Below are 69760 nucleotides of genomic sequence, written 5' to 3' on the forward strand. Positions count from 1 at the left end.
ACATTTATTTTGTCCTGGGGATCCAACCCAGGGCCTGTACAGTCTAGGCAGATGCTCCACTTCCTAAAATGTTTTGAGAAGCTGAGAAGAAAATTAAGGAAGGGCTCCAAGTTGAAAGTCGGGACTCGGTTTTCAGTGACCAATTTGGTGTAAGCCCTCACGGTGCAAGTCGGTTTGTATCTGTAAGGTAGAAAACTAGGTTTTTATAACAATATTTGGGGTTCTGGCAAAGAATACAGAGGATTCTTGTTTTCCCTGATATTGACCCAGCACTGATGTTTATTCCCTTTGCCTTGCCAGGCACGGGCCATGGAAAGAAGTGACATCATCAACTTCAAGGCTTTGGAGAGAGAGCTGCAGGATGCACTCAGCGCTGATGAGAAGTACAAACGAGAGAACGCTGCCAAGTTACGGGCAGTGCAGCAGAGGGTGCCTTCCTATGAGGAGTTCCGGTCAGCTCACTGCCATTTTTCTGTCTTGGCCCCACTTTCTACTATTTGTGTGATCTAAAAGTTCCTTAATCTTTCTGTTCATCAGTTCTTCATCTGTATAAGAGAGTCACTGTTGTGTTAATTAAGTGACATTGCAGCCGGGGCGTGGTGGCACACGCTTTGTAATCCAGCATTCCGGAGGCTGAGACCGGAGGATCGCGGTTTGCGGACGGCCTCAGCTACTTAGTGAGGCCTCTGCAACTCAGTGAGACGTGGTTTCAAAATAAAAAATAAAAAAAGGGCAGGGGGTGTAGCTCGGAGGTCGAATGCCCCTGGGTTCCACCACCAGACCCTCCCCCCAAAAAAGGGCCGTTGCATGTAAGACTCTGAGCCTCTGAGCATAGCATCTGACACGTGGGACGTGCTTGAATGCTTTTGGTTAGCATCGCCGTTGTTGTATCGGTCAGTCTGACAACAGGTTCAGCCTACATCAGGCAACGTCTAGCTGCCTCACAGCCACAGACACACATTAAGTCCATCCTCCAATTTGTGTTCGTGGCTCACAGGGGTATCGTCCTTGCATCGCATCTGAAGCCACTGGAGCGGAAAGACAAGATGGGAGGAAAGAGAACTGTGCCCTGGAACTGTCATGCTACTCAGGGAAGGACTACCCAGGATGTGGCCACTGAAATCTCCCAGGTAGGTAAGGCCCAGCCTCGTGTGTGTGTGTGTGTGTGTGTGTGTGTGTGTGTGTGTGTGTGTGTTACTGGGAATTGAACTCCAGGGGCATTCTACCTCTGAGCTACATCCCCAGTCCTATTTTATTTTCTATTTTGAAACAGGTCTCACTAAGTTGCTGGGAGCCTCACTGAGTTGCTAAGACTGGCCTTGAACCTGTGATCCTGTCTCAGCTTTTGTGTGTGTGTGTGTGTGTGTGTGTGTGTGTGTGTGTGTGTGTGTGGTACCTCAGACCTACACCCCCAGCCCTAGTTTTTATTCTTTATTTTGAAACAGGATCTCACTGAGTTGCAAAAGGCCTCACTAAGTAGCTGAGGCTGGCTGCGAACTACAATCCTCCTGTTTCAGCCTCTTGAATGCTGGGATTACAAGCGTGCGCCATCGCGCCCTACCTGTCTCAGTCTTTTTAGTGCTGGGATTACAGTTGTGTGTCACCATGCCCAGCTAAGACCCAGCCTCTTTATCCCAGTAGGATTCTCTTTCCTAAAACTCCAATCCTGTCTGGGTTTTCTTTCTGTTTGTTTTCTAGTTCTAGGAATTAAACATAGAGGTGTTTTACCTCCTACCTATACTCCAAGTCCTATTTTTATGTGTGTGTGTGTGTGTGTGGTACTGGGGGTGGAACCCAGGGGCTTTTCTACCTCCAGGCTATACTCTCAGACCTATTTTCTATTTTATTTGGGAACAGGGTCTCACTAAGTTGCTGAGAGCCTCGCTAAGTAGTTGAGGCTGGCTTTGAACCTGTGCGATCCTCCTTTCTCAGCCTCCCAAGTGCTGGGATTACAAGTGTGCACCACCATGCTCAGCATTTAATTTTTATTTTGAAACAGGGTGTTGCTGAATTGCCCAAGGTCTTGCTAAGTTTCTGAGACTGGTCTGGAACTTGTGATCCTCCACCTCAGCCTCCCAAGTTGTTGGAAACAAGCATACATCACCATGCCCAGCCAACCCTGTCTTCTTCTTCTTCTTCTTTTTTTTTTTTTTTTTTTTGTGGTACTGGGGTTTCTGGAAGCCCTTCTACCTCCAGGCTACACTCCCAGACCTATTTTTATACTTTTTTTTTTTTTTTTTTTTGGAAACAGGGTCTCCTAAGCCAGTGCGCGTGGCTGGCTTCGAACCTGCGTGATCCTCCTGTCTCTGCCTCCCAAGCGCGGGGATTACAAGCGTGCGCCACCATGCCCGGCCAACCCTGTCTTCTTACAACACAAATTTCTTCCTTATTTTTAATGGGAAGGCAACAGAGATGGTATTTTGTCTCTAATTCCCAGAAAGTATTTTGTCTCCAATTCCCAGAAAGAAAAGCTGCCAGAAGATGGGGGGCTGAGTTGAACAGCATAGAATGAATAAAAAAGCAAGGCTTGCCTGGCATGGTGATGCACACCTGTAGTCCCAGTATTAGGGAGGCTGAGACAGGAGGATCACAGGTTTGAGGACAGCCTCAGCAACTCAGACCCTGTTTCCAAATAAAAAAAATAAAATAGGGCTGAGGGAGTTGGGCATGGTGGTGCACACTTGTAATCCCAACATTTGGGAGGCTGAGACGGGAGGATCATGGTTTGCAGAACTTAGTGAAACCCTGTTTCAAAATAAAGAATAAAATATATGGCTGGGGATATAGATCAGAGGTAGAATGCCAATGGGTTTCATCCCAAATACCACACACACACACGCACGCGCACACACACGCACACGCGCACACATAGTAGAGCTGAGGGTGTAGCCCAGAGGCAGAATGCCCCTCAGTTTAATCCCCAGCACCATAATAAATCAATCAATGGGCTGAGGGTATAACTCAGAGATAGGTTTAATTCCCAGTACGAAAAATAAATAAATATAGCAGGGCTAGGCAGGCCCCTTTCCATCACTCTTTTGATTTTCATTCTCAGATTAGATTTGGTCTGCTTTGCCACTGGGTTAGATGGTAGATAGTGTAATGATCTTGTGGCAGTGTTAGGAGAGAGACGCAGCCTGTCAGATCCTGAACAGTAACTTTGAGTTCTTGTCTCTCTCCCTGAGATTTCTAGTCAACTCCTCCACCCTTCTCAGAGAAAACCCTGACTTATTCCTGAGAGCAAGAGCCAGTTCCCATTCATTGGTAGGAAAAACCTAGTACAAGCAAGAGTCTCACATCGTGGCCTGGATTCCGTGGGCCCTCTCTCCCTGTCCCGTGCCCACTTCCCTCATCTCAAAACGAGGCCCACAGGGACCGCAGCCTCCCCGGTGCTGCAAGAGCTGTCCTAGAGTTAGGAGGAAACCCGCAGGCTTTCCTTCCTTTGTGATCCAGGAGAAACCACCCTTCCAGCCTGAGACCTCAGCAGAGTTCTACCGTGACTGGCGGCGACACTTGCGGAGCGGGCCGGAGCGCTACCAGGCCCTCCTGCAGCTTGGGGGGCCCAAACTGGGCCACCTCTTCAAGTCAGACGTGGGGTTCGGACTTCTAGGGGAGCTGCTGGTGACACTGGCTGATCACGTGAAGCCAGCTGACCGGGCGACGGTGCTGGGGGTCCTGCGCAGCCTGGCCGGCACTGGGCGCTTCACCCTGAACCTGAGCCTGCTGAGCCACGTGGAGCGAGAGAGCTGCCGAGGCTTGTTTCAGAAGCTGCAGTCCATGGCCGCCTCCAGACCCCCTCAGGAGGGGCTCAATGCAGAAGATCAGGCTGTGGGGGAGCACTATGGGTTGCCCTGGGAGGAGGAGGGGCTCCTGCAGGAGCTGCTAGGGCTGTACCAGGTCCACTGATAGGACCAGTTGCTCTCAAAGGCCCCAGTGGTCAATGGAACATTCGTTGGTGGTTGTCGTGGGGTTTCTGCGGGTCTGTAATGAGAAACCTACTTCTCTTCTCAACTTGGAATTTTCAGATCAAAAGCTGAACTCGAGCCTCCTACTTCTCAGGCCCTTTTGAACTATGTGGATTCACAGGACAGCCAGGGGGCCTCGGGGTTGAAAGCAGGGTTTTTCCCCCCACCCACAGAGTCTGCCAAGCAGCTAGCCCACTGGCCCTGAGAGATGGCTGTGTTACCAACCACATGCCGGTGAGACAGCCTCTGCTCAGATAAAGAAAAAAGCAAACTCGTTCATCTTCCACGGCAAGTAAACATGGCTCTCCATAGCTCTTAGCCAGAATATTGATAACCTAAAGCCAGTGAATGGACATTTAATCAACAACGATCAAATGCGACTTCACTTAAGGTGTGGAGTTTTCCCCTGGGGACTGAGTTCTTGTACCGGTTGGGCCTTGGAAAGCCTGAGGCATCGGCTTAGATCTGGCCAGCATCCCAGATGGGCAGGTGTACAGGAGGGAGGGTTTCCTTCATCTTCCAGACGATGGAGGGAAGAATTTTACACTGGGTAGGCAGGGCAGGGCCTGGCGCGGTGAGGCAGACCGCCTCCCAGCTCATTCCGGTCTCCCTTGACCTATTCTTGGCCGGGGTGGGGGTTGGGGAGGGATGCCAGTGTTCTAGAAAGCTGAATGAAGGCCAAGTTCTAGAATGACTTTCCCTTGAGATCAGGCCTGGAATGTTACAAAGCATCTTGTACATCAGGGAGGAATAAATTGCCTTGCTTTTGGCTCCTTCCTCTGAAGAGTGTGGCTTCCTTCCTGGCGCTTAGTCCTTTCCTCATGTAGAGGCCTCCTCTGGACACTGATTCCTAGAACCCCGTAAGTCTTCAGAAGCCCCATAACCCCTTAGCCAGAAGCCCCATAACTCCTTGGCTTGCCCTGTCCCTCTTGTTCCTCCCTCCCGACGGCATGGTCCTGGCCCACACCACCTTGTTCCTCTGGGCCTGGGGCAGTCTCCAGGCCTTTGAAATCGTGGAAAAGGAGAACATTTTTCAGAAGACCCCCTGCCCCTCTTTCCTGATGTTTGACAATGCAGCTTTCCTGGCCGACATGAGCTTTGAGCTTCCCTGCCACTGCAAGCCCGAGGAGGTGCTGGCCGTCGTCTGGTACTACCAAAAGCACTTGGGTAGCAGCCACACCAAAGTGCTGTCGGACTTCGATGGGCGCGTGCTGACGGAAGCGGCCCAGGTGCGCGTGGGCAGCGACATGCTGGCCCGCTTCAGCATCCGCATGTTCAGCCTGTTGGTTTTCCGGGCCCAGCCGGAGGACTCAGGCCTGTACTTCTGCGGCACCCGCAAGGGGGACTACTTTTACGCCTACGATGTGGACATCCAGAGCAGCGAGAGAATGGTGGCCACCTTCCAGGACAAGGGCCAGGAGCCCTTTGCAGATGAGTACTATGGGAACCTCCACGTCTTCACCACCTTCTGGGAGTGGACACCCTGTGACCGCTGCGGGGTACGTGGGGAGCAGTGGCGCATCGGCCTCTGCTACCTGCAGAGCCCTGACCTCTCCCCGCGATACCAGAAGACACTGCCCGACGTGGTATCCTGTGGCTCCCAGGCCGTGCCGAGGAAGCTGCGCTCCATGGCCAGGGACCACACCCCTGAGTTGCTGGTTCGGAGCTGCCTGGTGCCCTGTGAGAAGAGGAACCTGATCCGGGAGGGTGTGCTGGCCATCTACAGCTACGTGGCCAAAGCGGGCAGCAGGCCCTGGGTGCCTCAGGTGCCCATTCAGTTCCATCAGCAGAGACTGGGCCACGGACTCATCATCTCCTGTCCCGGGGCCCGGCCAGAGCATGCTGTGGCCTGGGACAAGGACCATCAGCACCTCTACCGCACACAGTACCTAAAAGGCGTCAACAGATCCATGAGGGTGTTCATCGACCACGGCAACCAGCTCCACATCCGCTTCACCCAGCTGAGTGACCGCGGCATCTACTACTGCTGGCGGCAGGGGGAGCGCATCGCTGGCTTCCGGCTCAGCGTGACTTCTCGAGGGCACCACCCGGCCTCACTCTCAGACCCCGAGACTCGCTCTGCCGTGGAGCTCACCCTGATAAGCTACCTGCTCATCACGGCCGTCTTCATCACCATTCACCTTGGTCGCTGCTGCTGTTACTTATTTCGCTGTTGCCCCAACTTTTCCCCCTAGGCGCTCTCTTCCCCAGCTCTGAAGACCAGATGTGCTCTGCTGTGCTTGTAAAATGGTACCGGCTGCCTCTAGGTGCGCACCTTGGGCTGGGACATGTGGCAAGGAGATGCGGACAAATCTATCTGTTATAACCTGCTCCCCAGTTTTGTGGGCGGGTCTAGGGCTCGATCTGGTGAGTGGGGAAACCCGAGGCAGGTGGGAACTTGGGGACACAGAGAGGTTGGAAGAAGCCAAGGACATATGTCTTCTGACTTTCACACTCAGGACGAAGAAGGAAGAAATGAACAGACATTCACCCAATGGGGCGTGTGTGTGTGTGTGTGTGTGTGTGTGTGTGTTACTGGGAATTGACCCCAGGAGGATTTTACCTCTGAACTACACCCCCAGCCCTATTTTATTTTTACTTTGAAACAGAGTCTGTCTGGGTTGATAAGAGTCTCACTATTTACTGAGGCTGTCCTGGAACCTGTGATCCTCCTGTCTCAGCCTCCCAGGTACTGGGATTACAAGCATGAACCACCATACCTGGCTCAGTACTGGGGATTGAATCAGGGGCATTCTGCTTCTAAGCTAAACCCCCATCCCTATTTTTATTTATTTTTTGTGGTACTAGGGATTGAACCCAGGGGCATTCTACCTCAAAGCTCCACCCCCAGCCCTATTTTTTATTTTTATTTTGAAACAGGGTCTCACTATGTTGATGAGGCATTCATTTAATCTTCCTGTCTCAGCCTCCCAAGCACTGAGATTACAAGTGTGCACCATCATGCCTGACTATTTTTAATTTCTATTTATTTGTGGTTCTGGGGATGGAACCCAGGGGCATTTTACCTCTGAGCTATACTCCCAGCCCTATTTTTTATCCTTTATTTTGAAACAAGGTCTCACTAAGTTGTAGAGGGCCTCACTAAGTAGCTGACACTGGCCTCAAACCTGCAACCCTCTTGTCTGTCTCCTAAATGCTAGGATTACAGGCATGCCCACCACAGCCAGTGGCCCGTAAGCATTGGGTAGCATTTGAGATGCTCTACCGTTTCTCTCCCCTCTGAGGGCTGCTGGCTGGGCACTGGTTGAACTGGGGTAGGGAGTGGGGGGAGAAGAAAAGAGAAGAAAGCTAACCTGTGTCCCCCTGGGCTTCCTCCTCAGCAAGGTTCTGGGAGCGGCAGGTGTAGGAATGAAGATAGAAATTGGGATGGGGATGGTAAAGTTCGAGGTCAGGGCTTCCTGAGCGCTGTGCTCAGGCTGCCTGGCAGGGCTGCTGCGGCAGGGTGGGTCAGAGGTGGGGTCTGGCCTGCCACTGCTGCCATGGGTGCTTGGGCTCCCAAGATGGTGGGTGATGCAGAGCAGATAGGGTCTTGTCCAGGACTACATCTTGGCCCCAGCCTTCCTGTCCTCCCACCATGAAGAGATGGAGTCCACTCTGGAGAGGTGTGTGGCCGGAGTCTTTATTGCTCCTTAGTGAGCTGGTGGCAGCACTGCCCTGGAGGTTAGCAGCAGCAGGTGGCAAGGTGCAGGGGAGGGGCCCAAGCCTAGGTCAGAGGGGAGGGCCATGCGGTGGCCAGCGTCTTTACTCTAGTCATGCCTCAGTTTCCCAAACTGTAACATAGGGTGCTGCCTAAAATACAGGTGGGGTGCATTTTATACTGTGAGTGAGAGGGACGCAGGAGCCCGTGGCTTAGGGAAAGCAGCTGGTCATTACAGGGTAGGGGTCAGATGGACGGTGGAGGCTTCACAGGGGGCAGGAGGCAGCGGTCGGAGCTCAGAGGCCCAGATGGGCAGGAATTATACAGCAGGAAAGAAGTCTTCAAAACCAGGACACTGTTGTGCCCTCCCCCATGGACAGCAGCGCCCCACTCCGTTTTCAACATCTTCAAGAGGACGAGTCACATTCTCGATTCCCGCGACCCACAGGCCAAGTGTGACCGGCCACCCACACGCCCACTCTGATGCGGGCATCACTACCGCTGCCGCCTCCACCTCCAGCAGCCCCTCCGCCGGGTGGGGGGGTCCTCCGAGGCTTGACCTCTCTTTCCCTACACCTAGGGGCCAGGCAGCCCCCCTTCTCCCTCCCAGTACCCCTTCCCTCGCCACTTAACTGTAGATTCTCTAAGTGCTGAGAAGCCAGCTCCCACGCGCCACACACTGGTTCCCTGGGGGGCAGCCCGCTGGGGCTAAGCCGCTTGAATCTTCCCTCTGGAGGCCCCTCTGGCACCTTTCTGTCTAGTGACCATTCCAGGAAGCAGGACTTCCCCACCCACTTCCGGCTAGTCAGGATCTTCTAAAAGAACATGCCTCTGGCCAGGGCTGCCTTGCCTGTGGGGACCCCCTTCCTTCCTGCAGCCTGAGGGAACTCGATGCCTTGTTCCCAGGTACTCCCAGAGACCTCCAGCTCTGACAACAGTTGCCATAACAACAGGGATGGAAGATGTGATTTGTTAAGCCCCCCTGCCCTGCCCAACTTCTCTCTTCCCTCCCAATTCTATCCCAAGCTTCTGGCCACCCCTCCACACTGCCCCCAAGGGGTGAGTGCCCTGTTAGTGGGAGTTGCTGAGTGGATGCCATCTGGGAGGCCTAATGGCGACGGATCCTAGGAGAGCAAGCAGGCGCAGAGATGCCGGAGGGAGGGCAGCGGCTGGGAGGGCAGCTATCCAAGGAGGGTGACTCTCCCGCTCCCACTCCAGGCCCCTCGGGCTGTGGGGCCCCCAGGAGGGCCCTCCTCACATCACCTCCTTGTGTTCCTGCTTGGATTCCTTAATGACCTGCAGGGGACAGCGAGGTGCACAGTACAGCTGTTAGGAGCCACAGACCCCAGGCCCACCATGCTATGTAACTTGAGGCGCGCCTTTCTTCTCTGTGTGTATGTGTGTCGGGGGTTACTGGGAACTGACTCCAAGGGGCTGCTATCTCTGAGCTATACCCCCAGCTAATTTTTAATTTTGGGGGGAGGGTCTATGTATGGTACTGGGGATGGAACCCAGGGGTCTTCTACCTCTGGGCTACACCCCCAGACCTATTTTATATTTATTTGAAAACAGGGTCTCACTAAGTTGCTGAAAGCCTCAGTAAGCTGTTGAGGCTTCAAACCTATGATCCTCCTGCCTCATCTTTTAAAATTTTGAAATAGATTCTTGTTAAATTGCTGAGGGCCTCACTAAGCTGCTAAGGCTAGCCTGGAACTTGTGATTCTTCTATCTCTGCCTTTCAAGTACTGGGATTACAGGCATCCAGCTTAAAGAAAGTAGACTTTCTTTTTTTTTTTTTTTTTTTTTTTTTTTTTGCAGTGTTGGTGATCAAACTCAAACTCAGAGACTCACATGTGCTAGGCAAGTGCCATTGCTCTACCACTGAACAACACCCCTTTTTTTGTGGGATACAGGATCAAACCCAGTAGCATTCTATTTCCAAGCTATACCCCAACCATTTTATTTGTTTGTTTGGATACTGGGGATTAAACTCAGAGGCTTTCTACCTCCAAGCTATACCCCCAGCCTGATTTTTTAATTTATCTGGAAATATGGTCTCACTAGGTTTCTGAGCACCTTGTAAAGTTGCCAAGGCTGGCTTTGAACCTGTGATCCTCCTGTCTCAGCCTCCCAAGTAGTGGTATTACAAGCGTGTGCCACCATGCCTGATTACTCCAGCCCTTTTTTATTTTATTTTGTTTTAACACAGGATCTTAAGCCAGGCGTGGTGGTGCATGCTTGTGATTCCAACATTTGAGAGGCTGAAACAGGACGATTGCAATTAGGGGACAGCCTCAGATACTTAGTGAAGCCCTTTGCAACTTAGTGAGACCTTGTTTCAAAATAAAGAATAAAAACTAGGGCTGGGGGTATAGCTTGAAGGTAGAATGCCCCTGGGTTCCATCCCCAGTACTGCAAAAACAAATTAATTAAAAAAAAAAAAAACAAGGTCTTGCTACATCGCTGAGAGTCTCAGCTACATTGCTGAGACTGTCCTTGAACCTGTGATCCTATTGTCTCAGCTCCTCCTCCACACTAGGTTGCTGAGAGCCTCACTAAGTAGCTGAGGCTGGCTTTGAACCTGTGCGATCCCCATGTCTCAGCCTCCCAAGCGCTGAGATTACAAGCATGCGTCACCATGCCCGGCTCGCTTTTCTTGTCTTGATAGTAACTACAGTGACATTATGCAGTTGTCCGAGCTGGTAGTGAAATGGCTCTTGCTGAGAGTCTAGCACCGTGCCTGGCACACAGTCAGCTGACAGCATAAGAAGAGTGGCTATTACTCTCTCTCCATCTCCACAGGGAGTGCGGAGGGCGTGCTAGATCCCCTTCTGTTCCTCAACCAGGTTCCTTGGAGTAAAATTGGACAGGCCTCTCCTTCCCCTGCCAGAGTTGGGAGTAAGCGCTACTACTAACTTCAGTTCTCTTCCTCTCGCTCAGGCCTGGGACTCAGACCTGAGTTTGAGAGTGAGGAAGGGCGAGAGCCTGTGTTGGGAACCCGCCAGGTGGAGGCTGGGAGAGGGGCGTTCCATCCAGGCTCCAGCCCTTCGTCCGGGAACGCCCCGGGTGCTCCAGGGGCTACCCAGGATTCTTCCCCAGCCTGGCCTCCAGTATTCCTGACACAGCCCGAGTCCCTCCTCACCTCTCCATCCCGCATCTCCACGGTCTTCACCACGATGTTCCTCTTGAGGTGGCCTTCTGACACGGACTTGGTGTCCAGGCTGGTTTCTGCAGGTACAAGGAGAGGAGGCACAGCTAGACATCCTCTCTTGGGCCCAGCCTCCCCACAACACCCTGGGTCAGGGACCAGAGCCCCCAGGTCCCCGCGGGGTTGGGCACGCCCCGCTGCCGTCCAGTGCCGGCCTGTGCTGCCTCCCGGCCTGGCACCTGGCTTTCTGACAACCCAGTGCTACTTCAGGTAAGAGGCACGTGGGCCTTTGAAACGTGTTGGACCAGAGCTCGAGTCCCGGCTCAGCCACTAACCAGCCACAGGACCATGGCAAAGCGATGGACCTCGCTCAGCCTTACTTTCCTGCTTCTCTAGATGGGAGTGAGGAGGCGATGAGCCCCAAACGCACGGGAACACTGGCACTTATTAGTGCTCAGTGCTCAGTACTCAGTGTGGCCCCTTTCCTGTCCCTCTTCCCTTTCCTGTCACTCATTTGGACCCTCGTGACGTTGGCCTGTCTAGTGCTCGGCAGTATTTCCTCTACCTGCTCAACGAGGTTAGCTTTCTGAGACAGAATTATGTCCTGGGACATGCATATCTACTGTTCCTAAATAGTCTAGCACAGAAAAGGACTTCTTTTTCTTTATCTGAGAATCATTTGAGGGCCATGAACCAGTAAAAAGTGATTTAGTTCTACTTTAGAGATAAAAATATAACATGTCACACTCGCTAATATTTAAAACTAAGAGCAGGGAATATAAGGCTTTATTCACTATAAGAGCAGTAGTCCTGAGGGAAATTGTGCTCTGCGCTGAATCTCACTGAGCCGAGCAACAGAGCCCTGGGGACAGAGGGACCAAGCAGAGCGCCTCATCACCAGGCTCAGCACGACCCAAGGGGGCCTCCCGGCGACAGAGAAGAGGCAAGGCAGAGGCCCCAGAGCATCTCGTCGGAGCCCAGAGACATGAGACATGCCACCTTCAGCACCAGCCAGCTCTGCTATTTTAACCTACAGGCATCCTGTGCCAGGGCCTAGGCTGCGCGCTGAGGTTCCTGGGAAAATGACAGGCCTGATCCTTTAGGGGAAGCCTGAGAGGAGGGAGCCCCAAGGGCACCAGGGAAATGGGCTTCGCCAGGCTCACTCCCTGCCACGCTGGGAAAAGCGCTTGTCTGAGAGGCGGGCAGCTAACCGAGAGCCGGTGGGGCTCCATTTATAATCTGCCGAGCCTGTATTGGTATAACTTGTATTGTGAGCCTTTTGAGATGTCTTGTGACCTTGTGACTTTCCCCTTCTTTGGTGCTTTTGCCCCCTGTAGTGACAAGCAGTTAGAAGAAAAACAAAAGCATAAAACATTCAAAAGGGCAGAGCTTGCCCTGGGCCTGCAGGGACCTCACCCAGTTCTGCAGTGGAATGGGGTGCAGGGAGGGAGAAGGGAGGGGCCCAGGGCAGAGCGGACAGGAGCAGCTGCAAGTCCCACCTGTGAATGCGCTGGGACGCAGTGCTGTAATGGATCGTGAGGGCCCCCAAGGAGAGGGTCCCCAGTCCCAGGCCAGAGCAGCCCACAGGCCTGGGGGAGGAGGTGGGGATCAAACACCCTTCCCACAAGGCCCTCTCTACTGACCTCGGATCTGCAGGTTGGAGAAGGTCTGCACAGGAATGGTGATGCTGAAAGACAGAAGATGGGGTGACCTGGCTGCCCTAGGCCATGCCAGGCCAGGCCCTGGTCCAGGGTGGGCATGACAGCTCCTGGCACTTTGCCATGCCAGGAGAGGCTGACTCCATCCCTGGGCTTTCCAGCAGAAGAGATCAGTCAGGTGAAGAGAAGCCCAGTCTTAGTTGGGAGACTGGGGAGTGAGCCCTTTAGTTTGAAGGGTGACCCAGGTCCGCCATCCTGGGACCTAATCAACATTGGTTGGGTCCACTCACCCATCCAGCAGACATCTATTGAATACTTACTGTACGGGAGGCAGGCAGGGTGCTGAGCCCTGGGGTGGGAGGGACTAGCCCACGGCTGAGCGCACTCAGGCCCCGGAGCTAGCAAGGCTGGATCCACAGAGACACTTCCCCAGGGCTCTGGCGGGAGCTCACCGGTTCTCCTCGCCCTCCAGCAGCTTCCTGTAGGTGGCGATCTCGATGTCCAGGGCCAGCTTGACGTTGAGCAGGTCCTGGTACTCCTGCAGGTGGCGGGCCATCTCGTCCTTGAGGCTCTGTCCCTCTTCCTGCAGCCGGGCCAGCGCCTCCTGGTAACTCGCCGCCTCCCGCGCGTGGCGCTCCTCCTGCTCGCGCATCTGCCTCTCCAGGGACTCGTTCTGTGGGACGGAGCCGGCCTGTTCCTCGGGGGCCCGCCACGAGGAGGGGCGCCCAGACCTGCACGGGACTCGGAGAGGCCTCGAGGCCCCGCCTCCAGCCCGGGGCAACTTTGCACGCCCGCCCTCAGCCCGGTCCCTCCCAGCATCTCCGGAGGTGGCGGGTCCCCTGCGCCCTTCCAGCCTCCGTCCCGCGCCGGCAGCGTCCAGCCCTCCCGCGCTCACTGTGCCACGCAAGGACTCCAGGTCGCAAGTCAGGGACTGCAGCTGGCGCCGGTAGTCATTAGCCTCGTGCTTGGCCTGGCGGAGCAGCTCGGCGTTGCGGGCGGCAGCGTCCGTGAGGTCTGCAAACTGCATTGGGAGAGGGCCTGGGGCTGAGGGGTGAGCCGTGGACCGGCACGACCTCGGGGAAATCAGGGAGCTAGGCACCGCCCAGGTCACCCCCGACATCGGCCCTGGCTGGGACTACTCCCAGCGACTGTGCCCCGTGCTCTGGAGGTACAGTAGTCACGGCTAGGTAGAACCCAGAACCTCTGTGCAGGCCGCTCCATCTGCAGGATGAACCCCAGCCCTGGACTGTAGACAGCAGATCTGCCCAACCGAGCCCTGGGTTCTAAAGCCCCTCCCCCAGCTGCAGGAAGGCCCACACCCTCCATCAGGCTTCTGGCGCTCACTCTCCCTTCTCGAGGCTCCTGGGCCAGTGCTGTTCTGGCCTCCAGGTCTACACAGGGACCTGCAGGAGTCGGCGCCCCCTCCCTCCTCCCCGTCCACGCCTGATCTACCCAGCTCAGTATCCCCCGGTTCCCATGCTGTGTCCTGTGAGCCCGGTGTGGTGGCGCACGGTTGGAATCCCAGTACTTGAGAGGCTGAGACAGGAGGAGTGCAGGTTTGAGACCAGCCTCAGTAACTTAGCGAGCCCTTGTTTCAAAATAAAAAATAAAATTGGGCTGGGAGTGTAGCTCAGAGGGAAAATGCCCCTGGGTTCCATCCCAAGTACCAGAAAAAGTAAAATGAAATAAAAAATAATAATAAAAGTAAAGGTGTTCTGTGGTGGCCTCTGTGGCTCCCTCTCTGAGCCCACGTGACATTTCCCTGGTCAGAAACTTCTCTGTATCCCAGGAAGTAGCTGTGATACCAAAGAGGCTCGATAACTCAGAACCCGGCTGGCAGGAGGTATCAAGAATGCAGGCTCCCCAGGGAGGCGGGAGCTGTTTGGGGCAAGTTGTTGCCTGTCTGGGCTTCAGTTCTCTATCAAAGACTGGTGTGCTGCAATAAGATAATTCATTCAGAGCACGGGGCCTGACACACAACAATACTGACTGCTAATAATGCTAGAGATGTTAGCAATAATGAGTGCTTTTGGAAGTAAAAGTCAGTCACACAGAGAAGACATTCCCCCAGCTTCTCCCGCCCTCCTTCCCATTCTCTTGTTGAAGCAAGGAGGACTGCCTGGAGGAGGCCGGGCGGCCTCCAGGCTGGGCTACCTTGGACCGGTACCACTCCTCTGTCTCCTGCATGTTGCTGGACGCCACGGCCTCGTACTGCGTGCGGATCTCTCTCAGGGCCGCAGTGAGGTCTGGCTTGGCCACATCCAGCTCCACGTGGATCTGCTGTCGGGCCAGCTGCTCCTGGAGTTCGTGCACCTCCTGGCGGGGACAGGAGAAGGGGTGCTGGGCTGAGGATCAGGGCCCAAGATGCAGCTGGGCCTCCCCACAGCCTCACAGCCATGGGCCTTGACCAGGGCGCCCACACAGCCCTTGCTGGAGGGAGTGTCCTGGCCCAGGCTGGAGCAGCGGGAAGGGCCACTGGCTTGGGCATCCTCCTCCTGGGCTGGATCAGCGGCAGCATGTGTGGGCCCGGGCTCCACGGGGGCGTGGACTGTGGATCCAGGACCGAGGTCGGAGCCCAGTGGCTTTTTTTAAGGTAGTCTCTCATTTTAGAGGAGACAGAGGGCAGGGTAGGGGGTGGAGTGAGAAAGACTGTGTGACCGTAGGACATTCTTTAGCCTCCTGGGCCTCAGCGCCCTCCTTTGGCTGGAAGGACTCCCAGCTCCACTGAGGCAGCTCCGGCTTTGCACTTCTCAGTACACAGGCGTGCGTGCGTGCGTGCGTGCGTGTGTGCACCCATGCCTCTTGCTGGGGGTTGGGAATGTTCTCTTGTCTTCTCTCTCTCTTCCTCTCTCGTCTTTGTGTGTGTGTGTGTGTGTGTGTGTGTGTGTGTGTGTGTGTTACTGGGGCTATACCTCCAGCCATATTTTTTAGTCTTTTTATTTTTATTTATTTATTTTTTATCTTTGTGGTACTGGGATTCCTGGAAGCCCTTCTACCTCCGGGCTACACTCCCAGACCTATTTTATATTTTTATATAGAAACAGGGTCTCTTAAGCCAGCGCAGCTGACTTCCAACCTGAGCGATCCTCCTGTCTCTGCCTCCCAAGCGCAGGGATTACAAGCTTGTGCCACCACGCCCAGCTAGTCTTTTTATTTTTGCAACATGGTCTCACTGAATTATGAAGGGCCTCGCTAAGTAGCTGAGGCTGTCTGCGAACCACGACTCTCCTGTCTCTACCTCTTGAATGCTGGGATTACCAGCCTGCGCCACCACGCCGGCCTTCTCGCTTGTCTTCTGTCTGCCAGCCTTCCTCTACTTCTCCCTCGGGGTATCTCTGCCTCTGTCCCCCTCCGTGGCCGCCCCTCGGTTGCAATCTGTGTTTTGGGTCCCCCCCTGCTCTGTCCTTACCTCCTCGTGGATCTTCCTCAAAAACCGGATCTCCTCCTCCAGTGACTCAATCTTCCTCTCCAGGTCCAGACGGGCCAGGGTGGCTTCATCCGCCTCCTGGAGCGGGGAGGGGGCATTGGGCCTCTCCCACCGCAGCCTCCTCCCATCCCAGCCTTGCCTCAGCCCTTCTGCTGGGCCCCCAGGAGGCAGCACCTTGCCCTGGAGGGCTAGGCCTGGGGGCTGTGTTTGGGTGGGCTGCCATCCACCCTGCCCCCTCCCCGCCCTCTCTGACCTGTCTATAGGCAGCCAGGTTGTTCTCAGCCTCCAGCCTCTGGTTGGTTTCATCCTGGAGCCTGGGGTGGGGAAAATATTCCTGGGGCCAGGCTCTTCTGAGGACTCCTGGGTCCCTGTCTCAGTCTCCCTTGAGGTGGCCATTACAGAGACCCCCCTTCAGGCCTGGTTGAGTGGCAGGAAGACAAGGGTAGAGGGATCCTGACAGGCTGTGGCTGGGAGAGTGAAGAGATAAGAGCTTTCGCCTTAGCTCATTACTAAGGTGTCTTATCGGGGCCGGTGCACCTGCTCCGCGGGTCCGCTCAGAAGGCGCGTGTGTCCTCCTGTACTGAGGGTACGTCTGCACGCCCGCCGGCTCAGCAGAGCACCTTGCCCCGGGGGTTTTGCTGGACCCCAGGTAATGCCCTTTTTTGTGGTACTTGGGGTAGAACCCAGGGGCCTTCTATCTCCGGGCTACATTCCCAGCCCTATTTAAATTTTTTTTTTTTTTTTTTTTTTTTGGAAACAGAGTTTTGCAAAGTTTCTGAGAATCTCACTAAGTTGCGAAGGCTATACTCAAACCTGAGATCTTCCTGTCTCAGCCTCCAAGTACTGGGATTACAGGTGTGCACCACCACGCCCAGCGGTAATTCCCTTTTGAGATGAGTTTTACTACGAGCTTCGCTTCACGGCTGTGCGAATCAAAGAAGCTTGCCTGGAGTCAGAGGCTGGTGACAGGCGGTCACCTACATTCTGTACCCACCTGCCCGCTCTTCCTTCCACTCCTTCACCCAGGAGCACAAGCCTCCTTGTGACCACCAACCTTCTCTTTGTGGGGGAGGCACGGGGGACCAAGCTGTACCTCCAAACTGCTTTTATTTCTTATTTGGAAACATGTTCTCGCTAAATTTCTGAGGGTGGCTTTGAACCTTCGATCCTCCTGTCTCAGCCTCCCACGTACTGGGATTAGTGCACGTGCTTCTGCACCCAGCCTGACCTTCTCTTGTGCCACTCCTCCTTTGTATGGACACACAAGCACAATCCCAATCACAATGCCCAGTGAATACAAGGCAAAGACCCTGTGGTCCTTTTTTTACTTTTTTTTTTTTTTTCCAGTACTAGGGGTTGAACTCAGGGAAGGGCATTCTACACCCCAAACCTTTTATTTTTTCTTCTAAAACAGGGTCTCACTAGGTTGCCGAGAGTCTCACTTCTTGCTGCCATCCCAAGTATCGGGATCACCAAGTATCGGCGCGCCACCACCTGCTCTACTGTGGTCCTTGCCCGCCAGGTCCAGCCTCCCCCCGTGGGGAGGGCCGAGCATTGTGGCTACAAAGCAGAAGGTCTTTGGGAATCAAGCCCCAGAGCACTTCTTGGTCCTTCTCATCATGTTGGGGAGCAAGGCTAGCACCCACATCCCCAGAAGTGGGGGAACCCACGTGGGAGGCCACGCCCAGACCCCAGGCTGCAGCCTGCGGGGCACTCTCCCTTGGGAGCCACCCTTCCCTGCCCCGCTCCTCACTTCTGCCTCAGGGTGCCCAGGTCCTGTGCCAGATTGTCCCTCTCGACCTCGAGCCGGGCGCTGCTGGCAGTGAGCTGATCGAGCCGCAGCCGCAGCTCCCGCAGCTCAGCCTGGTAGACGTCGGCCAGCTTGGTGGGCTCCTTGGCCCGGAGCTGGTTCAGCTCAGCAGCCAGCGCCTTGTTTTGCTGTTCCAGGAACCGGACCTTCTCGATGTAGCTGGCAAAGCGGTCATTGAGTTCCATCATCTCAGCCCGCTCACTGGCCCGGGTCTCCTTGAAGCCGGCATTGAGCGCCCCGGCCAGGGTGAAGTCCACCCGGGCCGGGAGTGGCGGGGGCATCCGAGCCAGGGAGAGTCGGGGAATGGACCCCAAGCGGCGGCCAGGCCCCAGACCCCCATACACCATCTCGGAGGAGGTGTAAGAGCGGCGGGCAGAGGCAATGCGTCTCCGCTCCATCCTGCGCCGGCCCTGCTGGCTCCAGGGATGTGACGGCTTTATGGAGGAGTGGGCTGGACGGGCACTGCCCTGGTGACGCCCCCTGGCATTGCCTGAGGGGGTGGGACTGGCCTACAGCCCAGCCATGAGAGAGTGCCTTTCACCCCACCAAGGTCACTGTGCCCAGAGGCAGGGCTTCCCTGAGAGAGAGAGAGGGAGAGAGAGACAGAGGAGAGAGGCCACACGCATACCACCACCACCACAGCCAATAGTACCTGGGGCCCAATGCTGGGTCTAGAGTCCTGACCACTGAGCAAGAAGACCCTCTCTCTAGGAAGGCTGATCCAGAAGGGGGGGCAGGCGAGCTCTGACTGGCTAAAGTCCATTCCATTCCCCTCCCTCACTCCACACTCCTCTGGTGTGCCTGGCTGATACAGGGGATCTGGCAAAGAAGGAGCCTGTGCCGTCCTTCAAGGAACAGCCCATGTTCAGCTCCCTGCGGAGCCCCGTTCCCACAGATGTCTGGGGTCCTCCCCTCTGAACCCGGAGGTTCTGCTTCCTCCCCTGGTTCCCTGGAGTTCAGGTCTGGGGCCTGGGATTGGACCTTTGTCTGGAGGATCAACTGGCATCTGTATCTAGTTTTGGAGGGAGAGCAGGAGTGTGTGGAGGTCCCAATAGGCCAAGAAGAGCAGACCTTCTCCCTGGACCTGGGCTCTTAGCCCTGTGCCCCCCTGCCAGGCTCCCCTAGCCCTGACAGCACCACAAAGCAGTTACGAATGAGCTGGCTGTGCCCACTCAAGCCGTTGTTACCGCAACACCCAGTTTCCCTGGCCACCCCTGGAGATTTATCTCCTCTGCGTTCCCACACATCCGGCTGAGAGGATGGGAAGGGCCTCTGGGCTGGGGGTGGGGGGTGAGGACCCCTTGAACCGCTGGGTTCATCTTGGAGAGTGGTCTGGGCCCCGTTGCCCCTTGAGGCTTCAGGTCCACCCATTCCCTCCAGTCTGGTCCCACCCAGGCGCCTCAGCCTTGCACCCAGACAGCCCTGACCCCTCCTCCCACCTCCCCTGCCCATGCTTGGACTTCTGATCTCTGCTCCCAGGCGCTCGCTGAATAGAGCCTTGTTCTCCACCGCCAGTGCAGGCGCCATACAGCAAGGGCAGCCCCCAGGGGGCTGTGCCACTTTTATCCCCAGATTCCAGGATGTCAGGCCGGGGCGCAGTGCAAGCCCCTGTTCAATGGGCTTCTCGGAAAGAGCCGAGGAGGGCTGGGGTGCCGCGGGAAGCAGGCTGTGTGCCCACCGTGACCATTGTGTCTGTGCCAAGGTGAGTCACTCAGCGGGCACAGGACGAGGCCTGAGGGGCGGCCAGCTCAGCTCTGCTGGGTCTCTGGCTTGCAGACAGGGCTGGCTGCCCGCCCCTCCCCAGCTCCCAAGCCAGCTCCCTGTAGCGCCTGTCAGGGCAGTACACCAGGAACATGGCCTTTTTTTTGGGGGGGGGGGATGTACTAGGAATTGCACTCAGAGGTATTCAACCTCCAAACTATACCCCAACCCCCTTTCTGTGGTACTGAGGATTGAACCCAGGGATGTTCTACCTCCAAGCTACATTCCCAGCCCTATTTTATTTTTCTGTGGTTCTGGGAATTGAGCCCAAGAGCTACACCCCCCAAACCTTTATTTTTTATTTTGAAACAGGGTCTTGCTAAATTGCTGAGGCTGGTCTCGAACCTGTGATCTTTCTATAATTCAATCTCCCAAGTACTGGAATTACAGGCATGTGCCTAGTCTTTTTTTGGGGAGGGGAGTACTGGGAATGGAACCCAGAGGCATTACTCTGAGCTACACCCCAGCCCTATTTTTTTTTTTTTTTTTTTTTTTTTTGGTGGTACTAGGGGTGGAACCCAGAGGCTTTCTACTTCCAGGCTACACTCCCAGACCTATTTTATATTTCATTTAGAAACAGGGCCTCACTAAGTTGCTGAGAGCCTCACTAAGTAGCTGAGGCTGGCTTCAAACCTGTGCCATCCTCCTGTCTCAGCCTCCCAAGCGCAGGGATAGCAAACGTGTGCCACCATGCCCGGCATCCAGCCCTAATTTTTAATCCTTTATTTTGAACCAAGTTCTCACTGAGTTGCAAAGGGCCTCCCGAAATAACTGAGGCTGTCCGTGAACTGCGATCCTCCTGTCTCAGCCTCCCAAATGCTGGGATTACAAGCGTGCACCATCATGCCTGGCTTCTTTTTTTATTTTGAAACAGAGTCTCACTGAGTTGCTTGAATCTGTGATCTTCCTGTCAGCCTCCCGAGTACTGGGATTACAGGTGTATGCCTGTCTGGGGACATGATATTCATCTGGACAAGTGGTGGCTGCCTGTGGAGGTTTCCTTTTGAGTCTTAGTACAGAGAGGGGGTGAGAGTGCCTTAGGCTTCAGCTACATCTGCCCTGGGTCTGAGCAGTGACAGAGTGAGGGGAATCTTTTTTTTATATATATATTTGGGATTGAACTCAGGGGTGTTCTACTTCCAAACTATGCCTCGAACCCTTTTTACTTCGAAACGGCCTCGTTAGGTTGTTGAGAGTCTCACTAAATTGTCAAGGCTGTCCTCCATCCAGCGATCCTCCTGTATCACCCTCCCAAGTATCGAGATATTAAGTGTGCACCACCACGCCTGGCTAGAGCAAGAGTGAGAACGAGCCTTTGTTCCAAGCCTCATCTCTGTGGCTAGGAGCGGCACACCCTTCCAGCTTGCCCAGCAAGAAGCAACTCTTCCAGGTTGCCCAGTCTTTTGTTTAAGTAAATCAAAGTGAACTGTAGGCAAAAAGACTCTGGACAGAAAAAAAAAAAAAAAAAAACAGAGCAAGAGCAGGAAGGGCAGCTGGCCGCATCGGGGGCAGTACATGCCCATAATCCTAGTACTGGGAGGTTGAGACAGGAGGCTTGCAGGTTCGCAGCAAGCCTCAGCATCTTAGCAAGGCTGTCTGAAACTTAGTGAGACCTTGTTTAAAAAAAGCCGGGCGTGGTGGCGCACGCTTGTAATCCCCGCGCTTGGGAGGCAGAGACAGGAGGATCGCGCAGGTTCGAAGCCAGCCGCGTGCGCTGGCTTAGGAGACCCTGTTTCCAAATAAAAATGTAAAAATAGGTCTGGGAGTGTAGCCTAGAGGTAGAAGGGCTTCCAGGAACCCCAGTACCACCAAAACAAACAAACAAACAAAACAAAACAAAACAAAACACAGCCAAGTGTGGTGGTGCAGACTTGTAATCCCAGCATTTAGGAGGCTGAGATAGGAGGATTGTGGTACTTGGCCAGCCTCAGTTACTTAGTGAGGCTCTCCATAACTTAGTAAGAAACTGTTTCAAAATAAAGAATAAAAAATAGGGCAGGGGGTGTATCTTGGAGGTCAAATGCCCCTGGGTTCCATCCCTAGGTCTGAAAAAAAAAAGAATAAAAATAGGACTAGGGGGTAGCTCAGTGGTAGAAGGCCCCTGGGGTCCACCCCCAGTACCATACACACACACACATACACACAAAACCCCCACACCTTTAATTCCAGTTTTTGGAGGCTGAGAAAGAAAAATCACAGGTTTGAAACCAGTCTCTTAGTGAGGCTTTCAGCAACTTAGAAAGATCCTATTTCCAAATAAAAAATAAAACAGGGTTGTGTCAGGTGTGGTGGTACACGCTTCTAATCCCAGCATTTGGGAGGCTGAGTCAGGAGGATTGCGGTTTGCAAACAGCCTCAGCTACTTAGTAAAGTCCTTTGCAACTCAGTGAGACCCTGCATCAAAATAAAGAATAAAAAACATGGCTGGGGGTGTGGCTCAGAGGTAGAATCCCCTGGGTTCCATCCCCAGTACTATAAAATAAAATGAAATGAAATAAAAAGACTGAAAAGTAGAAAAATAGGGCTGGAGGTGTAGCTCAGAGGTACCACGCCCCTGGGTTCCATCTCCAGTACTGCAAAAGAAAGAAAGAAAAGAAAAGAAAGAAAGAAAGAAAGGAAGGAAGGAAGGAAGGAAGGAAGAAGGGAAAAAGCCAGGCGTGGTGGCGCACACTTGTAATCCCCGCACTTGGGAGGCTGAGACAGGAGGATCACAGTCCACAGACAGCCTCAGCTACTTAGTGAGGCCCTCTGCAACTCAGTGAGACCCTGTTTCAAAATAAAGAATAAATCTGGGCATGGTGGAGCATGCTTATAATCCCCATGCTTGGGAGGCTGAAACAGGAGGATCGCATAAGTTCAAAGCCAGCCTCAGCTACTTGGTGAGGCTCTTAGCAACTTAGTGAGACCCTGTTTCCAAATAAAATATAAAAAAAGGTCTGGGAGTATAGCCCAGAGGTAGAAAGCCTCTGGGTTCCACCCCCAGTACCACCAAACAAACAAATAAACAAACAAAAGAAGGAAAGAAAGAAAGAAAGAAAGGAAGGAAGAAAGAAAGAAAGAAAGAAGAAAAGGGATGAGGTATAGCTCAGTGGTAGAGTACACTTGGGTTCAATCCCTGGTACTGATATAAATAAATAAATAAATAAATAAATAAATAAATAAATAAATGCAAGCTGGAGGGGCTTGCCAACAAAGCCCAGCAATTTCTCCTGTGTGCTAGACACAGGTTTGCTTCAACACCAGCACATGGAGTCCCCCAACCTCTGCCCCTCATCTTCTCCCCGGGCCCCTCATCCTTAACTTCCACAGGACCTCTGACCCCTCCCACACTTGGTCCCAAACCATCTCAGGAAGTTGCACAGCACCCAAAGACAGACACATTTGGCCATGTCGTTTTCCAAACTTTCATTATTATTATTTTTATTACACATCCATTATAGAAAAATCAGAAAATACAGATAAGCAATACAAAAGGATTTAATTAGCCATAATTTTGCCACGTGGAGATAAACAGTACCAGACTTTTCCTACAATATAAATTCCTATTTTTTTCAAAATAGGCTCATGCTGCACAAATTATTTTGTAATTTGCTTTTTCTTACTCAACAATATGTTGTGAACATCTTTCCATATCAATAAATATTTATCTGCATCATTCTTTGAACAGCTGCGTGGTTTTCCACTCTAGGCATTAACTTAAGCAAGCTCTGTTGTTAGTTATATTTCTTTCTCCACTAAACCACAGTCATGCACATCAGCCCCAGGCAGACACAGCCAACAGAGCAAGGCAGGCCCTTGGCCTGCTCAGCCGCTACCCCAACTCCCATCCTCCCAGCCTGGCTCAGGCCCCATCCTCTGGGGTACCTCCTCTCCTGCTTCCCCAACCAGAAGGTCCCAACATCTAAAGCTTCAAGTCAAACCCTACGCTGAGTTCTACAGTCCACAGCAGGCTGCTGCTGGCCAAGGGGACAGATGCCTGCATGGACTCACAGAACCTGCATCTGAGCCTTGGCGTATTTTGAGCTGCAGTGGGGACCAAATGATCTCCCTGTGGCCCTCCCCTTACATCACATTCTGCCAGGTGACCTCCTGCTTTCGAGGCAAAGCCCAAACACCTCCTGAGACAAACTACCCATCTCTGGCCTTGAGCCACACACAAGGTGCTGGTGTTTGGTGTTTTTTTTTTTTTGTTTTTTTTTTTTTTTGTTGGTACTGGGGTTCCTGGAAACCCTTCTACCTCCGGGTTATACTCCCAGACCTATTTTTATCCTTTTTTATTTGGAAACAGGGTCTCTTAAGCCAGCGCAGCTGGCTTCGAACCTGCGTGATCTTCCTGTCTCTGCCTCCCAAGCGCGGGGATTACAAGAGTGTGCCACTATGCCCGGCGGTGCTGGTGTGTTTTAAACATGCCAGCCTCTAATTCAAGTGACCAGTTTGCCACTTCACTGCCTCCACCTGGCTCTGCATGTGTCCCTGCCCCTTGCCCAGTGTCTGGCATGGCATGGTGCTGAGCAAGCTGGGTGGGACGGGTGAAGAGGCATAAGTCTCTCCGGCTTGACATCTTGGCCACCACTGAGTCCAGCCCACGGCCCTTCCCTGAGGAAGGCAACTGAGGCCCATGGCCACTAGATGGCAGTGTTCAGCTGCCCAGGTCTGGCCATCCCCTTAATCTCTAGACTTGCCTCTGTTAGTGCAGTGCCTTCTAGAGGAAAGAGAGCAAAACCTGGGTGCCACAGTAGCTGTGAAGACTTGGATGACTCCAGAAACTCTGAGTCTTCCATTTCCATAACTGTAAAGTGGAGATTCACCATACCTACTTCTGAGATAACTGTGATAAAATTGGTGAAAGATGGACACATCAGGTGCCTTTGACAAATCATAGCGTCTGCTTAATAACGCCAACCACACCACGTACCTATCTATGTGTGAGTGTGCCTGTGATGGGATTGGTCCAAGGGGTGGGAGCTGTGGGGGGCCCTGTGCTATTGGCTCCATGGAAGCATATGGCACTGCCCCCAGGGGAAGTTACCTGGCAGTGCAGCTTGAAGAGGGCAGACTCAGCACCCTTTGCCCTGAGGCCACTACATGGTGACTTCCGGTCCTCCAGGGACACATGCAAGTTCCTTTCCAGTCAGGTGTGGTGCCACAAACCTGTAATCCCAGTACTTGGGAGGCTGAGACAGGAGCATCGCAGGTTCAAGGATATCCTCAGCAGGTAGTGAGACTCTCATCAACCTCGTGAGACTGACCTTGTCTTAAAATAATAATAAAATAGGACTGGGGGTGTGGCTCAGAGGTAGAATGCCCCTGAGTTCAATCCCCAGTAACACACACACACACACACACACACACACACACACACACATCCTTCCCTCTGCTTGGAAACTAGGAGCAGAGTCTGTTTCTCACTTGCATTCTTGCCCCGACTTCCCCAGTGGGCTCTGACTTCTCCTGCCTTTCCATATCCCTAGACCTGAGGCCCACAACTCCATCCAGTTCCAGAAGCCGCTCATGGGTGTGGGTCTTATCTGCGCCTCAGCCTGAGGCCGCCCAAGGAGAGGGCCCACATCGCCTCATCAGATGGGGGCTTCTTGATGCCAGGACCTATGCCTTCCCTCAGACCCGGGTCTGCCTCCGCCCAACAGACTAAAGCACCCATGGCACAGAGTACAGGCAGGCAGGCCTCTCTCCTTGAGTGGAGACTCCCTACTGCGAGGCCCCATGGCTCATTGTCAGCCAAGCTACTGGAGGCTGGGATTGTCCCCTTCAGTTGGAGGGGGGCTGCCTCAGAGCAGAGCAGAGCCTTCCTCCCCCTCCCCCCCTTAGTCTATGCCCCGCCAAGTCGCTGGTTAGAAATGACCCAGTAGCTGCAGGCCAGTTCCTGGCTAGACCAGGGTCTCCTCCCCTCCTTCTCTCCGCCCCTCCTGGCCTGTCTTGGAGGCTTCATCAGCTCACTCACCTCACAGCCCCCAGGGTTAATAAGCTTGGGCCCTGCTTCTCCCCGCCTCAACCTCTGAGTTAAAAACCCCTGAGCCAGGCTTTTTAATTGCTTTCCCGGTGTGGCGTGCTTGTGCGCCTGTCCCTGCTCCCCCACCCCTTTGTCTCCTGGCCTGATTGGGTCCCTCTGGGAGGGCAGGAGGCAAGGATCAGATGTGGCCCTGGGGGGGAGGAGAGGGCTGGTGGGCGGCCTGTTATTTCTAAACCAGCAGCAGTCCTCCAAATAGACTGAGGCAGAGAATGGGACGGGAGGCTTCATGAGCTGAAGGGAGTCTGTGGGGGGGCTGCTGGAAGACACAGCCATAGTCCCCAGGCTCCTGGGGTGACTCTGGCCCCTTCCTCCCCCCAAGAGCTTCATTTCAAGTCCTCCTGAGTCCCTCTTCACAAAAGAACCATTCAGAATGGGAGGACAACCTAGAACTTAGATTCTGGCTGGGAACCAGGATCCCCCAAACATAGCCAAGAGGCAGACGGCCATTGGTGGGGGAGTCTGCTAACAGACAAGCAGGCTTTGGGGCAGGACTCCTGAGTTAGCTGCTGCCAAGGAGGCTCCCCATGCGCTGACCAAGTGCCCAGTGAGGCCAAGCTGAAGGCTGGGTGTAGGGTGTGGAGGGACTCAGAGAGAAGACCCGGTTTCCCATCTTAACTCCCCACAGGAAGGGATCAGCTCTCATTCTGTGTTTTCAGTTCTTGGCATTAAGCTCGATTTCTGCTGGGCAGAAATTTGTACCCCAGGAGAGGTTCAAGCATAAGCTTCTGGGTGAGCAAGGAGGCGTGTGTAAGGGGCCTGGGGAGAGAGGGCTTCTAGGCTCATGGAAGTGGAGCGAGGGCCAGGACAAGGCAGGGAGAGGGGGTGTTAGGCCAGGCTGGGCCACAGTGGGCGGGAGCCATTGATTGCCATGTCTCGTGGACAACTCTCTTTATGTAAGAACAATCCGATCTCAGCCTCATCGCCCACGGGTCAGCGGAGGGCCGGCTGCCAGCTTGCTTACCTTAGTCCCTGCCTGCTCCATGAAGCTACTCCGGCCAGGCTGCCTCTGGCATGGGCACACCCACTCGGCGAGCTCTCAGCCCCGCCTCTGATTGAGGGCAGGAGCCACACTTGCCGAAATCCGCCAGCAGTCTTTGTCTATTTAGTGGGTCACCCGAGAGCATATTTTGTACCACGGAGCCACAAATGTTTGCTGAGTGAATAGTCGGCTGCCAAACATCCCTGTCAAGAGCGACCTCTCCCACTCTCGGGCCACCCCAGCCCAGGCGAATTCTGCCTCGTGTAAGGACCCTGCTGCGAGGAGGCTGCCCTCCTGGCCCGAGTCACCAGCTGCCTTGGCCTGCGCCTACCGCCTCTGCCCTCGCGGGGTGATGGTGACGATCAAATGAGATAATATATGTGCGTGCCCCAGGAAATGGGAAAGTTATTCAATTTGAATCAGGCCAACACTCAGCAAGGCCTCCTGAGGTCAAGGCACCATGCCAGGCTGCCAGGGGCTACAGATGTGAAACTGACTGCTTCCAAAGGAATCGCGGTGCACAGGGGAAAAAAAACTCATTAAGGCTAATTGGAGAGGCGGGAACCCCAGGCACACAAGAAGAAATGTCTGTTAGCTTCCAAAGGGAAACAGCCTGGTGTTGTGCAGAGAATCAGCCCCTGGGTTGGATCCTGAAGGCTCGCTCTCACTGTGGGTGAGTCTGGGGAACCTTTTCCAGTCTCCCCCTATCTGGAAGCTCTGTGAAGAGGATTAGCAGCTGCAGGAAGGCGGCTCAGCCTCCCGCTCCTCCAGAAGGGGGCGCGACCGAGCGGGAGGGGCCCCCAGGTAGAGGCGGAGGCTTCTCCCCAGAACAGCTAGGATTCCTTTGAACTCGGAAGCATTATTTATACACTACTCGCAATGTGCTAAATACCCTTAACATGTTTGTTTTCAGAAGGAAGTTAAACACAGGCTCCTGTAATTTTGTTTACATGATTAATTCATTCAGCCAACCATGTCTTCGTGAAGAGAACTGAGATAACTGTTGCAGTGGCACAGTCCAGTGAGTGGGGAGAAGTCCCCAGCTGGGGCGGGCAGACACACGCAGGTGTGTGGGGCTCCAGCTGGCAGAACCTCTGCCCGGAGCCTTACCTCACACCTGGGACCACTAGAAAAGCTCTCCCTGACGGCAGGACTCCTGGCCATTCACCCCAAGGAGGTACTACGAAGCAGGTGGAGATACTTGACTTCGTGGAGGAGGCCTGAGTGGGGAGGTGAAGCCAGGCTCCACCCTCAGCCAGACCGAGCCAGCAGCAGCAGGCAGGAGGCAGGGTGGTGCCGTCTCCTATGCCCAGAGGTTTGGTTATGAAAGTGAGAAAGGGAAGGTGCTGCTGTCCTGTGTGGGTATACTGAGAAAACAAACACCAAGGATTGAGGCGGTTTATTCATCATTACAGTAAAAAAATACATTTATCTACACGTGCAGAAATCAAGGATCAGATGGATATAAACCCCAGAATCTCTAGCAGTTATATTGAGGTGTACCATTAAGGCTGTAGTCTCCTTTCTCCTACACACGGAATGTGTGTGCTGTGTACGATGGGTAAGGATAATAAAGCTGCCTTCCTCTAGAAGCCAAGGCACCGTCATCAGCTGCATTGCCACCAGGACAGGGTGGGGTGTGGGGTTCAAGACCCCTTTAAAACCAGAGAGCCAACCTGGGCTTTCCCTGTCCTATTCGTATCCCTCCTCTGCTGTGACAGTGGCCACCACTGCACAGAGCCCTGTGTTAGACACGAGAGCCCAGAAGAGCCCTTGGTCTGCAGAGAAGGCTTCAGAAATGACAGGGACCACGCAGCACCCTTTAAAATAGCCAAATTATCACATATAAATGAATATATACACATCGAGAAGGTAAGTGTAACAGATTAATAAAGAGGGTGCGGGCTGGGTGCCATGGTGCAGCCTGTAATCCCAGCTACTCCAGCAGCTAAGGCAGAAGGATGAAGTTGCAGGCCAGCCTGGGCAACTCGGCGAGACCCTGTCTCAGACGGAACCAAACAAAGAGGGCGAGTAGCAGAATGACTGGCCGGGCGGGGCGTTAATAAAGGAAAGAGGTGTTGGTGTTAATTGCTCCAAGGTGAGGCAGGCGGGTCTGGGTTCCTGGTACTGGTAGCTCTGGGGACCCAGAGGTGGCAGCCAGCCTAGAGGGTCTAGGGGGTCAGGACAGCTTAGAGGTCAGGAGGCCTTGGCAGACAGGACACTCCGGTGGTCAGGAAACACTGGCAATGCAGGTCCCAGCTGATGGCACTCCCCTAACCCCGATCAGCTCCTTCTGCATCCTCTGGTCTTCCGGGCAGTGGGGGCTGGAGGGCGGCTCTGCAGGCCGGGTAGATGGGGAAGGGAGTCAGGGAGATGAGGCTCTGTCCCACTATCCCCACCTCTCATCCCACCCTCCACTCCCACATCAGAGCCCCTGAGGCCCTAACAAGTCCTCCAGGTCCTCCTCTCACTGAGCTCTCAACCAACCCTGTCCTGTCTTCACCTGCTCCCGTGGCCCAGCCATTCCCATCACCTGGGATTGCAAGGGGTCCATCTGGCCTCTTCAAGGTGCTGCTGGGAAGGCGGGCAATGCGGCTGCGGCCCCGGCCCCGGGAGGCGGAACTACTGAGGGAGGGAGGAAAGGAAGGTTAAGGTCATGCTGTCATGCTGGGCTAGTGGCACACGCTTGTAATCCCCATGCTTGGAAGTGGAGACAGGAGGATCGCGCTGGCTCAGGGCCAGCCTTGCTGGCTTAAGAGTTAAGAGACCCTGTTTCCAAAACAAAACAAAACAAAGGTCTGGGAGTATAGCCCGGAGGTAGAAGGGCTTCCAGGAACCCCAATACTGCCAAAAAAAAAAAAAAAAGTCATGCCGCCAGGCTGTGGGAGGTAACGCTAGATGCTGGAGCTTCCAAGGCCAGCGGTGAGGCTATAAGAGGCAGCAGGGAGGACAGAACAGGGAGGACAGACTTGTGGGGTTTGGGACATGGGAGGGTGAGGAAGGGGCAGTCTCATCACTGGATTAACCAATGAATGCTGAATGTCTTTCTCACATTAGACGGTAACATAGACACATAGATGGTCCTGTAATAGTCAGCAAGGGCCAAGGAAACCCCAGCCGGGTAATCAGATGCTGGCCCTGGTCACTGGACCTCGGCTGCTTGGTCCAGTGATCCATAGACACACGAGGTGGGGCCTGGGCCAGCCCACGTGCCCTCTGCCCATGCGCAAGCCCTCTGACCTCGCGGCCTCTCACCTCACGGTGCGCCTCTTCTTGCAGGCTGAGCTCCCAGAGATGGAAGATGTCAGCTTGGAGCCCTTTGTGGTCCACAGGGACACAGGTCCACTGCAGAGGAGGCAAGGAAGAATCAGGAGGGAGCCCAAATGGCCCTGGCCATCTCACTTCCTCCAGCTCCAGCTTGGGAGAGGGGGAGGTAAGATGCAAAGACCTGAGGTGTGTTTCTTCCTGCTAAGAGACGCACTCTCTCTCGGCCTCCCTCAGCCTGCACTGACAGCTGAGTGACAGCCCTGTTCTGGGACAACATCCAGCCGTCAGCGGCTGGTGTGTCCAGGGAGCTGGAGTTCAAACAACTTCACCCGCCCACCTGCCCAGCCCTGAGCTTGTTACTGAGAGTCAGTTCAGGGGCCACAAAAGGCGCGGGGGTGCAGGTGGGCAGCCACCGGCCTCTGACCCACAAGTCCAGGTCAATCTGCCACTTGTTCTTGGCCTTGGACTGTCCTGAGCTGGTTGCTGTTCCCCTCCCTCATGCAGGCAGAGGGCAAGGGTAACAATTCCATCTTCTCCCTGGAAAATACTGAGTTTTCTGATGACCTCCGCCCTGTTCCAGATGCTGGGCTGGGGGAAGTCTGGGGACATAATGGCAGAAACAGGTATTTCCCAGTGGGATACGCAGCTCAGCTGGGGCCACGGGCTCCAAGCAAAGTGGAGGAACAGATCGGGCTGGGCTCATTAATTCCTGGTTCCCTGCTGACTCTTCCCAAGTCGGGGTCCTATTACCTACTCATGAGCATGCCACAGACCAGCACAGGGCTGGCAGACCTGAGGCACGAGTAGACAGGAGGCCCCCAAGGAAGCCGCCTCAGCAGCTGTGCGATCTGCTCTCCTGGGACTGGGTGGCCAGGCGGGCGTGACCAGAGGAAGACAGATGGCAAGTGTCCTGGCTCCCAAGAGCCAGACTGCCCTCCACTCTTCATGGCAGCACCCGTGTCCCCTACTGACCTCTGACCCCCGCTGGGCGGCTCGAGAGACCCACCTGGGCATGAAGGGCTGATACGGCCTGCTCAGTTCCTGGGGGACTTTCTCCCAGCCAACAAATTCAGGGAAGGTGAGTTTTGAGGGGGGCTCATCAGAAAGATCAAAGGTGGCATTGAGGTCACGAGCAGGTAGGGCCAGAGGGGTGGAGCAATTCTGCATAACGGAGGAGCCCAGGGGCACCCGGCTTTTGATGACTGTAGCTGGGCAGAAGCGAGGGGAGGGAGAAGAGGATCTTCTCCCTTTGGGGGTGCTGGGCCCAAGTGAAGGCTGGGCCTTAGGCAGAGACCCCCTCCTCAGGCAGGGCAGTAAGGACTGGCGCTGGTGCTTGGTCTCCCGCTTTGAGGCCGGCGGGTTGTCTGGCTCCACAGGGCATGGCCTCCTCCTCCTCCTCTTCTCTGTGGGCCGTCGAGATGCCGGGGCTGGGGTGCGATCAGGCCCAGGTAGGACCCCCAGGGTATGCATGAAGCCACTCAGCTGCCTTGCCATGGTCCGGGTCACAGGGCCACAGTACTCTGGAGACTCTGGGCAGAGAGGAGAGTGTTGAGGATAGTTTAGGAACAAAACAGGCAGAAAAGGAAAGCGTGCAAGAGGGGAGCCAGACCCTGGAGACATGAAAGGGGCTTCTGTTCCTCCAGGCCTCCCAGGGTCCAGCCTCCTACTGCAGCAAAACCCAGCACCTGAGGCCCAGGCCACCTCCTGGTCCCAGCCGGGCCTTGGAGATGGTGCTGACAGGCAAGAAAGAATGTGGCGGACACTCACTTGACTCTGAACACAGCTCCTGAACCAGAGGGGCCTCCGTGACCAGGCCAGGAGTCCTGGAGGTCTCGACCCCAAGCTCAGTTCTGTCCTCTCGCACCAGCTGCTGCAGGGCTTCAAACTCCGCAATCATGTCTGGGGTCAGGAGGTTGGCTGCCTGGAGCAGGGAGTACTGCCGCTGGGCCAGGCACAGCACCTTTAGGGCCAACCTGGAACAGAGGGAAGGGATGTCTGCCCTCTTTGGACCTGGCCTGCCCAGGGCCCTCTAGGCTGTGCACTGCCCCATCACGCCAGCTGCGGCTGAGGAGCACATCTGAGCACATTCCCCTACTCTCCTCCGGCCTCGCCATCCTCCCAGCCACGGATGCCCTTGCTAAAGGCCAAGATGGCCACAGGCAAGGGTGGGAGGGGTCACCTATTTTACCTGCCCCAGGACAAAGAAAGTGACCTGGGAAGTAGGGGAAGGGTGCTAAGTGACCTTGGACTCAGACATCTGAGTTTCCTTTCAGCTCTACCACTTTAGGGGAATGGGAGGTAGCAGTTAAGAACCCAGCTCAAGTCAGACTGCCAGCTCCCTGTTCAAACCCAGCTCAGTTTGGTGTGTTGGTTAACCTCAGGGAGGCTGAGACAGTAGGACTGCAGGTTGGAGGACAGCCTCAGAAACAAAAACATGAAAAAATGCTCTACATCATTAATCATCAGGGAAATGAAGATCAAAACGACCGTGAGCCAGGCGTGGTGGCGCAGGATTGTAATCCCACGCTTGGGTGGCTGAGACAAAGAATCACAGGTTTGAGGATAGTTTCAGCCAGTACTGAGATTCTACAGAAACCCTGTTTCCAAATAAAAATAAAATTAGAGCCAGGAATGGTGGTGAACCCTCATAATCCCAGCATTTGGGAGGCTGAGACAGGAGAATCGTGGTTCGAGGCCAGCCTCAGCTACTTAGTGAGGCTCTTTGCAATTCAGTGAGACCCTGTTTCCAAATAAAGAATTAAAAATAGGGCTGGGGGTATAAATTGGAGGTAGAATGCCCCTGGGTTCCATCCTCAGTACCGCAAAACAAAACAACAACAACAACACAAAACCTGGTCTTGGGTGTAGCTTAGAGATGTAGAACATCTCTGGGTTCAGTCTTCAGCATCACACACACACACACACACACACACACACACACACAACTATGCTGAGAGTCCATATAACTTCAATTAGAATGGCAATGGTCACAAATACAAATAAAAACCAAAACCAAAAAACCAGGCGTGGTGGCACACGCTTGTAATTCCAGTACTCCAGAGGCCGAGACAGGAAAATTGCAGGTTTGCAGCCAGTCTCAGCAACCTTATGAGGCCCTCTGCAACTTAGTGAGATCCTGTCTCAAAATAAATCATAAAAATAGGGCTGGGGATGTAACTCAGAGGTTGAACGCTCTGGGTTCCATCCACAGTAACAAACACACACACACACACACACACACACACACACACACACACACACAGAGAGAGCCAAGTGTAGTGGTACATGCCTAAAATCCCAATACTTGAGAGGCTGACAGTCTTAGCAATTTAATGAGACTCTTAGCATCCTGATGAGACCCTGTTTCAAAACAAAGGGCTGGGGGTATAGAATGCCCCTGGGTTGAATCTCCAGCACCACCATTACCAAAAAAAAAAAAAAAAAAAAAAAAAAAAAGTCAGTATGGAGGTTTAAAAGACTAGGAATGGAACTACCCCAGGACCCAGCTATACACCTCCTTGGTATCTTTCCAAAAGAACTAAAATTAGAATACAGTAGTGACACATGTATACACACGTTTATAGCACACCTCACAACAGCCCAGTTATGGAACCAACCTAGGTGTCCATCAACAGACGAGTGGATAAAGAACATGTGGTAGGTTCACAGAATGGAATTTTACTCAGCCATAAAGAACAGAACTGTCATTTTTAGGGAAATGGGTGGAATATTATGCTAAGTGAGGTCAGCCAGTCTTGGAAAGTCAAGGGTTCTGTGCTTTCTCTCAATCATGGAATCTAGCGAGAAAATAGAAGACAAAGGAACTTCAGATAAATGAGGAGAGAGACCTGTGGAAGAGCGGGAGAGATGTGGAGAGGGGAAGGAGCTTCGATGAAGGACACAGCTCAAATAATGCCGTGTCACACCTGGAGACACCATTACAGTCTCATCACATGTGCGGGGAGCGACCACGCGCTGTGTGCATGCACGTGTGTGTCACATGGAACTTTCTGTTATGTATAATTACAATGCACCAACAAAAGTATATTAAAAAATGGTTAAAAAAAAAAGAAGGCTAGGTTGACCTCAGCGCTGAGAAGACCCTTGAAAATGTATTCAGTTTGTGCTTTCTATTTAATTGTTTGGGTCCTGAGAAACTATGTGCAAATCAACACATTTTCACATGCACTGGGGGACTATTTAAAGGAAATTCTGAGGGTAATGAGATTATTGATATTGTAAATTTAGATTCTAATAAAGCAAACTTTCTTTCTGTAAGGCATAACTATGATAAAAGAATAAACACAATTACCTCGGTTTGGGTTATTCATGGCAAGCAATTCATCCTCAGGTAACTCTACCTTGTCTGGACATCTCTGAGTCCCCTCTCTGCCCCCAGTCAGTGTGTGCTCAGGGAACCCACAGTCATTTGGGTTCAAAGCAGCCTCAAGGTCTTTGTTAAAGAAGGAAGGACATAAATATAAAAAAGGACACAGCAGAAATTCATTTTGCATCTTCCTGAACCACATGTTATAAGGCAGAATGGACCATGAAGAAGAGCAGGTATTCAGGAAGAAATGTATGGGCCTGGACATCAGATGACCCAGGTCTAGCCCTCCCCTCTTGCTGGGACACTAGGCAGAAGCCTCAGTATATCAGCTAACAAAGAGCTAATCTAAATGAGGAGTTTTCAAGCTGGGCATGGTGGCGCACGCTTGTAATCCCAGTATTTGACAGGCCGAGACAGGAGGATTGCAGGTTCAAAGCCAGCCGCTTGCGCTGGCTTAGGAGACCCTGTTTCCAAATAAAAATGTAAAAATAGGTCTGGGAGTGTAGCCCGGAGGTAGAAGGGCTTCCAAGAACCCCAGTACCAGCAAAAAAAAACAAAAACAAAAACAATAAAAAAGAGGGCCAGGGGTGTAGCTCAAAGGTAGAATACCCCTGGGTTCCATCCCCAGTACTGGGAGGAAAAATTAGGTTTTCAAATTAAATTTCAAATACCTATCAGAAAGCAACTCTGTTTCGTCTGTCCTATGTATTAGACCTCTGCATGAGATTCCATGGGAAGAGAGGATTTTGCAGCCAAAAAAGAATTCTGGAAAACCACTGAACTGAAAAATCACAGATCTGCTCAATGCCTGGGTGGTCCAAGATTCTAAATTCTAAAGCCAAACATTAATTATTTTAGATTCTCTGATTGTCAGGGTATTTCTAAATATGGAAATGATACTTGGGTCTTCTGTCATATTTTATTAGTATTTTATCTCTAAGAAGTGGGGAGAATAAAGATTATGATGCCCAAATTGTAGCCAAGATTGAAGTAACTTGTTGGAGACCACAAAACCAGAGGCAGAATTGAGGACCACAGTACTCTCTACTCATAACAGGAGACACCAGGCAGAGAAAACCTAAGTCCTGTGTCTGTGGGAGCCCATGGTTGCTCCCTGGGAGGCCCACAGGACATCCCACCCGTGCATCCCTGCCTCGCCAGGCCCCAGGGAGTTGGCAGCAGGAGACAGATAATGAGCCGCTGATTATTCAGGCCGCAATGTTTTTGCTGAGTCGGGAACAGACCTTCTCAACAAGAAATAAAATTAAACAGGCCCTTCTGTCCAGAAGCTTTAAATACACTGCCTAGTGTGAAGCGTGCCGGGGAGGGGGGAGCGGGCTGGCAGTAGCAAAGCTAAGTGGCAGGGGATTTATGTACTGGGGGCCAAGGAAGAAATACAGCAGCACCCTCCATGAAGCACAGAAGGAAGGGTCCCAAATCCCATTCTCTTTGGCTCCAAGTAGAGGTTTATGTTTACTTCTGAGAAAAAAATAGCCACAGTCAAATCTGTGGTGCCTGAGAAATACTTGACTCAGGCAGGCTGAGCCCTCCTCCGCCTGGTGGCCAGATCCTCCAGGCAGTGCCCTCCTTGCTGTGAAGGCAGCTCCGCCCCCAGGAGGGATGGCCAGGGCTACCCCAGCAGCCCACCCTAGCGTGCTGCTGACTGGCTCTTAGGGTGGAATTTGGTGTTTTGCTTCCCTTGCCTGTTGGGCTGCCAACTATGTGGAGGAATAAATAGAGATGGTGCTAAGTAAATAGAGAAGGGGGGGTAATATCAAGAAGCTGAAAGCCGATAAGGAATGAAAAGGGTTGAAGAAAAGGGACTTGGGAGGCCGAGGCAGGAGAATTGCCAAGGTCAAGGATAGCTTGAGCAACTTAGCTAGACCTTGTCTTAAAGGGTGGGGGAAGCCGGGCGTGGTGGCGCACGCTTGTAGTCCCAGCATTCGGGAGGCTGAGACCGGAGGATCGCGGTTCGCGGACAGCCTCAGCTACTTAGTGAGGCCCTCTGCAACTCAGTGAGACCCTGTTTCAAAATAAAGAATAAAAAATAGGGCTGGGGGTGTAGCTCAGAGGTAGAATGCCCCTGGGTTCCATCCCCAGACCCACAAAAAAAAAAAAAAAAAAAAAAAAAAAGGGTGGGGGATGTCGTTCAGTGGTGACACATCCCTGAGTTTAATCCCTAGGACGGACAGATGGGCGAACACACACACACACACACACACACACACACACACACACACACACACACACATACACACGACTTAACTGAGAACCAGAGCTTTTGTGACCCCCTGAGCACTGGCCCCCATCCCCTCCCACCTTGGACTCCAGAGTAGAGCAAGAAGACGCCTACTGTTTAGACGGATTCCTGCCCAGGTTCCGTGGTGAGGGGCCGATGGCGGCTGGCTCAGGCTGCAGGGTCAGAATGGGAGACCCTGTTGGTGAATGTCTGAGGCTCCGCTCTGGCGTCTGGGTTGGAACCTACGGATGAAGGAGGAGGCCCAGGTAGAGCAGCCAGGATGACCTCCTAAAATCCTCCAGTTCTCCGCTCTGCCAGGAGTGGGAATGATAGCTTCTAGAATGACCAGGCCCTGAGAGAGGCTTGCTTTTTCCCAGTCATTCCAAACATACAGGACCTGACAGATGTCAGACATCTGGGAGGAGGACTGGGACAAAAGGAACTGAGTCAAGGAGGGGCATCTGTTTCTCCCAATATTCCACCAACCTTGTGCCCTGGAGAGCCAGCCTCCTCCCCTAAGTCCTACCTCAGCAGGACCTTCGTCCTTGTCCCTTGCGGTCTGCTCCTGGTCCGAAGAGTTCTCTTCCACCACCCTCTCCTCATGGGCTGCTGTCCTTAGGCTCCCCTCTTGAAGGGCTCCAGACTCCTCATGGAGATCTGGGGTGCAGGACTGCCTGGGGTGGCAGGATGGTAAAGGGGAGCTGGGAGGGCTAAAGGGGAAATGAGATGGAGAGGCATAATACGGGAGGGACAGGTGGGGTCAGCAGGGAGGGGCAGGATCTCTGTGGCACCAGGTACAGAGCCCAGAATAATGCTTGAGTGACAAAAGGATTTTCTGCTTGAAGAAGCAATGAGACCCTACCCCCAAAGTTTACTTTCTACTAGTAAGTAAAAACTGCTTGCTGAGCCGGGCATGGTGGTGCACGCTTGGAATCCCAGCACTTGGGAGGCTGAGACAGGAGGATCACACAGGTTCAAAGCCAGCCTCAGCTACTTAGTGAGGCTCTCAGTAACTTAGTGAGACCCTGTTTCCAAATAAAATATAAAATAGGTCTGGGAGTGTAGCCCAGAGGTAGAAAAGCCCCTGGGTTCCATCCCTAGTACAACAACAACAACAACAACAACAACAAACAAACAAACAAACAAACAAAAAAAGCCGGGCATGGTGGCACACATTTGTAATCCCAGCATTCAGGAGGCTGAGACTGGAGGATGGCAGTTCATGGACAGCCTCAGCTACTTAGTGAGGCCCTCCTCAACTTAGTGAGACCCTGTTTCAAAAGAATGAAAAATAAGGCAGGGGGCGTAGCTTGGAGGTTGAATGCCTGTGGGTTCCATCCCCAGACCCACAAAACAAAACAAAACTGCTTGCTTATGTACTTTTTTTTTTTTAAATGCGGTACTGGGGGATTGATTAAACCCAGGGACATTCTACCCCTATTTTGAGCTATACCCCTAGCACTATTTTTTTTTATTTTTTATTTTGAAACAGGGTTACCCTAAGTTGAGGAGGGCTTAGCTACTGAGGCAGGCCATGAAACTGTGAACCTCCTGTCTTGGACTTTCAAGCACTGGGATTACAAGGGTGCACCACCCATTCCTGGCTTATATGCTCATTTGACACAGGGCTTTTTAGGTGCGATCAGTTGCTGGCCTCGGGTGGGAACCCTTTACCCTAAGTGCTGGAAACAGGCACCCTCTGGGAAATGGAGAAGAAACCAGTCTCCCCACCCCCACATCCCAGCTGAGCCTAAGGGCAGAGGACTCACTGTTGCTGTGGTGGGTCTGACTTAGGGGACTGTGGGAGACCCTGCTGTGGGGCCTGGGCTCCTGCCTCATACGCCTGGAGCTTCTTCCGTAGCGCTGCCACCTGGAAAAGCAACAGCCCAGCCCTGAGCCCCAGCTGAGGCCAGGAGACAAGGGGCAGGCACAGCCCTGGCAGCACCCCAAGCCTCACTCCCTGCCCAAGCCTGCTCCCAGGAGGGCTCCTCACCTCAGCCTGGAGCTGCTGGCAGATGGTGGCATACTGGCTGATGTGACAGTCCAGGCTGATCACGTTGCTCTTCAGCTACGATTGGGGCACAGGGAGAGATTTGTTTGTTCATTCAAAGCAGCTGTCATCAACCACCCCCTGTGACCAGGCATGGTGCTGGGAGCCTCACTCAACACGACTCACTTTCACGAGTGGGGAAAGAGACCAGGTCAGTCAGCGACACACCTGGATCACAGCAAGGGGCAGGGATTGCCTGTGAACCTGAGCTCTGACTCGGTCTCGCCGCCAGGGCTACTGTACACAGGTTCCAGGTGAGCCAGGACTGCCTGTGGAGGCAGGAAGGGAGGCCTGGCAAGTATGGTGGAGGCCAGAGCACCTCTGCTTTTATCTGGGCTCACATACGTGGGTGTTTATGTTGTCTTGTTAACTATGGTCTTGCTGCCAAAATGAGTTTGAGTTAGGCACTGGCCACTCTGAGCCACCTGTCCTGTTTCCTTCTGACTAGACCATTCTGCTGGAGTTCAGCTGGAGTCTTCCGAAGGACGGGGAGAGGGCTGCTCTAGAGACTCTCTCTGCAGACACAGCCCAGGGAGTTTTCTCGTCTCCCTGGGAACAGTGGATGGGGATCTGAGGGCCCTGTCTGGGTCCTAGACCCTCTTCCTCCTAGGCTAGGGGCTCCCCCCACACGCAGGTTAGCCATCCCGGGCTGGCACACACCGTGAGTCTGATCTCCTTGGCCCGGTCTGCATATTTGAGGGTGTTGTAAGTGTCCTCATAGGCCAGGCTGGAGGGGCTGATGGCAGCGATCATCACCGTGCGGCAGTTGCCCCCGATGGAGTCCTTGAGCAGACGGGTCAGTTTGCTGTCCCGGTAAGGCACATGAGACTTGCGACCCTGGGGGCAGCGAGTGCGTGAGGGAAGGTAGTTGGACTAGACTGAGTGGGCAGGGCCTGCTGGCCTTTGGCCAGGGCTGGAGGGAGACCACTGGGTTCAGGCATCGGCTATAGTCCTGGGGGTGGGGGCACCGGGCCTGTGCTGCTTTACCTTTGCGTCAGCCAGGGCGTTGAGGACATTGATGAGGGCCAGCAGAGAGCGGTTGATGTTGGCACCCTCCCGCAGCCGCTCCCCCTTGGCATGGGTGCTGGACGCCCGCTCCGAGCCAGCCAGGTCAATCAGGCTCATCTTGGCCATCTGAAGGGCCTGGGTCAGTCCTGGGACCCGGTCCTGCTGCTTCACGAAGATCTGGCGGCAGACAGCAGGGGTAAGGGGGTGATGGGCATCAGGAGCCCAGGCTGTAGGCTAAGCACGGGATTCCACTTACCTGGAAGATGGCGTGGGAGCGGGAGGAAGTGGCATTGGCATCAGTGGGGTGCTGCGTGCGGCTGCGGTTTCCCCTGGTCAGCATCTCCAGCAGCTGCTCAGCTGAGGCTGGCTACAGAGGCGACACCGGGGAGGGGGCTGTGGTTTCCCCACCAGGGCTTCTCCCCTACCAGGAAGGGCTGCTCTTCAGAGCCAATGTCCCCCTCCCCTCCACCCACTACGCTGCTGCTGCCACCACCCACACCCAGGGCATCCCCAGGCTGCCCTGTGAAGGGGGCCTGGAGCACCAGTGGGGCAGCTGGTCCACTCGAGCCCAATCTCACACCTGGTGGAAAGAAAGTCCTTGCACCACCACCCCCTTGTCAGGGTCCTCACGGATGGCAAGCGGCCCCTTGGGTTCCAGGAGGTCGTGGATCTGCTCATTGTACACCTGAGGGAAAAGGTCATGAGGAAGAGGCCTGAGGGAGTGTCCTCCCCAGGGGAGCAACTGAGTGCAGGCCAGGAGGCTGAGATGCTGGGTGGGAAGGCATGAGACTGGTGTGCATCCAAGCCACCAGCTACCAGCAGCACTCGCTAGGGCGATGGTAAGCGGCCCTCTTCCCCACCGCTCTCCCCACTCCACCCTCTTCAAGTGGTTGTGAGAGTGAGGGATGGCGACAGGCTAGGGAGGGAGCAACCTACCTCCAGGTAGCTGATGAGCACCTCGAATCGCTTCTCCTCCTGGCAGGCCTCAAAACGCCTGAACAGCTCCATGGTGGTCAGGTACATGATGCCGGGGTCCCCCTCCCTTCCCAACATGGTATGTGTCTTCCCGGCCCCGGTGGCCCCGTAGGCAAACACTACAGAGGAGAATGAGGAGGAGGGTAGCAGCCGGGCCAGATGTGCCTCCCCCCAGGGCTGACCTAGCTTAGCCCTGCTTTCCTCCCCAGGTCCCTTCCTTTGCCATCAATGTCTGCCACCCTACTGCTCCTGCCAGCTGTACCCCGTGTCTGTGCTCGGCGTTTGCGTTCTCTACACGTGTGTCCTGGATCCCAGAAGCCTGCAGATTCCCGGCAAAGGGACCTGCACTGTGGGTGGGGGTTGCCCCTGCCTTCTCGAAATGAGGGAGTTTGCTTCCCTTCTGTCACTCACACTCACTGATGTTTATAAGACCACACTTGTGAGTGTGGACTTTGCAATCAGTATCTTCTCCCTCTTTAGACAGTAAGCATCGAGCCCAGAACCACACCCATCTAATGGCTATCGTACACTAGGCCCCAGGAGAGCGTGTCACATAGTAGAGTGAGTGAATGGGGGCCACACAAGAGGAAAGGGTCCTGCCTGGCCAAGGGGAGGCAGGCACATGTCAGAAGACACATGAAGCCCTTCCCCAAGGACGCAGGGAGGGAAGCTGCTACCAAGCAGGGTGTCAGCTTCTCACCTGAGCAGTTGTAGCCCTGGAGGAAGCTGTCCAGGATGCCGTGGGTGGTGTGCTGGAACACATCCTGTTGGGTGGCCTTCTCACCAAAGACCCGGTCAAAGACGAACGTCAGGTCTTTGCCCTTCTTCTTGGGGGCTTCATGGGTGCCACTCCATTTTAGGCCAGTGAATCCCCCATCGGGCTCCTCAGGGTCAAACACCAGCACCCGCTCATCTGCCACTTGAACCACAGGTCGCCGCTGACTCTCCAACTCCCGTGGGGTGGGGGGCCGCACCCGCACCACCACCTGCACCTTGCTGTCCTCCACCGCCATCGCCAAGGCAACACTGGGCAGAGACACGGGGATGAGGGCCAATCAGACCCAGGCCTGGCTGGGTGCACCTAAGTATTCAAGGGCCTCCTCTGGCCCCTTCCTAACAGCTGACCTTCATTCCATACCCCGTGAGAGTTAAAATATTGGTACCAACATCAATTATTAACACATATCTCTCACTTGAAATATCACCTCTCATATTCAAATGGTTATGTTTTCAGAGTTCTTTCACTGGGGCTCTTTCTATTATGTTCCACTAAGCCATTTGTCTACGCCTGTGCCAATACCACTGTTCCTACTATGTTACTTTACAGCATGTTTTGCTTAGTAGGGCAGGAACCTCTTGCTAGTCTTTTCCATAACTTTACTGACTATTTCCAGACACTTTTTAAGACTTCAAGAAAATTTTATTGGAGATAGGGAGTAGCTCAGTGGCAGAGCACATGCTTAGCATGTGCCAGGCCTTGGGTTACATCCCCAGCACCACAAAAGAAAAAAAAAGAAAGAAAACAAGGAAAATTTTATCTTAATTCCACCCACAACCCAGAGGCCCCTTGTTTCCTTAAAAAACTCTATTAGTGCTGGGTGTGGTGGTGCATGCCTGTGATCCCAGTATTTGAGAGGCTGAGATAGGAAGATCATAAGTTCAAGGCTGGTCTCAGCAACTTGGAGAGAGACTCTTGGCCACTAAGCGAAATTTTCTTTTTTTTTTCTTTTTTTCTTTTTTTGCGATACTGGGATGGAACCCAGGGGCATTCTACCTCAGCCCTATTGTTTATTCTTTATTTTGGAACAGGGTCTCACTAAGTTGGAGAGGGCCTCACTAAGTAGCTGAGGCTGGCTTCAAACCTGTGTGATCCTCCTATGTCAGCCTCCTAAGTACTGGAATTACAAGGGTGTGCCACCATGCCCAGTTTGGCACACGCTTGTAATCCTAGTACTTGGGAGGCTGAGACAGGAGGATCGCAGAGGCTCAAAGCCAGCCTCAGCTACTTAGTGAGGCTCTCAGCAGCTTAGTGAGACCCTGTTTCCAAATAAAATATAAAATAGGTCTGGGATTGTAGCCTGGAGGTAAAAAGCATGTGACGCCATGCCTAGCTAGAGACCCTGTTTCCAAATGAAAAATAAAGTAGGTGTCCAGGGTATAGTTCAGAGGTAGAATACCCCTGGGTTAATTCCCAATACCAAAATAAATAAAGAAATAAATAAGTAAATGCTGGGGTGTAGCTCAGAGGTAGAATGGCCCAAGGTTTGATCCCAATACCAAAAAAAAAAAAAAAAAAAAAAAAAAAAAAATCCCTCTTGAGATTCTAGCTGAAATTATATTAAATTTACATATTTATTTTATTATAGTAAACCTTTTTAGGCAAGACTATGACTATTGCCTGTTTAGATACTTTTATGTCCCTCAATAAGAGTCCATAGTTTTTTTTTATCATTTCAGATAGGTTCTGTACTTGTCCTTTTAACGTAATTCCCAAGTGTTTTATGGATTTAATTGCTTTCATGAATGAAACACCTTCCCCCATTTCCAGCTCATAATTGCTAGAATTGAGAAACACAGCTGGTTTTTAGGTATTTGTCTTATATCTAACACAGCCGAACTCTCTGATTTAATTCCAAATTTTTATTATGATTTCTTGGATTTCCTAAATATGCAATTATGTATCAGTAAAGAAAAATATTTCCCCTTTTTCCATATTTATGCCAACTTTATTTTGTGGTACTGGGGATGGAACCCAGGGGCATTCTACCTCTGAGCTCCACCCCCAGCTCTATTTTTTATTCTTTATTTTTGAAACAGGGTCTCACTGAGTTGCAAAGGGCCTCACCAAGTAGCTGAGGCTTCCATGAATCATGATCCTCCTGTCTCAGCCTCCTGAATGCTGGGACTACAAGCATGTGCCACCATGCCTGGCTCCATATAACAACTATTTTACTTCTTACATCACAGTCTCTAGAACGTCTAAAACAATACAGAATAATGATAATGATAATGGAGCCAGACATGGTGGTACACACCTATAATCCCAGTACTTTGAAGGCTAAAATAGGAGGATAACAGGTTGGAGGCCAACCTCAGTAACCTGGTGAGGCCCTCAGCAACTTAGGGAGACCCTGTTTCAAAATAAAAAAAAATAAAATAAAATAAGGCTGGGGTATAGCTCAGAAATAGAACACCCCTGGGTTCAATTTCCAATACCACAAAATATAAATAAATAAACACATAAAAAATAAAAAGGAATAGGGATGTAGTTTTATGGTTGAGCACCCCTTAGTTCAATTCCCAACACCAAGAAAGAAAGGATTTTAATTTGGATTATTCTGAATTTATAGATTAATATGAGAAGACTTGATATTTTTACAACATCAAGTCTTCCCATCTAGGAACTGGTATCTCTTCCCATCTATTCGCAACTTTATAATCTTCAGTAAAATTTTATAATTTTCCTCACATGAGCATCATATATTTCTTGATAGGTTTATTACTAGTTATTACACAGACTTTGTTATATTGTGAATAGGCTGCTTTTAAAATTACATTTTCAAATTCATTTTTCACCAGAATATAAGAAAGCTTCAGATTTCTGTATGCAGCTCGTGTATCTGCCCACAACCCTGGACTCCCTTATTAGTTCTAATAGATTGCCATTGATTCTCCTAGGCCTTTCAATTAAATGATGATATAGTTTGCATATAATGACAGTTACTTTCTGTTTTTAGCTCTTCTTTATTTAGTTTGCCCACCCTCCACTGCCCATTAGAGATGTCGGAATGGGTGTTGTGTTTTATCAGATGCTTTTTAGGGCCTGTTGAAATGATCACACAGTGTGTCTCCTTTAATCTGCTTATAGAGAGTGACACACAGATTCTCCACTGTTAATCTGCGAGTAACTCCAAACACTGCTGTCTCCTCCCCCTTGTGGGTCCTCCAGACCTTTCTCCCTGGCTTTTCTTCTCTCCTTTGGGCCAGCTTACAAAGAGTGCAGATGGAATTTTTGGAATGCAATACTCAACAGAAAGTTTAGCCCAACACTAGGGATATATTAACAGGAGTGAGGAACAGGGACTGTTTTTTTTTTTCCCCAGCAAAGGCTACATCCTGCTGACTGGTTACCAAGGTCATTCAGAAAAGAAAAGTGAGGTTTCTACCTAATACTCTGGCAAACAGCTCAGGTTGTCCTTGGGGAATGAGGCAATATTGGGCTGATTTGAAATCCTGTCCCCTCTCCCCTAGAAAGAAATTCTTCCCCACACCAAACAAGGGAAAGATATCAACTAACAATTCTCCCCAGGTGTATAATTTGATTTTTATCCCCAGCAATCAGATTGTCATAATAAACCTAGTAGCTAAGTGTTTCCAGTATCAGGAACTATTCAAAGCACCTTGCATATATTACCTCCTTTTACCTCCACTGCAAATCCCACAAGATAGATAGTATTATTATACTCATTTTTCTCTTTCTTTCTTTTTTTTTTTTTGGTGTACTGGGGGTGGAACCCAGAGGCTTTCTACCTCCGGGCTATACTCCCAGACCTTTTTTTTTTATATTTTATTTGGAAACAGGGTCTCACTAAGTTGCTGGAAGCCTCACTGAGTACCCGAGGCTGGCTTCAAACCCGTGCGATCCTCCTGTCTCAGCCTCCCAAGCACAGGGATTACAAGCGTGTGCCACCACGTCCGGCTATTATACCCATTTCTCAATGGGGAAATGGAGACAGAGAGGGTTAAGCAACTTGCCCAAGGTCCCAATGCTCTGAATGATGGAGTTCTATTCCAGCCCTGGCGTCTGACCGCAGAGCCTGCTATCCTACCCGATAATGTTATTATATATTATGCTATGACGATCACATTGTTGTAACAGACACTTTTGTTAGTAGAATAGTTATAACGATCTCTTTTATGGAACCAGCATCATGTACTCTGTAAACACTTGCAGATATATGAAGGGTATCTAGTTCTCAGCATTCAAAGAGTTCCTGTCTCTTGCTCCTGCGTTCTCACCCCAGGAAACCCCACTTTTCCACTGGGGGAAGTAAAGGCAGGGCGCCTGTGTCTACGTTGGCTGCCTTCCTGGCAGTCCTGGCTGAGGAGGAGCCACAGAGCAGCCTAACATTCTGAGCAGGAAATTAAAAAGGGCACTGGCAGAGGAGTGCGCATAACCTTTACAGTTCTCTCCTCCCCCCATCCTGAGGGCCAGTGAGGCCAAGAGTCTGTTTGCCTAATGAGATGTTTTCCTTCTTCCTGAAGCGGTGCTGGGGGCCTGGGCTGTGGGATGCAGGTGACACTTGGCCTGGGTGTCCCAGAATGCCTGGGTCGTGGTCCCTGTTCTGTATCTGACTTGGGAGGAGATCTTTCCAAGAGGCGAGCCGCTGCCGCACAAGCCTCAATGTCACATCAGCTTCCCCTTTTGAGAGCCAGAGAGAACAGCTCCGGATCTGCTCCCACCCTGGGGGATGGGGAGATTAATGAGAGAACGTTTGTCAAGTTTGCTTTGATCCTCGGTTGGAAAGAGCATTTCAGCCCAAAGTACAAGGGAGATGATTCTTTAATAAGATCTTCAGGGTTCTCAGCCAGCCACAGTCACGTCCTATTTCTAACCCGGGGCAGCTCATTAAAACCCAGAGGCTAGTGCTCTGCCGAGCTGGGGCTGGCAAGCCAAGCTTCAGTTGTTTTGGGGGTGGCCTTTTCTGCCCACCCTTGTAAACAGCGACAGGTCCAACAAGCAAAAGCTCCTTAGAACCTCTGGAGAAGAATTTCTAAGGACTTGAGGGGTTCCCCTATAAACATCAGGAGCTGGGAAGGGAGGGAAGGAGCCAGCCCTCGGATATTCTACCGTCCTAAGGGCTGCTGTACCCACTTCTTTGCTCCTCCACAGCCCTCATATCCTTGTTTCTTGTCCTTTATGCTCCAAGAGAGCAAGACCCTCTCTGACACGGCCTGTGCACCCCAGGCACCTGGCCCAGGATGGAGCAGATGAAGTATAATACTTGTCCTGTGAATGAGTAAGGCCCAGAGCAGAGCAGAGTTTTGCATCCAAAAGTCTAAGAATAATTATCATTATAGCTAATATTTACCAAGTGCTTAAGAGAGTATCAGACACTATGCTAAGTGCTCTAAGTGCTCTACAAATGGTGTTATTTGATGCTCACCACACTCCCACTATTTGAGAATTGATACAACTGTTACACCCCTGCTCTACCTTCCTGTGGAGGCACAGGAGGAACCTACTACCTTACACAGGTAGTAAGCAAGGCCGGACTCCACCTCGTTGTCAGCAGAGTCACCACCTCATCTTTAAGCGGTCTGCCTGCCACTGGGCTTTGGAGGCTCCTACCTTCCCTCACCTTGGTACCCACAGAGGAACAGCATCCCACAACCACTGGTTCTCCCTACCCATGGTCGTGCAGAGGAAGGAGCTATGAGCTTTTTAAAATAGGCTATCATTGCCGGGCATGGTGGCTAGTACTTGGGAGCTTAGACAGAGAGGATCACAGGTTTGAGGCCAGCTTTCATAAGGCTATAGTGGAAGACAGTTCTATTTATTCATTTATAATCTTATCATTTTTCCTCTAGTAAAATATTAAATAGGAACAGTAATAGTGAGTATTCTTCTCTTTCCTAATTTATGGGGAATGTTCCTATTACTTCATACTTTGTTGGTTTAAGAAAATTTACTTCCATTTCTGTGTGTGTGTGTGTGTGTGTGTGTGTGTGTGTGTGTGTGTGTTATTGGTAACTGAATCCAGGGGCATTCTATATCCAATCTACACCCCCATCCCTATTTTATTTATATTTTTGGGTTTTTTTTTTTGCAGTATTGGGGATTGAATCCAGGGACATTCTACCTCTCAGGTACATGCCCAGCCCTATTTTTTTTATTCCTTTTTTTTTTCTTTCTCTCTCTTTTTTTTTTTTTTTTGAGGGTCTAGGGATGGAACCCAAAAGTATTCGACCTCTGAGCTACACCCCCCGCCCTATTTTTATTCTTTATTTTGAAGCAGGGTCTCACTAAGTTATGGAGGGCCTCACTACGTAGCTGAGGCTGTCCACAAACGTGATCCTCCAGTCTCAACCTACAAAATGCTTGGATTGCAAGCCTGAGCCACCACACCTGGCTTATTACATTTTTCTTTTTTAATTTTTATTTTTGGTGGTACTGGGGTTCCTGGAAACCCTTCTACCTCCGGGCTACACTCCCAGACCTATTTTATATTTTTATTTGGAAATAGGGTCTCTTAAACCAGAGAGGCTAGCTTTGAACCTGCGTGAAACTCCTGTCTCCGCCTCCCAAGCGCGGGGATTACAAGCATGCGCCACCACGCCCAGTGATACATATTTTTAAAAATTATGAATGGAGCCGGGCGTGGTGGTGCATGCTTGTAATCCCCGTGCTTGGGAGGCGGAGACAGGAGGATCGCGCAGGTTCGAAGCCAGCCGCCTGGCTTAGGAGACCCTGTTTCCAAAAAAATTTTAAAAAGTATAAAATAGTTCTGGGAGTGTAGCCCGGAGGCAGAAGGGCTTCCAGGAACCCCAGTACCACCAAAAAAAAAAAAAAAAAAAAAAAAAAAAAAAATCATGAATGGAAGCCGCTGAGACAGGAGGATCTCAGGTTCATGGACAGCCTCAGCTACTTAGTGAGGCCCTCTGCTACTTAGTAAGATCCTGTTTCAAAATAAAGAGTAAAAAATCAGGGCTGGAGGTGTAGCTCAGAGGTAGAATGGCCCTGGGTTCCATTCCCTGTGCCACAAAGAAAAGAAAAAAAAAGAAAGAAAAGAAAAAATAGGGCTGGGGTGTAGCTCAGAGATAGAATGCCCTTGGGTTCAATCCCCAGTAAAACACACACACACACACACACACACACACACACACACACACACACACACACACCATGGTCATGAATGGACACTAAATCTTATTGAATGCTATTTCTGTTCTTAGTGGGATGTTTCCTTCTTTAATCTGTAAGTATATACATTGTATTAATAGTCTCCCTTTCTCTTTTTTTTGGGCTTGGGGCCTTGAGCATCACAGGCATGGAAGCTACATCACCAACCCTGTGTTAATAGATTTGCAGATGTTAAATCATGCTTGCATTCCTAGAAGAAACTCAACATGATCATGTTTTCTTATACTTTTATACATTGCTGGCTCATGATTGTTAATATTTTAAGTCAGGCATGGCGGCACACACTTTTTTTGTAATCTAAAAAAGCACTCTTGTATTGTAAAATAAAATATATTATAAAATAATAAAATATACTGAGAATGCTTTAGGGAGAATTTATATAAGAATAGAATCAAGCTGGGCATGGTGGAGCACGCTTGTAGTCCCAGCATTCGGAAGACGGAGACAGGAGGAACGCGGCTTGCAGACCGCCTCAGGTACTTTTAGTGAGGCCCTACACAACTTAGTGAGACCCTGTCTCAAAATAGAGGCCAGGCGTGGTGGTGCACACTTGTAATCCCAGCATTCTGTAGGCTGAGACTGGAGAATTGAGGTTTGTGGGACAGCCTCAGCTACTTAGTGAGGCCCTCTGCAACTTGGTGAGATCCTTTTTCAAAATAAAGAATAAAAAATAGGGCAAGGGGTATAGCTCAGTGGTCAAATACCCCTGGGTTCCATCCCCAGAGCCGCAAAAAAAAAAAAAAAAAAAAGTTTTCCTTCCTTTCTACTAGGGATAGAACCCAGGGGCATTCTAGCTCTGAGCTATACTCCCAGCCCTATTTTTTATTCTTTTTTTTTTTTTTTTTTTTTTTTTTTGGCGGGTCTGGGGATGGAACCCAGGGGCATTTGACCACTGAGCTATACCCCTTGCCCTATTTTTTATTCTTTATTTTGAAAAAGGGTCTCACCAAGTTGCAGAGGGCCTCACTAAGTAGCTGAGGCTGTCTGCGAACCGCAATCCTCCAGTCTCAGCCTCCCAAATGCTGGGATTACAAGCGTGCGCCACCACACCTGGCCTCTATTTTTTATTCTTTATTTTGAAACAGGTCTCACTGAGTTGCAAAGGGCCTCACTAAGTAGCTAAGGTTGTCTGTGAACCACAATCCTCCTATCTTGGCCTCCCAATCTTTTTACTTTTTAAAGAAAGTACAAAGCCAGGCATGGTGGCACACACCTGTAATCTCAATATTTGGGAAGCTGAGACAGGAGGATTGCAGGTTTGAGACCAGCCTCAGCAATTTGGTGAGGCCCTCTGCAACTTAGACTTTGTTAAAAAAAATAAAATAAAATAAGGCTGGGGTGTAGCTCAGAGGAAGAATGCCCCTGGGTCCAATTCCCAGTACTACAAAAAGAAATCAAATAAATAAGTGAAAAGGTACAAGCTGGGTATGATGGTGCACACCTATAATCCCAGTACTTGGGAAGCTGAGACAAAAGTCTCCTAGGTTTGAAGCCAGCCTCAGCAATTTAGCAATACCTGGTTTCCAAATAAAAAATAAAACTGGGCTGGAGGTATAGCTAAGAAGTAGAATGTCCTTGAGTTCAATCCCCAGTAAAACACACACACACACACACACACACACACACACACACACACACACCAAAATATAGGTAAAAATGGAGCTATGTTGGGTAAAATAAAGACAACAAATTGAGACACTTTAAAATCTCTTGCATCTGGGCATAGTGGTGTACACTTGTAATACCAGTACTTGGAAGGTGGAGACAGGAGGATCACAGGTTCCTAGCCAGCCTCATGTACTTAGTGAGGCCCTCCCTGACTTAGTGAGACCTTGTTTCAAAATAAAGAATAAAAAATAGGGCTGGGGGTGTAGCTCAGAGGTAGAATGCCCCTGGGTTCCATCCCTAGTACCAAATAAATAAGTAAATAAATAAATAAATAAATAAGGCTGGCATATGGCTTAAAGGCAGAATGCCCCTGAGTTTGATCCCCAGTGCCAAAATAAATAAATATGGATGGGAGTGTAGCTCAGAAGTAGAAGACTTCTGGGTTCAATCCCCAAAACCAAAAAAAAAAAAAAAAAGTAAATAATATTAGTATCTTTCCATTAATTTGTTGTAAAGATGGAATTCATTCAAACCCGGTAAATGCCCAGGAAATATTATCCATTATTATTAGAATTAAGTGACATATGACATTCCTCCATGATGCCTTCCATAAAATCCCCTGAGTTCTGTAGCTTTATTTTTCCCATATCACTTCAGTACCCTAAAGGATCAAAGCTAAGAGAATAAGCACTCTAGGAACAGTAACAGCCCTGGTTTTCTGTCATACAAATGGTGTATCTTTCTTTCCTTCGCTCAATCCCGTATTTACTGCGTGCCCCAGTAACTAGGTGACAGCCCCTGGCACACACAGCCCTGTGATCGCTTCTGTAGAGGAAGGCGGCGAGGGCTGAGCGCCTCGGTTCTCCTGGGCAGAGGATCTCAGGTCTCCAGTTCTCGCGTGCAGGCGGGACCCAATTCTTCCTCACACACGAGCAGGAGGACCCAATACGGAGCGGACTCTCCGAGGGCCAGGTACTGACGTGCGGGCCTAGCCGACGCCCTGGACAGAGCCTCTCGTCCGCGCGGCTTAAGGCAGCAAGCGCCCATCCCCGCCTGCTGAGCCGCCCACCCAGAACGCGCCCGCGCGGCGGCCGAGCGCTGCACCTTCACGGTGGCACCGGAGGGCTGGGCTCGTGTTCCCGCCCTAAGCAACAGCGCAGAAGCCCGCCGGGCCGGCTCCACGGGACCGAAGCTTACCCTTGGTCGGTTCCCCGCCGTCGGTGTCACCGCTGGTTCGCGGAACCCTCCGCCGCAGACCGGAAACCTCGGACTCGGAAGAGCGCACCCTACACTCTGCCGCAGCTCGCGCTCACCTCCGCCCCGCGCCACTCATTCGAATCTGCCGGTCGGCTCGTCCGCGCTTCCTATTGGTTACGGCCCAGGCCGTTGATTGGCTGCTTCCAAAGTAACAAAGACCGCCCGAGGCGCGCATGCGCACTTATTTTCCTGCTTGCTGGAGAATCGCACACGATCTCAGCTCTCTTGAGCTGAGCGGCTCGCAGAAACCAGCCCGGGATTAGTGTGCCAGCGCCTAAACCCTGTTACGCTCCTTTTCTTTTTACCTAGGGCTTGGCTCATCACCAGTTACAACAATTAGATATTCAGTAGGGTTTTTTGGTTTGTTCGTTTGTTTGTGGTACTAGAGATTGAACCCAGGTGCGTTCTAACTTTGAGCTACATCCCCAGCCATATATATATATATATATTTTTTTTTTTTAATATTTATTTATGTGGGTGGCATTGGGGATTGAACCCAGGGGCATTCTACCTCTGAGTTACACCCCCCAGCCAAATTTAATTTTTTTGTGTGTGTAGTACTAGGGATGAAACCCCGATGCATTCTATATTTGAGCTACACCCTGAGCCCTATTTTTTTTTTTTTTTTTTTTTTTGCAGTACTGAAGATGGAACCCAGGGGCATTACACCTCCGAGCTACACCCCCCAGCCCTATTTTTTTTCTTATTTTAAAACAGGGTCTCACTGAGTTACAAAGGGCCTCATTAAATAGCTGAGGCTCTCCACGAACCATGATCTTCCTGTCTCCGCCTTCCCAAATGCTGGAAGTACAAAAGTGTGCGCCATCATGCCCAGCTATTCTTTTATTCTTTCTTTATTTTTTAATTTTTTGGTACTGGGGATGGAACTCAAGGACATTCTACCTCCAAGCTACACTCCCGGCCCTATTTTTAATTCTTTATTTTGAAACAGGGTCTAAGTTGGTAGGGCCTCACTAAGTAGCTGAGGCTGGCCTGGAACTTGTGATCCTCCTGTCTTATCCTCCCTAGTACTGGGATTACAGGCACGTGCCACCTCACGCAACTAATTATTATTTATTTGGTTCGAGGACAGCCTCAGCAAGTAGTGAAATTCTCATCAATCTAGCAAGACACTTTCAAATTAAAATAAAATGGGGCTGGGGGTGTAGCTCTGAGGTAGAATGCCCCTGGGTTCAATTCCCAGTACCACAAAAAAAAGTAAAATAAAAATGAAAAGTGTGGAACTGGGTGTGATGACATACACTTGTAATTCCAACATTTGGCAGGCTGAGGTAGGAGGATTGTGGTTCACGGACAGCCTCAGCTACTTAATGAGGCCCTCTGAAAGTCAGTGAGACCCTGTTTCAAAATAAAGAATAGTAAATATAGGTCTGGGGGTGTAGCTCAAAGGTAGAATGTCCTTGGGTTCCACCCCCAATACCAAAAAAGAAAAGTGTGGTGGCACATGCCTGTAACCCCAGTACTTGGAAAGCTGAGACAGAGGATTTCAGGTTTGAGGACAGTCTTACTACTTGCTAACAGACAGCCTTAGCAAGTAGTAAGACTCTTAGCAACCTAACAAAACCCTGTTTCAAAAATATATATATTAGACGCGCTGGGGGTGTAGCTTGGAAGAATAGCCTTGGGTTCAATCCACAGTACCACAAAAAAGGAAAAAAAAACAAAACTGATTATCAGCCAAGCGTGGTAACACACACCTATAATTCCAGTACTTGGGAGGATGAGACAGGATGTCGGAGGCCAGCCTGTGTAATTTAGCAAGAGTCTCAGTAACTTCAAGACCCTGTTTCAAAAATTAAAAATATTAGAGCCGGGCGTGGTGGCGCACGCTTGTAATCCCAGCATTCGGGAGGCTGAGACAGGAGGATTATGGTTCGCAGACAGCCTCAGCTACTTAGTGAGGCCCTCTGCAACTTAGTGAGACCCTGTTTCAAAATAAAGAATAAAAAATAGGGCTAGAAGTGTAGCTCAGAGGTAGAATGCCCCTGGGTTCCATCCCCAGTACAAAAAAAAAGTCTCATTAGGTTGCTGAGAGTCTTGCTAAATTGCTGAGGCTGACCTCAAACCTGCAGTTCATCCTGTTTTATTTATTTTTTTGAAGGGGAGTAAAAGGTTTATTGGAAGCAGCAGGGAATAAGGAAGATGGCTGAACACCCCAAAGGGGCGGTCGGAACTTCTAGTGTCCAGCAGCTGCCTTCAGGACAATACTTGAGAGTAGCCCAAGCCGAATTGCCTTCAGTTGCGGGCTGCTTTCTTCCAGAGTCCACGCGATCTGCCAGAAGGGGATGGGGAAAGTGGCAGAACACCACTCGGGTTGTCGGGTCTTCTGGTGTCCAGTAGTTATCTTTAGGTCACTACCCGAGTGTCGCCCGAGCCAAGTGCCGTCAGTTGCAAACTACTTTCTCCCAGAGTCCACGTGATCTGCCAGAAAAGAGGTGCAGGTCACCCCTAGGGGCCCTGGTCAGCCTTGATGTCCAGCAGAGGCCTTCAGGTCACTACCCAAGAGTAGCCTGAGCCACGTGCCCTCAGTTGTACTCTGCCTTCTCTCAGGGCCAACACAACCTGAGAGAGAGAGAGAGAGAGAGAGAGAGAGAGAGAGAGAGAGAGAGAGAGAGAACAGCTCCCCAAAAGGGGAGGGGGTCCCGAGAGGGAAAAGCCCCGTTCCTCCTGTTTTAGCCTCTCAAGCATTGAGATTACAAGTGTGTACCAGTATGCCCAGATTAGTTTCACTTTTTATTTTTTTAATATGTTACTGGGGGTTGAATCCATGGACATTCTACCTCTGAACTCTATTCCCAGGCCTATTTTAGTTTGAGTTTGAGTTTGTGTGTGTGTATGTGTGCATGTATGTTACTGGGGATTGAACCTAGGTGCATTCTACCTCCAAAGTACACCCCCAGCCTTATTTTTTATTCTTTATTTTGAAACAGGGTCTCACTGAGCTGCAAAGGGCCTCACGAAGTAGCTGAGGCTGTCCTCGAACCACAATCCTCCTCTGTCAGCCTCCCAAGTACTAGGATTACAAGGTGCACCACCATGCCCAGCTCCAGTTTTCTTTCTTATTTAGAAACAAGGTCTCACTAGGTTGCTGAGAGTCTCACTAAATTGCTAAGGCTGCCTTTAGACCTACAGTCCTCCTGTCTCAGCCTCCCAAGTCCTGGGATTACAAGCATGTGCCACCACACCTGGCTTTTATTTTTATTTTGAAACAAGGTCACACTAGGTTGATGAAAGTCACTACTTGCTGAGGCTGTTCTGGAATATTTTATCCTCCTGTCTCAGCCTCCTAAGTACTGGGATTACAGGCAAGCACCACCACTCCTGGCTAGTTTCACACTCTTATTTCCCACCCTTGCTGCTAGGCCTGACTCAAAATAGGTACTTAGTGAATACTGGTTGAAAAAACATTGGATGTTATGGCACATGTCTGTAATCCTAGTACTTGGGAGGATCACAGGTTCAAGGCCAGCCTCAGCAACTTAGCAAGTCCCCCAGCAACTTCCTGAGACACTGTTTTAAAACAAAATAGGGGAGAAAAAAAAAAAACAAAATAGGGTTGGGGGTCTAGCTCAGAAGTAGAATGCCCCTGGGTTCAATTCCCAGAGAAGGAAGGAAGGAAAGGAAGAATGGAGGGAGGGAAGGAGGAAGTAAGCATGGTGGTGCATGCCTGCAATCTCAGTACTTTGGAGGCTAGGCTGAGACAGGAAGATCACAAGTTCAAGAACAGCCTCAGCAACCTGTCAAGACTCAGCAACCTAGTAAGACTGTTTCAAAAACAAAAAATTAAAAAAGGGCTTGGGATGTAGCTGAGGTAGAATGCCTCTCAGAGCATCAGGTTCTATCTTAAGTACAGAGACAGACAGACAGACAAACCAGTGAATGATATCGGGGTAGGTGTCATAGGCTGGGTACTCTGAGGAGCAAGCTCTGAGCTGAGAAGGAGACCGGTATGCAGGAAGCTTTTGATGGGGAGTGCTCTTGAATTAACACCATGGAAGAGAAGGGAAGGAAGCAGGATAGGGCAGAGAGAGAAGCTGAGCTGGGAACTCTGAAGCCGAGAAGATAGCTCAGAGCTGTCCGGAGTAGGGGCTGGGAGGCCAGGCAGTGACCCAGTCTCTAAACTCCTCTGCCAGTCAGCCACGGGGCAGGCTGCCCTTAGATGAGGGCAGGGTGTCAGCAAGCAGCTCACATGGGCAGATGCAATCCCCAAGGGGACTGGTGGCCGGGAGCCATCTGCTGGCAGTGCTCAGGCAGCTGGTGGATTAGATCCTCCGTTTTAGAGGACGCCCGGCAGCGCCTCCCGGGCCCATTGCAGGAGGAAAACGTGGAAAGTTTAGGAGGGGGAGAAATGGCTGCTATTGGGGTGGCGCGGTTCTTAGTGACAGGCACGATGTTATGTCCTGAGCAAGACCGTGTCTACTTTGGAAGATGCTTTCTGTCCAGCCCTGTGGACAAGCAGCTAACTGCTGGCGGAGTCCAGGAAGACTTCATGGAAGAACAGGCAATGGACCTGGGCTTTGAAGAGCAAGCCAGGCAGCTGAAGTCATCAAGGTCTATCAGAACCATCCCAGCTCTGGTCAGGCAGGAGGGGTGATAACTGTCCTGGCCGGGGAAGTTTTCCTAGTCTAGGTGGTGGGTCCTCACTCAGGGAGCAGAGACCTGAGCCTTGGGGGCTTGGGAAGGACACTCAAATGTATCTATCCTTCACCAGCTGGGAAGAGAGAGGATGCCCTCCCTTGTCTAGGCTGCACAGGTAGTGAGCCTGCTGGGAAGGGGTGGCAGGTGACTTATGGGAGGGAAGGCTTCTCTGACTGGGAGGGAGGAACAGTCAACCCTTCCCCTCCCTCGGGGACAGCACAGGGACAGGAGAGCCTCGCTAAGTAGCTGAGCTGTCCGCGAACCCCATCCTCCGGTCTCAGCCTCCCAAATGCTAGGATTACAAGCGTGCACCACCATGCGCACCTTGAAGTTTCATTTTGAAGCAGGTTCTCACTAAGTTGCTGAGGGTCTTGTCAAGTTGCTGAGGCTGACCTTGAACTTATGATCTCCTGTCTCAGCCTCCCAAGTACTGGAATTACAGTACCTCTGCTCTCATCCCCAACTGGAGGCCACAGAGCAGAAGGATGGTGGAATCCACTTTAGAAACCAGGGGACCCAGCGCATTCCATTCTCAGTACTTAGCGCTACCTCCTGGGGACCACGTACCAAGCCCTCCCTGAGAGCCCCACACTCACTTTGGGTTACTGGGGTAGGAGAACAACCTAAGCGGCTCCATCCTCTCTCATGGTCATCAGCCCACCACCTGCATTAATGTGCAAACTGAAACCCTGGGGCTCAGGGAGACTCGGGTTACAGTGCTAATAGTGCATTTGACTTTTGCTTCACAGCTTTTAAAACAGGTTCTCATCCACCACCTCACAACAGCCCTTCCAATGGATACGTTTATTACCTGCCCCATTTCGTGGCTAGGGAAACTGAGGCTCAAAGAAATGAAGTGAGCGCGGTCAAGCTTTGAACCCAGCTCTTCGGTCTCTGCTTCCTGTGTGTCCACTGAGTCGTGCTGTCTCTGCCCCGCACCAGCCTGAGCAAGCCTGGGATCCCCTCCGAGCCTTCATTTCCCAGCTATGTAATGAGAACTGCCCACTCTGTGGCTTAGATCCTCCATTTGGCAGATGGTGGGAAAGTGTGGCCTTCTGCTCCGCCCCAGCTGCCACCTCTCAGTAACCCTCCCCTCCCCTCCTGTTCCCAACATGTAAAGACTTTTCACTTCCACTTTATTATCACCTCATTTGTAGGATTTTAAGGTCTGTTACCTGGAAGGGAGCGAGGAACTCACACCTCCAATTCCGCTTTTCAAATATACCTTCATCACTTGTGAAAACAACCTTATTAACAGCATCTAACCTGTTACAGCTTGGTCTGGGTGGGGGGCACCCAGATAAGTAAATGTGAAAGAACCAGGGCAGGGGAAATAACACGGCCAGCTGGGGTGGTGAAGCCTCCGGACCCCTAGGATTTCCTCTCAGCCCTTGGGGGTCCCAGAACTGTTGCCGAGGTCAGCAGGACTCCCGTAAGGCTCAGAGTAGCCTTCAGCAACCGGCTGCCTTCTCCCGGTCTTTGCCTCCTGCCTCCTCCTCTGGGGCTCAGAACTCCTCCTCCTGTGCTCACCCAGCTCCCAGTCTCCTGGACACTTGTCCAGGATTGATTCTCTGGGCAGCTCCCCCTCCGAGCAGTAAATGAAATATCGGTTACCAGGAGAGAGGCAGGAGCCAATTAACCCCTAGACCTCGCCATGGCAGATGTGCTTGTAGGAAGCTGAAGTAGAGGGCCGAGCACACCTGCCTGGCCTTCCTGCAATGTTATCCAATTAGGGCAGCCCCCAACAGTGGGCCCCACTGCCCTCTCTGGTCCCCATAACCCCAGACAGCAGGGCAGCACCGTCCCCTAGGGCTGGCAGGTGCCTGGGCACAGACTGGCCTGCCATTCCCGGTATGGGTGAGCTCCAGGGGCACCTCTGTCCTCACACCCCTCCTGGCAGGGACATAATTCGTTAATTAATCACACATCTTTCTAAAGGAGAAGCAGCCTGGGAGGCTGCTTCTTTCTTTCTTCCAGAGTAGACTTGCCATTCTGCCTGCCCAGCCTCCTTTCCTCCACCCACCCATCCCTGCCTCTTGGAAGTTCCCCTGCCAGAAAAGCCCCTGCCCTGAGAGACCCCAACTGAATAAGAAGGCAATCTTTCCTTCAGGGAACTCCCAGCCCAAGGTGGAGACTGGTCCTTCATCTCAGGATTCCTCTGCACCAAGGAATCCCCAAATTTCTGGTTGCAGTAGAAATATACACCCCACCCTCAAGGAGCTGATGCTGCCTCTGTCTTTTAGGTCCCCTAGTCTGATGGAGGAGACACAAGTCTTGCCCTCAGGATGCTTTCCAATCGGATGGTGGAGACACAGCCCTTGCCCTCTGGTGTCCCAACTCTGAGAGGGAAAAACAGACTTTGCCCTTTAGGGAACCACAGCTCGATGGGGGAGATACTGCCCCAGTAGATTCTGCCTCAATTAAGCAGCTGGGATGTTGCCTGAAGTGACAAGCAGCTGGCAGCCGGCATTGCAGGACATTCCTGGAGCCTTGCAAAGGTAGGAGATGTCCTTGGTTTTCAGTCCTGTCCCAGCTGTGCCGCAAATTTATGGCAGAACCACAGGCAAGTCACGAATTTCCTCCAGATGATTTCCTCATCTGCAAGATGGAGATTTTAGTCCTAGCTCTCAAAATGACACGAGGATTGTCAAGTCACCAGAAAGAAAAGCAAGCCACCCTGCCAGCCAGTCAGGCACTCACTGCAGAAACGATTAATATGCTTTTTATTATAACAGAGGTCTTGGACCAGAGTCCGGTAGCCTCTGGGGCTAGGGCGAGGAGCCCCCCAGATGTGGCAGCTAGGTAATTCCAGGCCAATGAGGCAATTAAGAATCACCGGGAGCTGTGGGCAGCACTGGGGGGCAGGAGTGCCTTCCAATCTAATCACTCTTCCCACAGAGACTCTACTTCCAGCCAGACCTGCCAGGGGTTTTATTGGCTTTGAGGGGACCCGCAGATTTCAATCTTCAGACCCCACAGGGAAGGAACAAGCATTAAGCTAATTTTATTAAATGGCCACAGCTGGCAGTGGGGGGGAAGTAGGGGAGAAAAGAGAGGATAAAGAAAGTCATTCAAGTCTACCAGCCATGACAAGGGTCCATACATAGGGCCTGGCCAGGAGGGAGGCCACCCCTCCTTCCTGTTTCTCCAGCTGAGCCAGACTGGGAAGCCAGATGGGACCGTCCCTCAATGTAGAGCCTTGGGATTGTCCAAGAGCCTCACCCCGTGGCAACTGCCCAGGGCAGATGCTTATAAACATAGCAGGCTTCTGCAGGGTTGCAATGGGAGTAGAGGGGCGGGGCTCCCCCATGCTGGCCTCAGTTCTGCTTTGGAGGTCACAATTCTGAAATAAGGTGTATTGGGTAAGGGCATGGTCTGTGTTTCAAATACTGGCACCTGCCTGCTCCATGCTCTGTGGTCTTGGCAAGTTATGTAATCTCTCTGGGCCTCAGTGTCCTTATCGAAAACGGGTAAGTCAAGCCGGCTTGGTGGCGCATGCACACTTGTAATCCCAGCATCCGGGAGGCTGAAACAGGAGGATCGTGGTTTGAGGATGCCTCAGCTACTACTTAGTGAGGCCCTTTGCAACTGAGACTCTGTTTCAAAATAACAAAATAAAGAATAGAAAAATTAGGGCTGGGGGTGTAGTTTGGAGATAGAATACTTCTGGATTCCATTCCCAGTACCACAATAAATAAATAAATAAATAAATAAATAAATAAATAAATAAATAAATAAAATAATGGGTAAAACAGGCAGACACAATGAGATGTGCCTGTAGCCCCAGCTACTGGGACAACTTAAGTGGGAGGATGGCTTGAACCCAGAAATTTGATACGGGCCTGTGCAAGCTAGCAAGACCCTGTCTCAAAATAAATACATAGGTAAATTTTAAAAGTGGCTAACTTCCATGTTAAAGGACATAGTAGTATTTCCTGTGAACCCACTCCCCACCCCACATGCATTTATGAAAAAATATAAAGTGCTTACATAGTGTGTGACACATGGTGGGTGCCCTCTAAATATCAGCTCTAATTGCTTAGAATTGCCTTAATTGTGTAACTGTCATGGTCTCTCAGTTTTAAGAGGTGAGGGAGGTACTGGCAGGGCAAGAGACTACTGTGTCTTAAATTCAGGTGCAATTAGAACTCAACAACTATGTCACATTAAGCAAGCTCTTCCATCTCCCCAGAAAACAAAAACAAAAAAACTACCCATCCAACCACCAGGGCCACTGGGGGACTCGAGTGAGATGACATTCCTGAAATCCTTTTGCAACCTTTACAAGGATGTCTGCCGGAAATGGTGGCCCATGCCTGCTACCTGGCAGGCTGAGGCAGCAAGATCACAGGTTGAAGGCTAGCTTGGGCAACTTAGGAGACCCTGTCTCAAAATAAAAACAAAAAGATCTGGAAATGGAATTCAGTAGCGGAGTGCCCCTGGGCTTAGTCCCCAGTGCTGCAAATAAAATTTAAAAATTAATAAGCAATATGAGCCATTTATTGAGCACATATATCAGACCTCTTTAATCCTTAATCAAATGAGGTGGGTCTCTTTACCTGTTTTTATTTATTTATTTATTTTTGGTGGTATGGGGGATGGAACTCAGGGGCCTTCTACCTCCAGGCTACACTCCCAGACATATTTTATATATTTTTATTTGGAAACATGGTCTCTTAAGCCAGCAGAGGCTGGCTTTGAACCTGCGTGATCCTCCTATCTCAGCCTCCCAAGCGTGGGGATTACCAGCATGTGCCACCACGTCCGGCTTTTAACTTTTTTTTTTTTTTTGTGGTACTGGGGGTGGAACCCAGAGGCTTTCTACCTCCGGGCTATACTCCCAGACCTATTTTATACTTTATTTGGAAACAGAGCCTCACTAAGTAGCTGAGGCTGGCTTTGAACCTGTGCGATCCTCCTGTCTCAGCTTCCCAAGCACTGGGATTACAAGCGTGCGCCACCATGCCCGGTTTACCTACGTTTTTACTGATGAAAAAACTGAGGCCCAGAGGTAAAATGCTTGGGCCAAGATCAACCACCTTTTCATGCAAAGCTTGCTTCTTACTATGGCTGTCATTAACCAAGAACCGAGTCCAAGAAGAATGACCTGACTAGGCCAGGATCACAGTGTCACAGTGTCATCTAGGTACCAGTTTTAAAATGTCCCGTGCCTTGAGAATGCTGGTGCTGCTTTCAGCAATGCAAAAATGGAACTTGTTCACCACGGAAGATGATGTCACTGGGCTGCTTTCTGTTCTAGCTGCCCAGGCTCACTTGCGCTACAGCGGGCATCAAGCCCTTTGGCCCCTCTCCTGGAGCAGCTCTGACTCTGTCATCTGGTTGCCCCCAGAAGCTTCCACCAAGACCCCTCCCCAGTCTGGAAGAGGGTAGGGTCCGTGGTACCCTCCTGCAGCCTTCCCCAGAGCACTGACTGAAAACCCCAAGGGGTGGAAATGTTTTTTATTATAGCTTTGGTCAGACTGGGCGCAGACAGGCTGGGGCTTTATGGGTGCTGGGAAGCTATCCAGTCCCCCCAACCCACCCCTCCCCCAGACGGGGCCACCCTGGAGCTGGAGGGCTGTTCATCTCAGCGCAGGAAGCAACCCAACAACTTCCTGCCAAGCTGGGGCTGGCTGGCTGGCTGGCAGGCCAGGGTGGATGGTGAACAGTCCTACTGTGCAAATATACATCGCAGACGGCTAGGCAATCAACCTGCCTCCTGGGACAGGAAGGCAAGCTGGGCCAGCTTTGTGGCTCTGCAGTGGGGGCACCTAGCTGTGGCCAGGGTGATGATGAGGAAGGGCCAGGGTGTCACAGCCAGGGAGGGTTGGCAGCCTGGGCCAGGCAGCTAGGGGTGGATAGCGGATGGGTTGTCATCTGCCCCTTTCCAGGAGGGGAGCCCTGAGGGGGGGATGAAGAACTGAGGATGGAGTAGGAGCCTGGGGCTCAATCGGAGTAGATGATGAAGCCGGAGAAAGTGCTGTATTTGTTGCTGTTGCCGCCGTGCGCTTTGCCCCCATCGAGCTTGATAAAGACCTCATCGCCCGCGTCCAGGTGCAGAATCACGCTGTTGCTGGCGTAGTCATAGTTCTGGTCTGCGTCCTGGGCAATGGCACTGGCCCGCACCTGCGGGGGTGGGAGTGGGGTAGGGGAGGGGGCGCGAGAGAGAGAGTAGGGAGGGAAGGCAGCCACATGGTGAGGATCTGGAGGCCCTAACGCCAGGCCGCGGCAGCGCTCAGCCTGCTCTCCCTGTCATCCCACCCCACTCCTTCCCAATCATACGTTACACATTCAGGAGGCAGAAAGAGAGGAGCCCTGGATTCTAGAGCAGGTCTCATCTGGGCCTGAATTTGGAGTCTTCCTCCTACATTCTCCCAGATCTTACCATCTAGCCTGCCTAGCACCTCAGTCCTTCTGAGGATGTTCCAGCATGGAAGTCCTCCCGGGCAGAGAAGGCTGCTCTAGACCTCCATGAAACGGAGGGTCTCCTCTCTCTCATCATTCCTTTCTCTCTAGTCTAATAATAACGATGCTTTACATTTCTTTTCTTTTTGTGGTACTGGGGATGGAACCCAGGGACATTCTACTTCTGAGCTACTCCCTCAGGCCTATTTTTTATTCTTTATTTTGAAACAAGGTCCCACTGAGTTGCAAAGGGCCTAAGTAGCTGAGGCTGTCTGCAAACTGTGATCCTCCTGTCTCCGCCTCCCAAATGCTGGGATTACAAGCTTGAGCCACCACTCCCGGCTTGATGCCTTACATTTCAATTACATCCACCTGTTCTTAGGTCGGTGGATGGACAAAAGGTTGAATCTTGACCCATGTCATGTGGCTAGACCAATACCAGGCTGCTGGTAAGCACCACCCCCAGAACCAGGGCCAATGAACTCTGAAGTTCATTCCATGGAAGGCCTGGTAATTCTCCCCCTCTGAGGCTTAGATTGGGCCTAAGGGCCTCAGCCCTGTAATTATGTCCTCTGGAGTGTTACCCTGGTCAGAGAGGACTTTCTGCTTCTCCTGGCTCACCCCCCAAAGAACAACTGGGTGAAAAGATTTTTAGCCTTATTTATCTGTGGTATTGGGGACTGAACCCAGGAGCTATACCCCCTAGTCCTCTTTATTTTTTATTTTGGAACAGGGTCTTGCTAGGTTGATGAGAGTCTTAGTACTTGCTAAGGATGTCCTCAAACCTGTGATCCTCCCGTCTCAGCCTCTCAAGTGCTGGAATTATGGGGATGCACCACTATGCCTGGCAGAATTCGAGCCTCCACCATCCTCAGTTTAATCTGACAACCTTGTTGGGATGGGGAGGGGACAGGCAGGACAATGGGTTAGAGAAGTACCAGCTTTTAGGTTGGAAGCCTGCTGTCACTTTTAGTAGTTCTGACTATAGCCATAAGATAATGGGGGTGAGCCAGGCATGGTGGCATACACTTGTAATCCCAGTACTCAGAAGGCTGAGACAGAAGGACCGAAGGTTGGTTTGTTTGTTTTGGGGTTTTTTTGGTGGTACTGGGGATGGAACCCTTCTACCTCTGGGCTATACTCCCAGACCTATTTTATATTTTTATTTGGAAACTGGGTCTCTTAAGCCAGCAAGGCTGGCTTTGTACCTTCGCGATCCTCCTGTCTCCGCCTCCCAAGGGCGGGTATTACAACCACCACGCCGGGCCGGCCGAAGGACTGAAGGCTTGATGACAACCTGACAACCTCGGCAATGTAGAAAGACTCTCAAAAACCTATCCAGATGCTATTTCAAAACAAAACAAGGCAGCAGGGAGTGTGGCTCAAAGGTAAAAGGCCCCTGGGCTCAATCCTCAATACTAAGAAATATATATGTATATAGGGGTGTGTGTGGTACTGGCTAAATTACCTCCAAATATTCCTCTCTAACAGTTGAAGCACCATAAGTCCTGAGACTTAGGATGTGGGGCCTCCCCAGCACATCCTGGGTAGAGAACAGAAAGAGAAGCATCTCCTAGGCTGTGGCTGTGGTAGGGGAGGCTGCCTTGAGTGGTCCCCTCTCTATGCTGCCCCTTCCCAGAAAGCAGCTTCCCCTTCCATCCCCCTGGACTGATGTCTCGGCTCAACTAAGCCAAATCAGGGGAGGGGCCTCTCCTCTCTCCTGGGCTGAAGGCAGAACTGGAGGTCAGCTGTGCCGAAGCCACTGACTTAGCCGCAATGCACTGATAAGGACCCAAGGTACTTGCATGCAACCCTTCATTTAAGCCCATACCCCTTCACCCATTCTCTGCCCCTGACCCAGATCAACGCTGGGGTCTCAGATGTGCAGGTGTATCTCTACACAGGTGGCCAGCTTGGGAAGAAACTGTTTGGAGAGCTTAACTGGGAAAACTCCTGGTCCCCTAAAGGTGGGAGGATAAAATGAGGGGAGGTGCTGTCTGTCTAGAAAAATGGATGAGAAGACTTGCCTCACCACTGCCACTGTTACAAAAGTCTTTTTCTTTTCTTTCTTTTTTTTTTGGGGGGGGGGCTAGGGATTAAACCCGTGGGCATTCTACCTTCAAGCTACATCCCCAGCCCTATTTTTTATTCTTTATTGGAAACAGGATCTCACTAAGTTGTGGAGAACCTCACTAAGTAGCTGAGGCTGTCCGCAAACATATGATTCTCCTGTCTCAGCCTCCTAAGTACTGGGATTACAAGCCACCACACACAGCAAAAGCCTTTTATTTCCTATTCACCTATTTATGTTGACACTAGGGATTGAACCCAAGGGCATTCTACCTCTAAGCTACATCACAGCCCTATTTCATGGTTTTTTTTTTTTTTTTTTTTTTTTGGTGGTACTGGGGTTCCTGGAAGCCCTTCTATCTCCAGGCTACACTCCCAGACCTATTTTTATATTTTTATTTGGAAACAGGGTCTCCTAAGCCAGCGCGCGCGGCTAGCTTCGAACCTGCGCAATCCTCCTGTCTCTGCCTCCCAAGCGCGGGGATTACAAGCGTGCGCCACCACGCCCGGCTTTCATGTTTTATTTTGAAACAGGGTTTCACTAAGTTGCTGAGGCTGTCCTCAGACCTGCAATCCTCCTGTGCCAGCTCCCAAGTACTAGGATTACAGGCATGAGTCACCACACCCAGCTCCTTTTCGCTTTTTATTTTGAAACGGTCTCCCTAAGGTGCTAAGGGTCTAAGTTGCTGAGGCTGGCTGGCCTCAAACCTGCAATCCTCCTGTCTCAGCTTCCTGAGTAATGGAGTTACAGGGGAGGCACCCAAACGCCTGGCTTACAAAAGCCTTTAGATGACAAAGAAAAAAATAATCTTGATGGGGCTCTGAGCTACTAAAGAAGAGTTGAAAGCAAGCAGCCAACTTCTGTATTGTTCCCTGGGCCCTAATCCTGGTAGTGTTTATTATTACACATGCATTTCATTATCTTTGCTAATAAATTACTACTAATAACAATTATTTTTATTACCCAGATTAATTTAGCCTTAACTCATTAAAACAGTGTGCTCCTTAATAGCCAAATCCATTAGAATACAGTCATCTGTCATCGGGAATCGCCCGGTGATGTGACAGGCATCAGAATAGTTCTTCTTATGTTTATTATTTATTCATCACCATGATTGTTGCTGTAATTATCCTAATTATCCATGGAGGCAGTGAGAATTTATGCTCTTCCATCCTTAGACAGTAGGGGATCCAACCAGAACACAGGGGTCCCCATTCCTGCCCAACTCTGAAAACACTGAGCTAAGGCATCCAGCTCATCCTGGGGCCACAGAGAAGTGTGAGGCCTTGAAACTGCCACAGAAGCAGGAGAGCAGGTCCACCCTTGTCACGAGGGGCACTGTAGATCATCTCCTCCAGGAATGCCAGCAGGGAAACTGAGGCCATGGTCTGACCAGGGAAAGTGGGTTGAGGAAGGTGTGTGTGCAAAAAACATGCCCCTGTCCCCAGAATGAATGCTGGGGTCTTGGCTGGGCAGATGTAAATCCTCATAAGGAGTTGGCCTGGCCCACAGGAGACACTTGCATTTTCTCACATTTGCTGTGTCCCTGATGTGCCAGGCACTGTGCACTCAGGGCCAGAAAAGATACCTGGGGGCCCTCTACTGCCACCAGGTAAGAGGCTGATCTCCAGCTGGGCCTTTACCCTGCAGCCCTCCGTGTATACACGCCACCCTCCTCACCTTAGTCAAACTGTGCTCCAAGCCTTTGCCCATTTGGGGTTTTGTTTATTATGGTATTAGGAATTGAACCCCAGGAGTATTCTACCTCCAAGATACGCCCCTAGCCCTATTTATTTATTTTTTGAAACAGAGTCTCATGAGGTTGTGGAGGCCCTCACTAAGTTGCTGAGGCTGGCCTTGAACCTGCTGCAATCTTCCTGTCTCAGCCTCCCAGGTACTGAGATTACAAGCGTGCACCCCCGCCTGGTGCTCTTCCCCATTTGTAAAACCTCCTCACAGCACCCTTCTCTGGACCAGCAGCGCCCCAAGGCCTGGCATGCCCCCATGCAGACCCCACCCCTAGTCCAGCTTATCAGTTTTGTGTTTATTGTGGAGGCAGCCACGCTCGGCTAACTCAGGACATGGCTCCCAACCCACAGCCCTTTCCTCAGGCTCATCATGTTGTTACAAGGCCTGAGACCACCAGGTGAGGGATGTGGACAGAGTCAGAGGGAAGGTGGCAACCCCACCCCCAAGTCATCTTGCTCAGGGGAGGGCCAGAGCCCAGACTTAGCTCTGCCTTCCCAACAAAGTTCTAGAAGCCTCTCTGCAGCAGGAAGCCAGTAAGAAAAAGTGCAGAGCCCCGGTGGTCCCTGGTCCTGAAGGCACAGAGGGAGGTGCCAGCCCCCTCTTCTGCTCCTATTCATTGCCCAGCCCTGTCTTATTTTTCTCTGCTTATTTAAGTGTTCCCACCCCTGAGCCAGCCTTTCCCTACATTCCCCACCCAACCTCCCCAGTACTGGGGATAGAACCCAGGGGTATTCTATCTCTGAGTTACACCCCAGCTATATATATATATATATTTTTTTTTTTGAGACAGTACCAGGAATGGAACACAGGGGCATTCTATTCTAAACTATACTTCCAGCTCTATTTTTTCTATTTTTTATTTTATTTTATTTATTTTTATTTTTATTTTTGGTGGTACTAGGGGTAGAACCCAGAGACTTTCTACCTCTGGGCTATACTCCCAGACCAATTTTTTTTTTATTTAGAAGTAGGGTCTCACTAAGTTGCTGAGAGCCTAAGTAGCTGAGGCTGGCTTTGAACCTGTGTCATCCTCCTGTCTCAGCCTCCCAAGCGTGGGGATTACAAGCGTGTGCCTCCACGCCTGGCTCTATTTTTTATGATTTATTTGGAAACAGAGTCTCACTAAATTGCAGAGGGCTGAGGTTGGTGGAGAACCTGCAATTCTCCTATCTCAGCCTCCCAAGTACTGGGATTACAAGCATGCACCACCACGCCTGGGTCTTTCCCTACATTTGACCTTTTATTTTCTCCCTAGCTGTGTCTCCTCACTGGGGTGGGGGTGGAGTTCCAAGTACACTATCCTCTCCTACTACTAGGTTGTTCTGAGCCCCAGTAGGCCACACTGAATCACTCCCCTTAGCCAACACAGTTGGGGTCAGAAGTCACAAGTTGGTGACTAGTGACTGTCTTTAACACAGTATTCATTAGAGTGTGTTATGACCCAAACAGTCCCTCTGCCAAGGCCATAAGGTCCTAGGGGTGAGCGGATAAAGTCCTTGGTAGAAGCCCCAACCTGGCCATGAGGTCCTAGGGATGAGTGGATAAAGTCCTTGGTAGAAGCCCCAACCTGGCTCGTAACACAGGCTCAAAACAACCATGTGGAACGACTGATGAGATTAAATGACCCTCCTGGGCAATCTGAAAGAAACCACAAAGGACGTGAGGAAGAGGGCTGAAGCCCTCCTAGTTTCTCTTGTTTTATTTTTGGAAGTGGCAGGAGGGTAGTCTAAGTATTTATTATTTATTTATTTATTTATTTATTTATTTATTTATTTATTTATTTATTGGTGGTACTGGGGTTCCTGGAAACCCTTCTAACTCCGGGCTACACTCCCAGACCTATTTTATACTTTTTTATTTTGGAAACAGGGTCTCTTAAGCCAGCAAGGCTGACTTTGAACCAGACCTATTTTATACTTTTTTATTTTGTTTTTTTATTTTTATTTTGTTTTTTTTTTTTTTGGTGGTACTGGGGTTCCTGGAAGCCCTTCTATCTCCGGACTACACTCCCAGACCTATTTTTACATTTTTATTTGGAAACAGGGTCTCTTAAGCCAGCGCGCGCGGCTAGCTTCGAACCTGCGCGATCCTCCTATTTCTGCCTCCCAAGCGCGGGGATTACAAGCGTGCGCCACCACGCCCGGCGTATACTTTTTTATTTTGGAAACGGGGTCTCTTAAGCCAGCAATGCTGACTTTGAACCAGCGCAATCTTCCTGTCTCCACCTCCTTCCTGTCTCTGCCTCCCAAGCCAGGGGATTACAAGCATGTGCCACCACGCCCGGCTCTAAGTAACTATTAAGTGATGGGTCTTTGAAACCCTTAGTTAAAGCCTGTGGTACCCACTCCTATGAGCCCCCTTTGCTAGGCTCCCCCAACACCTTGCTCCTACTGGAGGGGAAAGAAGGGGCTTTAGAGTCAGGCATGACGGTGCACACCTGTAATCCTAGGATTTGGGAGGATGAGACAGGAAGGTTACAGGTCTGAGGCCAGCCTCAGCAACTTAGTGAGACCCTATTTCAAAATAAAAAGTAGAGCTGGGCGTGGTGGTGCACACTTGTAATCCCAACATTTGGGAGGCTGAGACAGAAGAATTGCGGTTTGTGCACAGCCTCAACTACTACTTAGTGAGGCCCTTTGCAACTCAGTGAGACCCTGTTTCAAAAATAAAGAATAAAGTCAGGCGTGGTGGCGCACACTTGTAATCCCAATGCTTGGGAGGCTGAGACAGGAGGACTGCACAGGTTCGAGGCCAGCCTCAGCTACTTAGTGAGGCTCTCAGCAACTTAGTGAGACCCTGTTTCCAAAATAAGGTATAAAGTAGGTCTGGGAGTATAGCCTGGAGATAGAAAAGGCCCTGGGTTCCACCCCTAGTACCTAAATAAATAAATAAATAAATAGGGCTGGGAGTGTAGCTTGGAGTTAAAATGTTCCTGGGTTCCATCCCCAGTACTGCAAAAAATAAAAAATAAACATAAAAATATAAAGCCTGGTGTGGTAGTACACACTTATAATCCCAGTACTTGGGAGGCTGAGACAGGAGGAGGATTGTAGGTTTTCTGCCAGCCTCAGCTACTCAGTGTGGCCATCTACAACTTAGTGGGACTCTGTTTCAAAATGAACAATAAGCCAGGCATGGTGGTGCACACTTGCAATCCCAGCATTTGGAAGGCTGAGACAAGAGGATCGTGGTTCATGGACAGCCTCAGCTACTTAGTGAGGCCCTTTTGCAACTCAGTGAGACCCTGTTTCAAAATAAAGAATAAAAAATAGGGCTGAGGGTATAGCTTGGAGGTAGAATGCCCCTGGGTTCCATCCCTAGTACCGCAAAACAAAACAATAAAAAAAAATAGGGCTGATGATACAGCTCAGAGATAGAATGTCCCTGGGTTCAATCATCAGTACAGCAATAAATAAATAAATAAATAAATGATCAAAGCTGAGTGTGGTGGGGCACACCTGTAATCCCAGTACTTGGGAGGCTGAGACAGCTGGATCACAAGTTGGAGACCAGTCTCAGCAATAAAATAAAACCCTCAGAAATTTGGCGAGAATCTGGTTTCAAAACAAATAGGGCTGGGGGTAGCCGGGAGTGGCGGCACATGTTTGTAATCCCAGTACTTGAGAGGCTGAGCCTGCAGGATCCCAGGGTCATGGCTAGCCTGAGCAATTTAGTGAGGCTCTCAGGAATTTAGTGAGATCCTGTTTCCAAATGAAGAATAAAATAGGTCTGGGGTTGTAGCTCAGAGGTAAAAGCCCCCTGAGTTCCATTCCCAGTACTACAG

The 69760-nt window shown here is 51.3% G+C and overlaps 5 protein-coding genes across 6 annotated transcripts in view; 2 read left to right on the forward strand and 3 right to left on the reverse strand.

Annotated features, from left to right (window-relative positions):
* Positions 1-309: 309 nt before the first annotated feature.
* DNAAF19 (dynein axonemal assembly factor 19) lies at positions 310-3906 on the forward strand (the record flags this gene model as incomplete). The annotated part of the gene is made up of 3 exons (XM_080714250.1): positions 310-452; positions 998-1130; positions 3454-3906. 3 exons carry the CDS (start codon positions 310-312, stop codon positions 3904-3906), a joined length of 729 nt encoding a protein of 242 aa, XP_080570376.1.
* Positions 3907-4915: 1009 nt separating this feature from the next.
* On the forward strand, positions 4916-6160 carry FAM187A (family with sequence similarity 187 member A; the record flags this gene model as incomplete). Its single annotated transcript, XM_080712160.1, has 1 exon — positions 4916-6160. One exon carries the CDS (start codon positions 4916-4918, stop codon positions 6158-6160), a length of 1245 nt encoding a protein of 414 aa, XP_080568286.1.
* Positions 6161-8877: 2717 nt separating this feature from the next.
* On the reverse strand, positions 8878-18064 carry GFAP (glial fibrillary acidic protein; the record flags this gene model as incomplete). 2 transcript variants are annotated; one of them, XM_080712233.1, is made up of 10 exons in its annotated part: positions 8878-8919; positions 10766-10851; positions 11983-12102; positions 12415-12458; positions 12882-13102; positions 13325-13450; positions 14584-14745; positions 15839-15934; positions 16110-16170; positions 17610-18064. In XM_080712233.1, 10 exons carry the CDS (start codon positions 18062-18064, stop codon positions 8878-8880), a joined length of 1413 nt encoding a protein of 470 aa, XP_080568359.1. The 2 variants fall into 2 exon arrangements, with proteins under 2 accessions (XP_080568359.1, XP_080568360.1); XM_080712234.1 differs by lacking the exon at positions 11983-12102.
* Positions 18065-28664: 10600 nt separating this feature from the next.
* KIF18B (kinesin family member 18B) lies at positions 28665-41316 on the reverse strand (the record flags this gene model as incomplete). Its single annotated transcript, XM_080712410.1, has 15 exons — positions 28665-28771; positions 28968-29059; positions 29690-29779; positions 30708-31230; positions 31469-31674; positions 36385-36512; positions 36797-36980; positions 38040-38140; positions 38264-38338; positions 38981-39157; positions 39308-39505; positions 39585-39695; positions 39909-40013; positions 40265-40422; positions 41004-41316. The coding sequence occupies 15 exons, from the start codon at positions 41314-41316 to the stop codon at positions 28665-28667; spliced, it is 2568 nt and encodes an 855-aa protein (XP_080568536.1).
* Positions 41317-61697: 20381 nt separating this feature from the next.
* Positions 61698-69760, reverse strand: part of C1QL1 (complement C1q like 1) — a gene marked incomplete at both ends in the record, with an annotated part of 10562 nt that continues 2499 nt past the window's right edge. The window contains one exon of the mRNA XM_080713549.1: positions 61698-61877. Coding sequence (XP_080569675.1) covers positions 61698-61877 — 180 coding nt within the window. The remainder of the gene's footprint in view (positions 61878-69760) is intronic.

This window comes from Muscardinus avellanarius (assembly GCF_963383645.1).
Source record: "Muscardinus avellanarius genome assembly, chromosome: 16".
Classification (NCBI taxonomy): domain Eukaryota; kingdom Metazoa; phylum Chordata; class Mammalia; order Rodentia; family Gliridae; genus Muscardinus; species Muscardinus avellanarius.